Below are 72089 nucleotides of genomic sequence, written 5' to 3' on the forward strand. Positions count from 1 at the left end.
CATAAGATAGTTCTATTTTTAATTTTTTTAATGAGCCACCATACTGTTTTCCACAGTGGCTGCACCGCTGTCACCTGAAATGCACAGGGGTTCCAACTTCTCCACATTCTCACCAATACATGACTTTCTGGGATTTTTTCTCTTTTGTATGATATGCGTGTTAATTGACATAAAGTGGCATCTCGTTGTGATTTTGTTTTGCATTTCTAATGGCTAATGATGTTGAATATCTTTTAATGTAGTTATTGGACATTTGTGTATCTTCTTTGGAGAAAGCCTATTTAATACATTTATCCATTGTTATTTGTTGTTGCTGCTGAGTTGTGGAAGTTCTTTATGTATGCTAGATATTAATCCTCATCAGATATATGGTTTGCAAATATTTTCTCCCAGTCCATGGGTTGCATTTTCACTCTGTTGACAGTGATCTTTGATGCAAAAAAGTTGTTAATTTTGATGAAGTCCAATTTATCTATTTTCTTGTTGCCCAGAACTATGTTTTGTAACACAACAATTATTGTAAAAGCAATTCTAGTATCAGATGGACTTGAGTTCAAATACTGACTTTGCTCCTTTCCAGCTGGGTGGCCCAGGTAGGTCAGTCTTTTATTTTGCTTCAGTTTGCTTATTTATAAAATTGTACTAAATAATATTTGTTTGTATCTTGGAGATTAAAATATGTAAAGGAACTTTGGGATCACAATTCATGTTAAAAGAATATTAAGCAATGATATCAATAATCATAAAATTTAAATTTCAATAAAATTTTCCTTGAGACAATATAGCTACAAGGTCAGTGAACTTTGGCATGAGGTACACTTTTCCTTCAAGAAACAAGTTGATACCATTCTTCTCCTCTCAGTCTTCATGTGTCAACCTGCTTGGTCCCTTTGTGAGAGGTATAGGAAAAATAATTCTCTCAAATGAAGACCTATCTACTGGAAATAATTTCCCATAGTATTTTGACATTTTGTACACATTTTCCAGGGGGATCATAAAAAGGAAAGCTGACAATTTTATTTCTCCTTTTACTAATCCCTAATAGTAAACTCTGTTAAACCAACTAAACAAGGAGACCAGAGTCTAATGCCATGGTACCCTTTATAAGCAAACCAAAATCTAACCCTATGAATGTTTCAAGGTTATGAAATAAAAAAGCCAAAGACAGCCAGTCATAAACAGCCAGCTAAACTTTAAGCTGTAACCAATAAATCATTTCCTTACTTTGTTTCTGCCTTTTCTCTAGAAAAGTCCATTCCCAAGCTCCTGTCTGTGGAGTGCTCTAACCAATTCTAGTTTGGTGTTGCCTGATTAGAATCAATTTTTGCTCAAATAAACTCTTATAATATTTAATATGCCTCAAATTTTTTATCAACTCTTAATCCTCCCTCAGTCACCCATTGATGGTAGAGAACTATTCACAGGGAGCAAGTGGCAAGAAGGGAAGTTGTGTTGAAGGATCATCTTGGTGATTGGTCCTGGCAACCAACTGCTTTCCCTGACAAGAGCTCCGTGTGTTAGTTATACAACATCAGCAAGGAGCGCCTTCTTTCTCCTTTCCTCTCCCTTCCCTTCTCTTTTCTCTCCCTCCCTTCCCAGTCAGCACTTTTCCCCCAGTTGTTACTATTGTTCCAGTCTCCTTTCTTCCATACCGTCGGACACCATTAGGGCACCAGAGGCTTAGGCTGAGCCACAGCTTGTCATCTGATGACTGGGTGATTGTGAGAAAGTCCTTAACTTTTGCAAGCCCCAATTTCCTCACTTACAAAGTAAGGACCAAAAAATTTCTTAGGATTATTTGTGGTAAAGACTAAATGAAATAATGTATGTGAATAAGCAGTATATACTATAAAATGGTACACAAACTCTAGTTTTTTAGTACCTCATATAAGCAAAATTCTGCATTAATTTTTCCCCATCTTTAGCTGCAAGAAATTGTCTTCTTAATTCATGTAATGGGGGTGAGGCAAGAGGAAGAACCACACTTACCAGTAAATGACTATCTAAGCTTTAGCCTAGTTTGACAATGGAAGAGGATGAGGAGACAGCAACCTTCTATCCTGCAGTTCAGCAGCAGTTACTGCATGGGGTGAGTGTGGAGCAGGGTAAGGGGAAAGGAGTCAGGGTGTCAGAGTCACCTCAGCCAGGAAGGTAGCCACTGACACTGCAAACAGTCTCCCTGCTTCAGAATTAATAACTGTTCTCCCCAAAACAAACCTTGTCAATGGAATTGCAATGTGTTAACTCCCTAGAAAGGACTCTCTTGGCCTCTGTCTGATGGAAGGGAAATGAACTGAGGCCTGGATCATCACTGGATGATTGTGTGTGACAAGACCAAGTATTTGGACAGCAAAAGGAGGATTGCACAGGTGGTCAATAAGCTTATGTGTCATAAATGAGTGGCCTGGAAGAATCACACAGCATTAATCAGTTTTCAGTGACAATGTGAGTCACTTCCTACTCATAATAACCCTCCAGAAGCATCATCCCACACCATTGTCCATGTCCATGGGTCCTTCACATATGTTCTTTGACTAGTCCCTTCACCTTCTTTCAATCAGTCCCAACCTCAGCCTTTCCCTCTTACAGTTGTCAGTCTGTTCCATGTTTCCATGCCTTTGGATGTATTTTGCTTATTAGCTTATTTTGTTCATTAGACTCCACTTGTAAGTGAGATCATATTAAAGAAGCTATTCATTTTCCTTATTGCCCATTATCCACAATTCTCTAAGGACACACATACTTTCTGCTTTGCAGAGCTTTCAGAGCTTCACTGTTCAACACAGTAGCCACTAACCACATGTGGCTATTTAAATTTAAATTTGAAATAATTAATATTAAACAAAATTTAAAATGCAGTCCATAAATATTGGACAGTGAAGACAGAGAATACTGACATTGTTGCAGAAAGTTCTATTAGACTATTGGAAAATTCCAGGCTAGAATACTCATCCCCTATTTTCACCAGGCCTCTCTGGTTTTTATCAAACAGTCTCATCTTCATAGCTTTCCTTGATCTTGATCCTCTTCCCAGATAATCTTAGTCATGTCCTCCAATTCCCCACAGCTCTTAGTACTACCTCTGTTTTAACATTTACTACATTGTGTCATGACTGCATCTCTGCTTCTGTGACTCTCTGATGAAGCTCTGAGCACCCCCAAAAGAACAACTTTTTCTTGCTCATCACCATGTTCCTGGCAACATGTGGCTTGTGGCAAGTGCTCAACAAATGTTAAATACAGGGGTGTATGAATGATTGCACTTCATGTAAATAAGCAAACACATGGTAGGAGCTCAGAGTGTCATTCACACCCTTCTCCCTGGGGTTCTGACAGATGTATCTCACACACATGGGGAAAAAAACAGAAACAAAAATTGTTTTATCAATATGGGCAGATATCTGGTATCCACAAAGGAGAACTATGGTAAAAGATACTCTATGAACTCAGTGGGGCCTCCTGTTTATGCATACTCCCTTTCCCCAGTCTAAGCCTCTCTCACCCCCAACATTTTAGGTGGCGCTTACCACTAGAATCTGAAGGAAACCCAAGCCAAAGTACTCTCTTGTATTCCAGGGAAAAGGAAATGAACAGATAGAGAGAAGAAGCATGTGTGCCCCAATGTGCAGTCCTCACTCATCCAAGCTGCTTGCCCCTAAGATGGCACCAGCTGCTGAGTTGACAGCCATCCTTGTGGTTTCTATCATAGCAAAGATCTTCTTCAAAGTGTCTTGGGTCTTCACCAAGAGAGAAAATATTTTTTTCTTCTTGACAAAATACCCCTAATCCATGGGAACTGAAGAGATCTCAAGGTCCTCTTCTGTAATGTAATATAAAATAAGCACTTTTCCTAGATAAAGTGTTGATTGCAATATCGACTCTCTTGTACAAATGTACAACTAATAATCTAGAAATAACCATATTAGTATCTTAATACAACAATCCCTTTAGAGCCACTGAGCCCATAACTCCCAGGATACAATATACCCATCTGTTGTGAGGCCTGGGCTACTTTATCACCTGAACTATCTCACTGCAATTGACAACATATCTGTGAATGTCCAAAATATACCTGGATGTCTTAGGATGTAGAAAGCCTCACTTTTCTCCTGTTATTTCTAGGCTAGACTCTAGTGCCAGCAACAGAAACAGTCAATTCCTGAAAGGAGAGCTTAGCCTGCTGAAGCTCCCTAAATTAAATAGTCTCTAAGTTGCATGTGATACCTTCTTCACTTAGGAATAATTTCCCCTTTAAATTTACATAACAGCCTAACTGCTTTCAAAGATATTCATAATAAAATACCTATAGTATGGGGAGAAGCATCTTCTTTTTACGCCAACCAAAATCCTCTGTTCATAAGACTTAGCTAAAACAGAGAGAAGACTGTCTTGTCTATTTGTGAGGAGGCTGCATTCCTGGGTCTCCAATGATAATAGTAAATTGGCCACTAACCAAGCAGACCCTTCAGACTCAGGTTCCATCCTAGGCCTAGAAACTACTAATTTTAAAAACTCACTTTTCACACACTTATTTATATAGCTACTCCTTAATTAATCATTTATCTTCATATGCTGTGGCAAAAATACACAAGATACAGCTCCGTCCCTCATGAATCTCCCATTGTAGCTGGGCTGGTTGATTTACACAAAAAGCATATACTGAGCCATATTCTTCTAAGAGAAATATTAGCATATACTGAGCCATATTCTTCTAAGAGAAACAGAGTGTTGAGACCACATTTTTGAGGGAGAATGTATTTCCCTTAGGAAAAGGAAGATGGAAGAGACAGAAGTTGGGAAAGGTTTCACCAAGGAAAGATTTGAGTAAGTCCTTGAAAAAAAAATGAGAATGTAGGTTTGAAGGACATTGAGCCCTGAAGAAAGACAAGGAAGCTTGAAAATGTTTTATGTGGTTAGTGGAAACTTTTGCTAAATTTGCTGAATATCTTGTGTGAAGCTTGTAGATGGGTCAAAATTGTTACCTCTGAAGGTCATTCGCTTCTCAACACACCTCTCCTAGCTGCTCTCTCAGCATCTTCTACCTTTAAACTTTTTTATTTCTGTCTCCCCACCCTCCCAGCATGCTCAAGGTAAAACTGAGTAGACAGCAGATACTGAAATACATACAATTTCTAGTTCCCCCCTTCCCCACACACCAAAGTCATCAAATTTAGAAAATACAACGAGCAGAAGCTACAAGGGACCCACCATAATGTTCATTCATTCTGAGCCAACCTTCTCTGAAGCAAGGGACTCCTAGAACTTTGTAACACTCATTGACAGAAGTGCCTGTCTTTATTGTTGCTGAATGAGAGCTGCTATTTTGTTTGGAGAAAACATACGGTTCAACTAATTTTCTCCTGAAATGCATTTAGGCAAATTAAGAAAAAGGAATCTGCAAATCTCTGCAATCCATTTCACCAAATACCTTTAAGAAAAATGTGCCTAAGTTTTCCAAAACCCTTAACAAGCAAGGTTTTCCTTCCTGCTATTAATAGAGAAATATCTTATTACAGTTCTGTAAACAGAGCCAAATTGAGAAAATTGCATTTAAATGATGTTAGGGTTTCCAAAAAAAAACAACCACAAAGCAAACTCAGAGTTCAGGCGATAATGCCTCCCTGTTGCATCTTGGCACCAGAGCGAGCTTTTGCCGTGACCATCTGGGACGTGTAACATCATAATCAGGGTGAGAGCACCAACTCACAGAGAAGCCAAGGAGCAACACTTTTTTTCCTGCCGACTGCGATATGTATGTAGGAAGGGTTTTTCTAGGAAACTAGCATTTCAACTTTTACAAGGCATTTGAAGACACCAAAACTTTTTCTCACTGCTGTACCCCAAATGTCTAAAACAATGCCAAGCAAGTACATGCTTTATTGATATTTAATATTTATTGATTGAATAAATAGTGAAAATGCCAACATTTTTCTATAGTAATAAAAATTTGATGATGCTTCTGGATACTTTTACCTCCTTTTAAGACAATAAAAATGTATAATTACTTAACTAAAATATTTTAGATGGGTTAGTAGGAGGGGTAATTTATCAAGTTCAATTAACCTTATACACCTGAAAAATCACTTGGAAAATGCATGTCTGTTCTACTATTTCCTCTAAGAATGTGAAAAGGCAAATTCAAAACATACATCAAAATGTCTTGGCCCTCACACCAAAAGCACAAGCAACAAAAGAAGAAATAAATAAATAGAATCCCTTTGAAATTATAAACTTTGGTGATTCAAAGGACATCAATAAATTCAAAGACAGCTCACTTAATGAGAGAAGATATTTGCAAATCATATATCTGATGAGACTTGTATCTAGAATATGTAAAGAACTCATACACTTTAATATTAAAGATAACCCAATTAAACATGAGTGAAGGATCTAAATAGGTATTTCTCTAAATATATACAAATGACCAATAAAGAAGATGCTCTGCATCATCAGGAAAGTAACATCATCAGGGAAATGCAAATCAAAGCCACAATGAGATTCTACTTCACATCCACTAAGCTGGCTATAATAAAAAAGATTGAGAATAACAACTGCTAGTAAGCATCTAGAGAAATCAGAACTCTCACATATTGCCAGTAAGGAGGTAGAATAGTGCAACCACTTGGAAAACAGTCTGGAATTTCCACAAAACATTACAATGGGACTCAGCAAAATCACTCCTAGGCATATACCCAAGAGAAATAAAAAACATATGTTCACAGAAAAATGTGTACATCAATGTTTTCAGCAGCATTATTCATAAGAACCAAAAATGGAAATAATGCCAATGTCCATCAATTAGTAAATGGATAAATAAAATGTGTTATATACCTACAATGGAATATTATTAAGCGATAAAAAGAAATTAAATACTGAAATATGGTATGATGTGCTACAATGTGAATGAACATTAAAAACATTATGCTAAGTGAAAGGAGCCCGTCACAAAGGACTGCATATTGTATGATATCACTTACATGAGATGCCCAGAACAGGCAGTTCACAGGCAGGAAGTAGGTTGGTGACTGTCTAGGACTTTAGGGCAAAGCAGGGGTGGAAGGAAAATTGGGTGTGACTATTAATGGGCATGGAGTTTTTTGCAGGGTGATAAAAATGCCCTAGAATTGATGATGGCAATGGTTGCACAACTCTGAATACACTAAAAACTACTAAATTGTTCACTATAAATAAGTGAATTGTATGGTTTGTAAATTATATATTGCAATAAATCTGTTATTTAGAAAAATGTCTTGGACTTAGTCTATTGAACATATTAATATAATGTAAAACACGAACATAGAATGTGTATATTCATCCAGCTTCATATAACTCAGTGAACTGCAGAGTAAACAACTATTTCATTTTATTCTGAGTTTCAGCATGAACAAAAACCCTTCAAAATGGCAAATGCAAGTGTTTTCTCAATGAGGATTTAAACATATTGTGAATGAACTTGGAATGTTCTCAAGATATTTTACCAGATGCCATACTTATTCTGAAGTAAAATAATTTCATGCCATGGAATTAAAAGCATCATGAAAAAAATTGTATTAACATCTTTTTGTTGTTGTTGTTCACTATAAGGTAGGAAATATAGTTCAGCTTCCTTTAAATACTAAAATACTACAATATGTCTTACATAATGTAACTAAATAATGCAGACTTCCATTTAAACCACAGGTGGCACACACAGGCCCAAGGGCTGAATCTGGCCCTCCACCTTGTTTTTGCCTGCCCAGCACCTTGTTTCTACCCAGCAGCAGTGCTGAGCTCTCGTTTAACTGTTAAGGAGTAGTTACATTTATACAGTCCTAAAATTACATTCGGCCCTTTGAAGGCAACCGTGAGGCTGATGTGGCCCCAGGTGAAAATGAGTTTGACACCCCTGTAAATGATAAATTCTAAGTAGTCCAATAAATTTAAAATACTCCTGGGTACATTCTGTTTTTTGTAAATATGTATATTCCATGTCCAAAAAGATACATTTTTATAAAACTATTTTTCTACTATTAAGCTGGATAATATTTTTATACTAAGGTCATATGAACTTGAAACTGAAACAGTAAAGATTCTCACCCCAGCTACCTCTTTCACACACAAGAAAACTCTGACCTAAGGTGGATGTTTTTGCCTAAAATCATGATTGGGAAATCCATGGTTTGAAACCAAGCTTCCTAATCCTTAAGGAAATGATGTTTTTGCCATATCAAAATTCCAGAAAAAGAAAATGTATTATTTGAAAATCTATCAGCATATAGATGGAAACTAAGTTTATATATCTGTTGTGATGTTTCTGTACCCAAATGTATAGTATTTGTTCACTTATACCATGGATAATGTTTTTAAGCTTTGAGCTCCTAGGAAGCTGCAATCATGTATCTCTCTACTTAACAGTTCACATAGTCAACCTTACTCTCGAGTTAATCTGAAAACCTCTTATAAAGAATGATGACCAACAAGATGAAAACACAATGTAATCGTTTGTTAAAAACTCTTTAATTTCCAGTGGAGGGCTTAAGCAAACCTCCATGTAGATGAATGAGTCAATATATTCCCCACGAGGAAGCACAGCACAGTTTTATTTGAAATAAAAGATTCTTTATTTGAAATAAAAGTTTCTTTACAAACTTGTCTAATTAGAGAGTGCATTAAAGTAGTATCCCAACTCTACCATGATCCTGAAAGAAGCTCATGAAATGATCACTTTTAATGGCTTTATACTCAGTTTGGTTAATCTCTCTTCTTGCAATTCCTCCCCACCACCCAAATCTTCCCAGAATTGCCCCCCTCCAAAAGTTACTCTTTAATTCTAATAAAACCTCCAGCTACCTCCAAAGCTTCTCTTTATCTATTTCATACTAAGGTGTGAGTTGCTGAAAGGTTTAAATCTGGGGAATAATTTCTTCAGAATTCACATTTTTAAAGTGAGGTTCTTTTTGTTCAAAAACTTCACTAATTAATGTAAAGAGTGAGTGTAAATTAATGTAAATAGTGATCCTTTGCTATATCAGCAACACTGTGCCCCAACCTCCTCTGGGGGCCGCTGAAGTGTCCTGACCCCCTACATTCCAGAAATAGGGGTCAGCAACTGGGTGCCCTGCTTGTGAAAAGCTGCTGACCTCTGGGAGGGAGCGTGTATGGAAGCAAGTGTTAATTTTCAAAATGTGACTGGTATGATAGCAGCAACCTCACCTCATCACAATGTCCCCTGGAATGTTTTCTCATCCAAGGGTCTAGAAGTGATCTGTCATCACTGGTCAGTGGTACAAGCGGCTCATTCTTGTATCCTTGCCCTTCTCCCCTGGACCTGAAACAAAACATACCACACTGCCCTCCTCACATTTGAATTTTCATGTGTTCAACATTTGTCAGGGCTTTGCCCTCAGTGATATAGTCAGAGCACCAAGAAATTATATTTAATACATGAAAAATGAATAAGAGTTTCATTTCTCCATGCCTTATAATAGAAAGCTACACAATTTGTGTTTGGGGTAAGCATGTGTGAGCTTATTCTTGGAACAACATTTAGAGACACTTTAAATGATTACCTTCCAACATCATAAAAGGATTTAGTAACACACTTTAATATATAATTTCTCAGGCACTTTTTAATAAAATACAGATATATAATTATAATTATCAATGCATATATGTCATTTAATATAATGATAAAAGCCTAGTCATTGAAGTGACATGGTGATTAATATTTACAGTATAACCTAAAGGAGACAGCCTTTGTACAATATTGCTAAATCAAAAAAAGATTAATAATACTTGTGGTTTCATCTCAAATCAATAATATCAAAAGGAAAATGTTTATCTTATTAATATATATGGGTATAGATTATCACTTGCATGTTTCCTGAAGATGAAAAACTCTCATGTTCTCCTTAAATTATGCTAAGCACTAAGGCTGGGATGTACTCATGAGGACTTTTCCCAAATCTTTGTCAAGCTTTTAATACCATACACAAATATCTCATATAGATCTACCTATTGGAAATATTTCATGTCCCTCCATGCTAATCTTAAATTTAAAAAAAAATTAATTTGATGAACTGTTACAGAATGCACAAAGAAACTTATCAATATCTATAAACAGTCACATCCTGTGCAAATCCTGTTGAAATAGTAATCCTCCAAAACATTCAACAGCCATGCTGCTTTAAAGTGAAGAAAATCAGGAGCTACACTCTTTCCCCATCTAAACTAAGGATGAGTTAAAGCAACTGTTTAGCACTGAGAGGCAATCATATTGCTTTAGCTTGGAAATACATGAGCTATAGTGAGGCAATGGACATTGTTTTAGTTTCTCAAGACATATGCCATTGTTCCCATCATGCATTCTTAGCCTTTCCTATTCATCTCATAAGAACTATCAAGGTTACTTGTCTTGACATTTTAAAATCAGGTATACATTATTTTAGGGGTTTTTTAAATCAATGTTTTCATTTTTCTGGTTTTGAGGTTAGAAATGCTGTTGGGGGTTAAAACTTTTATAGCTCCTTTATCATAATTAGTATCTTCCTCCTCAGTCCTCCAAGAGAGGCTTTATAGTAATGGGCTTTGGCCTTTGCACTACAGCCCCCAAAAGACAGATTGTTGGAGATAACCCCCTGAAATTCTTCATGGCGTTATTTAACACCATGCAGAATATATCCATTTTGGGAATGACTCAGACTGAGGGACAGGGTTAAGGAGAGTGGAGATTTCAATTTGTAGGAGTTACAGGACATAAATAAGTAGCATAAATGCCTTTTTCCTTACTTATAGACCATGGGTCAGGAGTCTCAAAGCAAGATGGAAAAAATATTCTGAATAAAAAACCACACTATAAAAATCTAAGGGGTAGCTGACAATATTATTCTTCTTGATTTAAAAAGATAAGCATTTCTCATTGGGATCAAAGAATTTGACATGGATTTATTTTCTCTTTGCCATTCCACTCATATATCCTTTCCCTAGTGAAATTGGAACTTGAAAATATTTATAGAACATTCTTTAATGGTCTACTTGATAAACTAAATAAAATGAGGAAAAAATCCAAAATACTGGAAATTTATTCTGCAGATGAATAAATATCTCTTATATGCTCAATGGAAAATGAAAAATATCACAAGCTTCTCCTCCGCCTTCCTTAAGAAAATAATTATTGTGGATTATGGGTTTTTACAGAACCACAGCCATCTCGTATCTGTGATAAGAGCAAGCAGGAACACAAAAGCTAATCCTTCATGATTATAAATACTTCTGAACTAATACTAAGACTTCAGTTGGCTGTTGCATTTTAGTTTCTCACACTGTACCCAACAATAACAGAAATCACAAGATTCTGTGTGCTGGTTATCAACACTCAAGTATAAAACTATGGAGCATTTTTCTGATACCTTGTTATAAGTCTTAGTCTGGTTAGTATCATTGCCAAGTTTTAAATTTGCTGTTTGGTTTTTGAAAGAGTCTGAGAACTTCGGTTAAACAGGCTACACTTATGCCAATACTCTGTGCAACTGGGTGAAGTAGAGGGGAAAACAGGGAGGGTGTGGTTTTTGTAAGCTTCGAAACTCCACATGCTAAATACAGCATACATATACACCATAGATAATTACAATCTCACCATGAGAAAGTAAAAAAACTCAGTGAGGCTCCATTCTCCATTGTATGTACATTTTACAAGCTACTGATAGTTTCTTTTCATATTGCTTTCAAAACAAGACAATGAAGAAAGAAAATACATAAGATCAATTCAAAAGTAATTTAACTTAAAGGCTTCATCAGACCATATGTGCAGACACTTGAGATGATGACAGAGTTAAGCTTCCTAGGGTCCTAGAGTCAAAGAAACTCTGCTGACCCCCACTGCTAAGCAGGTGCACTCCTTCCACAGGGGGCAACATCTGCCGATCGGTCATGGTCCCACTCGGTGAGGACCCCAAGAAACTTCCTTGGGAAGAAACAATTTTCTCAGGACTGGCAGCCAGCTTGGGGGATGTGGAAAAGTTATATCCGTACAAGGCACAGGGGCTGTGTAACCTGAAAGTGTTATAGGAACCCTGATGGGTCTGGTTAGCAGCAAAGGCGTTGCCGGAGGGTGAAGGCATGATGTACTGCAGCTGCGGGGACATCCCCGATATCTGCATGGACAGGCTGGTCTGTGGGCAGCTAAACGTGTCCCCATCAGCACCGCCCATGGACATGTTCACGGAGGCGCTGCTGCTCACGCCCACGTAGGAGGGAGTCCGGGGCGGGGCGAAGGTCTCGCTCGTCTGGTTGGTGAGCCTGTTGTAGGTCTCGGCCAAGGATGTGCTGTATCGGTTGAGGGTGAGACCAGACCGGGCACAGGCGGAGTAGTCTGCTGGGGCCAGACTACACAGCTGGCTGGTATTGGGCCCCAGATGGAAGGCAGGAGAGGAGCAAGGGGAGCCAGACAAAAGATGAGGGTGGGTGGCAGCGACGCCATTCCCAGAACCTTGGAGTAAGGTGGAAGAACTTGCGTTTCCTGAAAAAGAAGGCAAAATGTAAAGAGCAACGACGCCACAGCCATCTTTTCTTTTCAGTTTTGTAAACAGGAGCTAGACACGGTTACATGGGGTGCCACAAAGATGAAAAGAAGACGGTTTCAGCTCCCAAAGAATTACAATTTAATTGATTTCAGATGAAATGTTTTAAACACAGATCCTCTCAATATTTTTGAGGCAAAATATCTCCTTAGGGAATGACATATTTTTTTATTGCAGAAATATTAGGACAATACCACACAGGATTTTCACATTAGCTTTCTCAAAGTTTTCTCGTTTACTATAATATTATAAACACTGACTTTCACAGCAACTTTATAAAGCATAAATTTCATCTTACTCTGTATCTTGTTCCAAATATATAACCACCTCTTCCTTCAGCAGAATTTGCTCTGGATCAGCATATTTTCTTACAAGAAAAAGAAGGAATTCAAAGGAAAGAGCTGAACTGGTCAAAAGCACATGGTGCCTCAAACTTGTCTTCAGCTGGCACTGAAAGCTTGTGTGCATCAGTGACTATACTACATGGGACTTAGCTGTTGCAACAGGCAACAGTCAAGAACTTCAACCTTTTCACTTCCAACGAGATACAGGTTGGTGAATCACGTGCTAACACAAGGGCAGATGTCCAGCCAGCAAACAGTCCTGTGAAACAGAGAGAGTGGTTAACCGTGCCTCCAGTCAATAATGGTAATTGTGGCTGGCTCCTCTCTCTGGATTTGCTGGCAGGTTGGTGTTTGCAAACTTGACAGAACTTAGTGAGGGAGAGGGGAATTCCATTGGGCTGGACAGGTTTTAAAACCTTCATTGCACTAGTGACAATGTTTTATACAGCTTCTCAAAATAATCTAAAAGCCCAATCCAACCAATGATAATTATCTAAAACACAGCATGCTAAATTCTTCCTGGGGAGCTGGGCAGGATCAGATGGAAACAGCCTGAGCGTGAGGCTGGGTTGGGAGCCCCACCTACACTGGGCAGAGGAGGAAGTGTCACGGAGGCAGCATTCCTTTCTGTGCAGCTCTCTGTAAAGAAACACTAGCCCTGGGCTTGGGAGAAATGCTCAGAGTTGAGCCCAGGGAAGTCTGCCCAAGTGTGCCTGACTTTCTCATCATAAACGCAACAGGAGAACTCTATCTAGGGGCAGTTCTAGGGGCAATTCTGGTGAAAGAAGAGAAGAAAGAAGCTGGCAAGAGAAGGTGAATTAGAACCAGCGATGCACTTTCTGATGAGGTGCAGCTGGCACCAGAGCACTCTGGTCCATCTCTAATTTTAATAGGAGGTTTAAAGTGAAGTAAAGGTCATGAAATACATAAACAGCCTAAAACATCAAAAACTTAATCTAAGACCACAACAGCCCATTTTCCTGGTCCATCACCGTACCGCACAGAAAGAGATGGGTCGTATAAAAGGAGGATGCTGGTGATGAGGTGACCACTGCAGGTGTAAATAATGACACATATTTTTCAGTGCCTGAGCTTCCAGGCAGGAACTGACTGTCTATATGACCGCAAGACTGTGAATTTACCTTGCTTGGGAATTCCAGGAATATCTTCAAAGGTGAGAGTCCGTAGTGAAGGTCTCCAGAATGCATACGACTCCACAAGAGCTTCTAAACCCATTCTAAATAGAAGAATCAGGATGGGGATGGAGAAAAGAAGCTGTGTTAGGACCACCAAAGCTTTCTTCAGTCATAAGCAGCTCAGAAAATACCAGCGGTATTGGCAGCATCCCCCACATTGGCAGGCTAGAAGCTTGGCACAGGCAGAAAGAAATGCTTCAGAGATGGGCTACCATTCCATCACTAGGGGCACAAGAGTATGGAAACCACCCAAGAAGTCCTGTCAATGTTAGAAAACAAAGCAGACCTCAGAGGATATAAAGCTGTCTATCCCCTTGGGCTGAGAAGTTGAGGTGAAGAGCGGCCATCCTAGCTGATGTGACTCCGAGACTCTGCTGTGATCCTCTCTCCCTGTTACATTACTTCTCCCTCTGGTGAGGAAGCCTCTGTCACAAAGGCATGCCCTTTAAAGCCTAAGAGGCACTTCTGCCAATTATCCATTGCCTTAGCAGCCAGCTTAGAAGAGCACTCATCCAAAGAAAACTGCTTTCTCTCTCAGAGGCTCCATCTCCACCACATCCAGGGCAGCTGGGGTGTGCTCTCACTCCAGCAACGGGGGTTCTGATTGGGCAGAACTGGTGCCCTAGCCCAGTGCACAGGAGGATCGCAGGAAGGTGGTCTCACAGGGAGATAAGGTATATGGAGCTAGCCTTAGCATCAAATGTTTTAAAATCCCTACATACACTTAATGGATAGATACTTAAAGAGACAGGGAAAATTGGTTATGGACTATTTACATAATATATGCATACTTTTAAACAAGGGAAACTATTCTAAACATACACATACTTCTATTTATCTCCTACCATAAGTGATTCAGAGTCTTTCCCTTCTTATATCAGATAACTGAGTCCTCTCGGTTCTAGAAATGAGGTCCTTCATTCAACTAGACCATTCTCAAGACCTCACCACTATTCCCTCAACCACCTCAGCCCTAAACAATTTGTTAATCTAAATAACCTTGTGCTTTCTGTAAAACATATGGCTCCACTGTAGAAAATGACTGCTTCCTTAGTGTGAAACAGTACACAGACATCTCTTGTGATTGTTAGATACAGTTTTACTTAATACAGGTAATTTGTATTTAATGCAGATATTAAAGATAGATTTATCTTTAATAGCTTAGACTCAATCTGCTACCTCCTCTGCATACCCTGCATCTCTAAGTCATGAACTGTGAAGTAAGACTAAAGGAAACCCTCCCGACCACCACCAGAGTCACACCACCTAGGCAATACCTGTGGCAAAGATGTGTGCAGATAAAATCATCTCACATGACTTGCCTTTCTCTTCCTAGGTTTTACACATTGAATTTGCTTCCTTAGAGTGTTCAGGGTACAGACCCATTAATTTGTTGATTTCTGTCATGACTCCATAAGAAGCATGACTACCCCATCTTAGTGACCGTAGATAGGTGTGTATGTGTGGATGGGTGATGTGGTACATGCACAGCCTTGCATATATAAACCATGCTCATATGAGACCACACATGGACCTGACTCATCCCTGAAATCACGGGTTGAGGGGGTTGCTGTTCTGGGAGCACTTGTGAGAGCTGTCACCAGTGCCATACAGGTGCTAGTACAGGGCTGCCAAAGGGGAGAGCAGGGCATGGAATTACCTGCACATGCTTTACCTAGGCTGCACTAACAGCAAAGGGAAGGACCTGCTTAATTTGTAATCAGTATGCCACAAAGAGAGAGAACTATTTAGTGGTGAGGACACAGGGTTGACAGTCAGGAAAACTGAGTTGTGACTGCAAGCACTGAAACTCACTACGTGACCTTAAGTAATTGTTCTAACTTCACTGGACTTCAGTTTCTCACGAAGTGAGCATTATAATACAAAAGCTCTGAATCCTGTCCTAGCTCTAAAGTTGTTTCCTGCTAAGTGATTTTTCCCAAACCAAGCATCATATCTGTGGCTGACCACAAGCCAAATCCAAAATCACTCTACCGAGTAATGTTTTATGTATATTAAAGTATTAATTTGGGGAGAGTTTGGCAGCCTGCATATAGCCTGCATGTCATTTAATGTTCAACTAACTAAAGCTCGGTGCTGTTTTGCCAATTATTCTACATGTAGTTTGTACTGATACTAAACTCATGTGACTTTCTAGAAACAATATTTCTTAAATATTAAAGAATGTCCAGATACAGTTTTGCATAAAACTGCTTTTTTATTACCACGTAGATGAATTTTAGTAATCGTAGTTTTAAATATTAAAAACACCAAAGTGGTCATGAAGTGGTCTCCAAGGAAGTTTACTAGGAGGTAATTAATGAGCAGCCACTGGCCTTAGAACTCATTAACTATGGTGATGAGCATTACCGCATTACTTGCGTTAGCAGGTTACATACAAATCCATAGACTAAAGTCTTGGGGAGGAGTTATTGATCAACCCAAACACAGACCCCTAAGCTTCAAAGACAGGTTCTGAAAGTGGCATATCTACAAGTGATCTAATTTGGAGCTATTGATTTTTCTTTTTTTGAGGCTGCTGTTTCACACTGCAAGTTCCAGAAAGGATTTCAGATATTTTGCAGGAAACAGTTATAAAATATTTATTAGCTGAATCTGGACTTTTCTTAAAAAGCCTTCATTTTCCCCAGTAATGGAGACTTTCCCCCCTCTAGTTAAAGAAAAGATAAAAGGCACCTCCTGCAGGAGTGTAGCCAAGGCGATAATTTATACAAGATGCCTTTGAAAAATTTCCACATTTTATCACCACCCTAATTTATGCTATCAAATGGCCAAGTTTATTTAGTAAAATGGTTATGCTTTTCCTGAAGTATTTAAAGAGAAGAAATTTTTGTACCTTCCTGAGTAAAAAATTTTATAGGGTCAAACCTAAGACCTAACTGAAGAATGAAACTATTCTCAGCACATAAATTCTCTTTCACGTAGCAAATGTCTTGCAGGAGAGCTTTTAAGGGCTGAAGCTACTGATTCCTATAAAATAGGCTGTACAACCATAAATAGCCAGGAAGGGATAATTTTTAATTAAAGCAAATTGTTTTATAAAGTTTAAAAAATCACAAGTCTGTGTTTATTTTTTGCCCTTCTTAATTTGTTTATTTCATCTATGGGGAAAAGTAATAGAATTTGCTTTAAAAAGCAATAGCAACAGCACAACAGAACCACAGGTATTAAAGAACTATATTGAACTTTTTCTCATGGGCTTTCTTCTCTACTAATATATAAAAAAATCACTCCTTCCCCAAGCCCTCAGCACCATTGTACCCTCAAAGTTTTAAATGTAATTCAAGTTCTTTTTTCAAGGAACATAATCCATAAATTAGAAAGCTTTTAAGTTGATCAAATTTTCTCTTCTCTATCTTTTGCATTTATCAATAGCAAATGTTAAAATCAGATATTTTTAAATATGGACTACTGGTTTATAGATATTTAACACTCCAAAATGAGAACTGAAGAGCTTATGTATAAGAAGCAGAAGAAATAATTTTACTGAGAAGAAAAGTGAAACTATTTCACTAACAAGAATGCTATGTATAGGCACAGCACGTTTTTCCTGTACTAAGCTATTGTTTATACATTTGAAGCAAAATAAACATTTTGTTTTAGCAAAATTTAAAAAGTGTCAAAATATAATTCATTATTTGCTATATATCCATTAAAAACTCTGAAAGTTTTATAACCAGAAAGAAATAGTAGTAAGCACAGTAGAGGCCATGTCTACATACTCCTGAAACAGCCCAAGGGCAGGGAAACATTCATTGTAAACCCAGCATTTTGACCTCACCAAACAATAGACTTAGTAGTTGACTTTCACCAAAACCACTGATTGTCTTCACTGACCAAATTTTATTTTTCAGGAACAACTATAAAGGACACATGGGCAAAACCAAGGAGGAGTGGAATCAGGGGAGGGAGGTAGGGATGGCTGAGGTGGAGGGGGAGTGGTGGAGGGAAAATTCAGACAACTGTATTTGAGCAACAATAAAATAATTTAAAAGAAAACAAATTATTAATCCCCCCCAAAAAAACCCAGATGCCTTTTTATTATGCTGACTTTTCAAGAAATCCTGAAAACTTGTCATATGCATTCTATCATTTCACTTTTACTTGCAGGCTCATTCACTATTATTATCTACCCAAATCTGACTTTTAAAATATTTTTAAATGTATTGCTTCAGAAATGAAGCAGCATATAAGCAGTGCAATGCCCCGGCATCAACAGCAGTGAGGTCTCACTGGAACTGTCCTCCTGGGGAGCCTGGACGGAGTCGCTGGCTGTGTTCCCTCCCAGCCTCAGTGCTGCCCTCCTGACATGCCAGAGAGTTTTAATAAATGTAGTCTCTGCTTAAAAAAGTAACAAACTGAAATATATGCAAGACTCTTAACTGGATAAATACTATTCTGCTATAACCAAAGCCACATGAAGATTCCACGAAGTGTTCATCAAATGAGAAAAGGAATCTTCCTGAAGACCCTTCAGTTACTTCACCAGTAACCATCTCAATGACTAAACTATTCAGCTTTCAGAAAAAAGCAAAGTTAATCAGGAGCTAATATAACAACAAAAGCCAGGCAAAATTTTCTCCACATTGAAACAGACATTGAAAAACAGAATACATAATTTCAATGCAGCGAACATCTTTGCATAGGAACATATGCAAATCTTCCTACAGAGTGAAGAATTTCAGAGGGAAGACCGTTATTAGTCTTGTTGATCTACCCACACCAAGTTAAAGGCCACCCTAGAAGTAATACTTCCATTGCCTTTTAGTACTCACATTGCAGTGTTTAAATGACACCATTGGATAGAAGATGAAATCAAGTCTTGACTGTATTCTGAGAAAAGGTCTATACCTGCCTTGTCCAATTAATCAGCTGAAAAAAACTAAAAATCTGGGCTACTACCTGATTGTTTTCTTTCTATAATTTTAAATGAAATTGTCTCTAAAATAAGATAATTGGGGATTTTAACTTCACACATAGACATAAACTATCAATACCAAGTTTTCAAGGAGTATTAGAATAATTTCTGGAGCAGAGTAACAAAAATTTCTCAAATGCTTTTTTAAAAACAAAATGCTTTTAAAAACATTTAAGTCAAGCCTTTTTCTGAAAAGTCATCTGGAGAACGTTAGTCTGTTATTACTCTCTACTACTATCAACAGTTATTTTTGAAAATGTTGCACTGAACTGTATTGGAATAAAATTCTATCAATAAATTCAAAAACCCTTGGCACACAAACTAGGGTGATCTGCTTTTTGATAAAAGTAATAGAGTGGATTTCATTATTGCAGCTCTCCCACTTAGTACAAACACTATAAAACACGACACAGAAAAAATAAACAAGTGTGTGACTGTCAGCCGAGCCAAGACAAATTTGGAAACTGAAGAACATCAGCTCTCTTGGCAATGGGCAGTAGTCTCACATTCTAGCTGGAAATCTGAGGGAACAAGAGACCCCGCCATATTCCAAAAACAGAATCAGGAGATAGCTGTGACATCACTAAGCAATTTCTAAACCAAGAGCAGATGCAGAGACGGCACTGACTTACAATAGTGAAGCCCCTGGGCCTGCAAGGGCAGGCTTCATTGAGTCCCCTCAGAGGCAGCATGTGCTGTACACCCTGAGAACTTGCGTTTTCACCCCAGCATTACACATCAAAGTTCACCTTAAGAATGGGCAGGCCACAACACTACATCCAAAAGTAAGTTATAACCAAGTGCCAACAGTGTTAACAAGTTTAAATTCTAATCAGAAATGACTTCAAAACCATGCCAGCAAATTTAACTGTTTACTTTGTACTGGAAAATATACAATAAAAACAAATATATTTATCACAGTCAGATGTTCACGAAGACCAAGACTTACCTGTTACGCCCAGAGTCTCGGAAGCCTTTGGCAAATGGATTCCTATCTATCTTCAAGCGAGTAATCTGCAGAGTTAAAAAAAAATCACATCGGATCTTATTATAAATGCCAAGTAAGGTTATTAAAAATGGAAGTGATGAAAGAACTACAAGTAATTCCAAAAGTCAGTGTTGAAGGAGTCTGTGGTGTTCCTCTCTCATTTCCCAAGTATTTTATTATCTTAGCAGTAAAGATAGAAAAAATTTTCAGAAATCATTCAAACATTTACCTGCTATGAAAAAGACATTTCCCCGCCCCTCATTCAAGCTCTGTAAATAAAGTTTGTTTTCCTTTTAATTTGCCTAGAGAAGGAGATTCAGAATAGTCTGTTGATAACTTGCCCTTTGTCTTCTAGTCACTCTAAACTAAAGCTCCTCCTTTTCACTTCGTGACACACTTTAACCCTGTTTTTCTTAAGGTGGTGGTGGTGGTAGAGGTGGTGGAGGTGGAAGTGGTGGAGGTGGTGGTGGAGGTGATGGAGGTGGTGGTGGAGGTGGAGGTGGTGGTGGAAGTGGTGGTGGTGGAGGTGGTGGAGGTAGTGATGGAGATGGTGGTGGAGGTGGTGGTGGTGGTGGAGGTGGAGGTGGTGGTAGTGGTGGAGGTGGTGGTAGAGGTGGAGGTGGTGGTGGAGGTAGTGGTGGTGGTGGAGGTGGTGGTGGAGGTGGTGGTGGAAGTGGTGGTGGTGGAGGTGGTGGAGGTAGTGATGGAGATGGTGGTGGAGGTGGTGGTGGTGGTGGAGGTGGAGGTGGTGGTAGTGGTGGAGGTAGTGGTGGTGGTGGAGGTGGTGGTGGTGGTGCAGGTGGTGGTGGTGGTGCAGGTGGTGGTGGTGGTGCAGGTGGTGGTGCAGGTGGTAAACAGCTAATATCCAATTTCAATTTAACAGCCATTTATATGTCTGAATATTGTTAATTTCCTACATATCTTTCTGTTCCTGAGTTAGATCATTTACACTCCTTTAACTTTTCTGCCTCTGTATTCACTTCTTTCTCCTTGAACCATCTTTACGACTCTCATCTAAAAGTTTTACTTTTTCTTCTTTCATCTGTGGGGTCCTAAACTCACCTGAGTACTACAGTGATGTCTAGCCACCACTAACCACTATTTGAAGGTTTTAATGGCATTACATTTTATATTTGTAGTAGATATAAATGGTGTTTTAGCTTTATAGTTCTCACTTGTTGACTCATAACCAGCTTTTTGCCCACTAAGACCCAAAATTTGGGGGAAAATTTTTTTACAAATTGTCTAATCATCTCCAATCAAATTGTTTTTTAGTTACATCATCTTGAAATTAACACTAATAAGCAGCATCCCATATTTCCTTCCAGATCTCCACTTTACCCAGAGGAGTTTGCAGCCTATTTTCTAAGAAGCACATCATGCTTTGTGTCCTGTGTTCCTTGGTTTAGTGAAATCTATAGTTACTAAACATACTTCTGACTGTACCACTTTGGTCAAGGACAAACACTGTTGGGTAACACTAAGGCAAAGAAAGGCATCTTTGGAAAGTCATCTTCAGTGCCTGGCTATTGTGTTAGCCACCCCTGAATCAGTCATGTCACACCTGAAATACCTGAGTTCCATACAGTAGTGTTTTCATACACGGATAAAACTACATTATAAATGATGTAAGGGTTTTCTTATTAATTTACCATGTATGCTACTCTTTCATTGAAGGAATTATTTATAACTCATTATAGCTCAATTCTGTTCATTAAATAATGTTTTCAAAACATTAAATAATTTAAATATTCATTTAAAATAGTATTTTCTAAAAAAAGTACAGATTTATATATAGGGGTAAATAGAGATACAGCACAATTACTATTATCACTATGTTTCTTACTGACATCCCATCTATTGCATGTACACCATTTATGCTGTACTAAGAGTTTTATGCATATTATTGTTTCATTCTCATAGCAACTTACATATAGTTATTATCTCAATTTTATGTTTTCTTTTAAACTGAGGCTTAAGTTTCCTATGATGAGAGGTTTCTTGGTGGTAGAACTGGGCTGGGACCCCAGGCTTTAGAGCCTCTGCTGTTAACCACCACACTAGGCTGCTTACCAATTTTCTGTAAGTTCTTCAAAATAGTAGCTGGGAAGTTCAAAAACGAGAATGATTGCATTTTATTGTTATTGTGTTCCCTTTTAATTTTTCTACTCTCTTTAATCAATCAGTCAGCATTTGTCAATTGGTGCTAGTGGCCAACATGTACCAAAACCTCACTGTCTCTTTTACTGTATCACAGAGGCTGGGAGAAAAAAAACATATTTAACACAGTTAATTTTTGTGTGTTCAAGAAAGAGGCAGAGAAAGATGAATCGGGGTTGTTTAAGAGTCATGTACTAAATGACTCTGCTTTTTTCTCCTCATGCATTATTTTTTTTATGAAAAGTTTATTTTCTGCACCTAACATATTTTAAGAATATCTTCCTAATTATGTCCAGCCTATCTAAAAGGTCATTTCCTGTTGGTTCTTAAAAACCTGTATAAAAGTGTGACAATGGGAGTGTGAGAGTACAGAACAGCTTTGCTTATGGGACTGGCATCTCCAAACGGATGAGTGTAGATAAGTCTCAGTCTTAAAAGGGAGGTCAGGATCCACATCCACTAAGAATCTTTAAAATAACAGAAACCACAACAGAGAGATTAGAAAGCCTTACAAATTTCAACTGAGTTGTATGTAAATTTAAAGAGAAATGGAGACCTAAAATAATTATGCTGACAACTAAAATTTTTTAAAAATGTACCAAAGACCACATCAGCCTCAACTACATCTCTGTTTCTTATGAAAACTGGCCAGAATTGCATGGATTAAAAAATCGGCTTAATTCAATTCTCCACCTACTTGACACAGCCCTGAAAAATATAGATATATGCTTACCTACATACACAAGAAATATTTATTTCTCAGAGTACTTCCAATTTTAGGAAAGGATTACCCCATAATTGCTGATCTCTCAGACTATAAGCATATATATCACCCTCTATCACAATTAAAACATATTAAAAGAAATAGCCCTCTTTGTATCTATCCCAAAATGACAATAAAGGATAAATTCTTCTGAAATATTTCTTGTAATACATGGATTGTAGTTTTAAAATAAAGAGCTACTGAATTCCATGCTCTCTGATATTGTACAATTCACTTTTTTTCATATTGTCTATTTCCTAGGCAATACATGCACTTTCTAATTTTCCTATGATATCATGACTTAATATTTCAAAATGGAAAGTAAAACTGACATTGTTGGTCATGAGACACATTCTTGTCTAAAAAATATGCTCACTACAGTAGCCTTACTGGAGAATCCAGGATAAAGAATGATATGATATCATATATGACAAATGCTTTGTGACCATTCATATTGTTTAGATATCATAAAAAGGACAGATAACTTTCTATTTACATCTCAAATGAAAAGTCTGGAAAGATACCAATTCTGAGAACAATACCTGCTGATTCTGATAGGCCGTAACCGTCGTGAAGACAGTTTCTGGAAAAGAGAATGCTTTCACTCCCTCACCAGATGGCACAGGCTTGATAGGAGAAAGATCATCACCGCAGTCTTTACGGATGACATGGACACGTGGTTGGTACTTGTGCATAGAATGAAGAATAATCTATGGCAAGGAAAGAAAAGCGAACTGTATCAGGAACCTTTGCCCAATTTCAACACTATGACGAAATATTTAATGTGTAAAATGTATCCCAGTTGGAAATAAAAATTTCCAAGGATTCAGAAATGAAAATTTAATAAAGTATATCAAAATTGGAGATGAAGGGCTGGGAAGTTATTTGTAAAATGTGCATAAAAATACACACAAAAAAATCATTATTTTGATGCAACCCTGTGTACAACCATGTGAGCTTAACCTCAAATTCCTAAGTGTTTTACCTATAATGAGCTGAATGGAACACGAGTCCAAACCAATAAAACTAAAAGTGAGTTTGAAATGATTATTTAAATTCCACCACACCCATCCCCTAAAACAGTAAGTATTTGCACACCAATGTTTTCTTAAGAGAGCAGTCTTCCTCTATTAATGACTGCAATATGTCTATTTAGGAGCAAAGGGAATGTTAAAGATAGCCCAGGGTCTGCCATATGTGCAGCCTGCAAAGTCTCTGATTTGTCTGGAGAGCCCTGTGTCCATGCCTCCATCACAGCAAAGCTTCCAAAACCCAGACACCTGGGGATCAAAAAGCTGGCATTCTCAGACTGCTGGAGGAATCTTATCATGTGCTTCAACTCCATTCTACCTTCTACCCACTCATGAGAATTCATCCTAAGGAAATATTTAAAATCCAGAAAAGCATTCCATTACAAGGATGTGCAGTGAACCATTTATAACAGTGGAAAAACTATGAAGCACTTACATGAGTAGATCACTTAGGTTAATGAAAGGCAACACAACTGGATATGGTATTATTCAGTCATTTCTAATTACTGTTTAGTACAATTTTAACCACATTATAAATTTTTCTTTTTAAATCTTACATGATAAAAAAGGATCCAAGTTGTTTATAAACTTACCACAACTATATAAAAATAGACAGTAAAAAGAACCCATCCAAAGATCTGAATAGTGATCATCTCTGGATGATGGGATTATAGTGAATTTATTGTTCTTTGTGGGTTTTATGTTTTCAAGGTTGAGGAGGTGGGATAAAAGAACAGCCTCATCCAATGAGGTTTTCTATTTGTTGCTGAGACTCTATTTTCAGATATTCATTAATGAGTTTAGTTAATAAGCCTCTATCTTTCCTTAGCTATGTGATTTGAATTCAGGTTTTGGAGTGTTAGGAGCACTTATTCAGAAGTCTTGGAAAAACACAGTGGTTGACCTGCCTTACACTTTTCAGAATTCAGGCAGTTCAATGAGCCAAACACAGAATCTTTGGTCAGCCCCCACACAAAAGCCCTCTACCCAGAGAGTGTACTGCTGCCATAAGAGAATGTCTTTACATTCTGGCAGTAACCAGCACAGTGTTTAGTTTTGTTTTGTATTTTTACTCTAAAATAGCCTTTCTATCCATAGAGCAGATACCTGGACAGCAGACACGCTTCAGGGAGGGGCAGCATAAGTATGAGGGGAGCAGGAGAGGGCATGAAGCCCCTGATCACCTGGGGACACACACACAAATCTGCAACCTCTGGAGAAGTATCTTTCCAAGGCTAAAAAAGGACAGGATTTCAGCAACCCTTTAGTGCTCACAAAGAGCAACATGTGAAAAGGACCCAAGGACAGAGACAACAGGGGCTGTGGCTGCGAGGGGATGGGGATTGTGTGAGGTGGAGGGGTAGACAGAGTTGGGGAGAGTAATGGGCTAAAAATGGGGACAGCTGTAATTGAGCAACAATAAAAAAATAAAATAAAATAAAGTAGAAAATAGAGTGTGCTACTTGTAGTAAGGATAAGTATTATTTTGCAAAATATTCTTTTCTGTGTATGCACGTGCAATAGGTCATAACATGAAATGTGTCTCTGGTTGTGAGTCAGCTAAAAAGTCTGAAAAACACAGAAGCAAGATTTAATTCTAGTGATCAAAAACTTCCAGCACAGAAGACTGTAGAAAATTACTTCACATTAAACAAATAACACATGCATAGCAAATTTCAGAGGACTAGAATGAACTGACTTGAAATGAAGGAAACAAAAACTCATCTGAGTTTCTGTTTATCAGTCAATGAAAAGAAGGTTTTCGTTTTATGAAGACTTTGTTCTCTCAAGCAGATTTCTCCATATAGCTATACCCCTATCTGCAGATTAAAGGACAGCTGCCAATAACAATCTAAAGATTAATGAAGCAAAATGTAATTTTCAATATTACTTGGAATTTTTTAGGGAATGTTAAACAAGCCTCAGTTCTTCTTATAACACTGCATTTTAACACAAACTTATAATGATGAATCGTCTATAATATTTTGCTGATTTAATAGAAGAAGTAGAGCAAAGAGAACCATTGGCCTTGTAAACAAGGAGACCACAATGATATTGCCCATCACTAAAACTCAAATAATTACATCTGATCTGCATGTTTCATGCTCTCTGTTCTGTTTAGAGGGAGGACCTCTTTTCTTTGTTATTGCCTAGTAGTGCTAATATCACATGGGCCTATGTCCATAATACAGAATGCAGCTTTGCAGATAATACACACTTTTTTTTAACTTTTAAGGCACTAGTCTTGAGTTAAGAGAAGCATGATATCACTTATTTCTCAACTGATGGGTCTAAAGTTCCCATAGTTTGACAGATATGCCAGCTGAACCTTCTAAAACAGCTCAATAGGCAAACACTACCTGCTGATTCTGGAAATTTTTCTAGATGACCTAAGTATCAGTATTGCAACAAGTCAAGCAAACCACCAAGAAAGAGCAGATAACAAAAACCTGACTCCCTGTATTTTTGGTGATACCAAATATTGAATCAATTTAAATAGTAGGGGTCAATGCAGGACACCAAGTTGCAAACTCCATAGCAAGGCGACCTTGGTTTTGTTTCAGGCATGATGTTGTTTATAAAGCACTTCTTACAAATATATACTTTCAAATCCATCAACTCATTTGGTTCACACAAAATTCTCTGGGAACTGGGAGCACAAAAAAAGAAAAGAAAAAGGAAACTAAGCCTCATAGAGCCAAAGTGACTTGCCCATGAACATGAATGTGTTGGACCTCTAAGTTGTTTTAAGTTCTTTCCACTGAGGAGATCCTAGCACTCTCCTCTGTAGTATCTTGCTTCCCCACTGCATTCTCAAGCAGAAATGAGAATAGGGTGAGGACAAACTTAGAGCTAGGCTGCCACTATATCACTGAATCCTCAGTGGCTAGGAAAACAGACCCTTTCACAGGTACCCTGGCTGTGGCCATGCTTCCTTCCAAAGCACTGTGGGTACAAGCCCAGCTGAGGTTTCAGGTGCACCTGTTAAATGTGTTCTAATTCTTTAGGAAAATGATCATCTAAATGTTTCCCTCCAGACAGCAAATTCCAGATGAGTAGGAAAACATGTACATGGTGAGAAGGAAATACCCCACCCAAGCACACATTAACCATCTGCACATGGGCAGCCCAAGGACCAGTCTTGTTTTGCATACAGCCCAACATAAATCTGGCACTAGATTCCTCAAAGACCAAGTAGGGATTATAAAGTCTTCACAACATTCGAAGATTAGCTGTGGAGCAGTAGGATATTTCCACTCTAGATTCTCACCAATATTCCTCTCCAAACAATCCCTGGTATTTGGAAAGATGAAAAGTCACTTTGGGGGAAACCCAATGACACATAATCTCAGATCTCATGCAGTCCTAGGTCCAGGCCCTGTGAGAATTTATTTCTGTAATCACTCGAGGTTTAATAAAATTTTGGGTCTGCATGGAGGTCTCAAGCCACTATGTTGTACACTTGTATATCTTTAGCAGAGTAAAGCTGGGAACTGGGAGCACACACACACAAAAAAAAAAGAAAGAAAGAAAGAAAGCAGTTTAGGAAGCAAATTAGAAAATCACTTCTCCTTTAAATCTGCAGCTTGATTAGTTAGAGATTAGTATCACTTCCCTTACAATGGGGGGAGGGAGCCCTCAACCAGACCAGGGTGGAAGGGTGATTGAGCCCCTGAAAGGTCCCTGCATGAGGAAAGGGACTACTGCATTTAAAAGTCACACCACAATGGTACTACTGTCTTCTTAGACCCAAATCACATCAACAATAGAATAAGAAACAAATTCCTAACCTCTAACCTAAACTCACTAAGGTCATCAAACTGAGTAAATAAACACAACAGACACAGTCTTCAGGAAGCCTCCCCAGTCTCTCCTGGCTGGAACACTGTGGCATCTGAACTTCTCTCAGCTGACAGTATGTCTTCTCTCCCCAGCTAGGCTTAAAGATCACCAAAGGCAGAGACTATGGCTTTTTACCTCATACTACATTTTACAAAGTCTTCAAAAATATCTTTTTTAAAATAAGTAACAAAAAAGAGCATTTTCTCTCCTACATTCTCCTCTAGTACCAACTGATACACACATTTTTATCATTTGCAAAGGCACTTTCTTTGCTTCCAAAATGCACAGATATATATCTTCCTCTCCCTATTCCCCATACACACCAATTACCTCCCTTAAAGTATTACATCCTACCACAACCTCACAAGAAAAATTTCACTGGTAGATGACACACTTATCTGGATTTTGCCTACTTTCTGCAATGTTTTTGTTTTTCTTAATAGTAAAATATAAGTATTTAGTTATAAACAACTGCATTTCAATTTGTAATCTTTTGCATTTTAAACAAATGCTGTGTGGCCATTGTATGTATCAACCTGGCTAGGCCATGGTACCTATGTATTTCGCCAAACACCAGTCAGAATGTTGCCATGATGGTGGTGTTGTTGTTTGTTTGTTTTTTAGATAAACTCAACATTTAAATCCATAGACTTTGAGTAAAGTAGATTACCCTCCATATTGTGGGTGGGCCTCATCCAATCAGTTGAAGGCCTTAAGAGAAAAAGACTGAGGTTCCCTGAGGAAGAAGGAATTCTGTCTCCAGACTGCCTTCAGACTTGAGCTACAACATCAGCTCTTTCTTGGGTCAGTAGCCTGCCAACCTACCCTGCAGATTTTGAATGTAACAGCCCCCCAAATTGCATGAGCCAATTCCTTAAAATGAGACTCTCTCTCTATATTTAAACACATCCTATTGGTTCTGTTTCTCTAGAGAATACTGTTTTAAAGTTAAAATTAGTGAAATTACAAAGTTAAAATCATACAAATAAATTACTAGATCTATATTAATACTATAGACTTTAGATACTAGGTATAAAGCCAGTAATCTGATCTGAATTAGAATTATAAAAATGACCATATTAATTTAAACTATTAAAGGGTGTTTATGCCATATCTATGACAGTATAGCATTTCTAGACCAAATTATCTCTTTAAAAGATATATACTCAAACTGTTGAACTCAGTAAAGTGGAGTATTTAAGCTTTTTAAAACAAGTAACACTTAATAACATTTATTTTTAAACTTTTTATTCCCAAAAACATAAAAGATCTTTCAATATGTTACCAGCATCTTCCAATGCTGGCAGCATATCACAGTCAGTTCTCTCAATGAGACAGAAGTAACCAGTGTTTCACTGAAGTCAGATGAAAAATAATTGATACCACTCGATTGTGTAAATAAAAAAGAAAAATGAAGTAATGCGCTAAAATGTAGGGCATGAAGTTGGATTCAGAAGTAAAATGCCACCTTTCCAATTCTGTTTTAAATCATAAAAGGCAACAAATAAACAAAAACCCTGGCAAAGTGAGATAAATGCATCTGAAAATCTGGATACTGCCTTTGTACCACGATGAAATTTGTACTTGAACATTTTCATTAAGGTTAGTTACTTAAGTTATTGTCTAGCAACTTGCAAATCATATCCTGTCATCATAGTATTACTAGTTTATAACAGTTTGCATTTTTGTTTTAAAAGATTGCTCATAAATATGCTATCTTTGTCACCCCTTTGAGAAATGAATTAGTTGATATTCATTTTATGTATAATATACTAGTCAAAAGGCATTTTAATCTGGAATCAATCAAAACCCTCTCAAATAACAGAAACCCAATAGAAATACTAACTTTGAATGGAAATCAGCATGTATCCAGAGTTACTTACTTATTAAAACAATAATGTAGAAATATTGCCTATGAACAATAATGCATAAAAATTAAATAAGGTGTTAAAATGACTGTATTATTGGAATGATTGACTTTGACTTACATAGCATATTTCAGCAGTTTTAAGACTAAAAGGAATTATTATTTTTACATATTTTGACACATTAGATGTCATTACAAAACAATTGGGAGTTTGCAGTTGGAACATTATTGAGAAGCAATGAGTCTCAACTGGGAAAAAGGCCACATGGAGGCAGGACACAATAAATCATTATTCCAGTTAAACAAATTGTATTCATATTCAGAGTATGACAATTAGCACCTCACAGGAGTTCAAACAAATGTCTTGGTTGAACAGTCTGCCAGGGGTTCTTTCATTCCAGGACAAGTGCAATATATTAGTTTTAATCTATTAAATGCTTCATAGATCGATACTCTGGCCACAAGCATAATCTCTGATGCAATTATCACCTTGATTTTGCACAGCTTATAATACACATGCTGATCAACCAGGAGAGAAATATTATTGATTTAGAAAAGTTCCTTTCCTGCAGTCTGGCACAGTATGGATGTGGGTGCACCATCCAACTGCAGTGAATTATGGATGCCAGCTACTCACATGGCCTTGGTCATCCAGTTCATTGTTGGTGAGCTTGAGCTTGTCAAAGCTGATCACTTGTCTCATCCAAGTCTCTCCTGAGGCAGGAGAGTCTGGATGAATGTACACCCGAGGTGGCACTGGGGAGTCAGCGTTTCCAGCCACCATCCACTTGGAGCTGTGGTAAACATACCTGAAAGACAATGACGAGGCTCAGTATGTGGACCGTTGTTTTCTTGGAATTTCCAACTCAGTAGAATCAGACAAAGTTTTAAATCTAAAATACAATGATGTGCTCTTTACATCCAATGCATATAAAATAAGATTTTGACAACTTTTCAAAAACTCTCTGAGGCAGCAGTTGGCCTACTGACCACAAAGTGGTGTGTTAAGGGCTTAGTGAAAATATGCATACCATCACCACCATAAATACAAGTATCCTGATTCTCAAGAATCACACTTATTCATGTTAGCCATTCTGTCTATGTTCTGATATTTTCCATTTTTCATCTGGAGAGTCAATTGACATGAGCAACTGTTAGGTTGTCAAGCTCACCTTTAAGTGAATCTCAAAAATACATGAAAGTTATATCTAGAAGTGTCCCACTTCCTTTATCACTTCCCATTTTAGGCTTATGTACAGGTTGATGAAGTAGATAGCAGAAAGGCAATGGGAAATTGTTAGAAGTTTCAGTAACTTTTATTTTCAGAGCAAAAAAGTTTTATCTATTATCATTTAGAACTACTTTTTCTAATTCCATTACACTATAAACTAAGGATAAAGTATTCAGTTTAATTTTAGAAGTTTGTATAATCATAAAATGTAGAATTTTATCTCCATATTTCTCTTTCTTAACTGTTATAAGAAAATTCTGTAAATAGCTTTAAATACCACTAATTAAAGTATACACAAAACTTTGAAAATTATGGTATATATAATATTACTCTCCTAATTATGAGACAAAACATCCTATTCTGTTTGTGTCAAAAATATTGACTCTAAAAATAATACATTTAAATCACAATGCTTCAAGTAATAAAATCATAATATTTAATTCTATCCAGATGATTGTTTATTAGTGTTTACTAAAATACACTGATTCAAAAACTAGAAACTTGTATGTCAATGACTGACTTAGAAAAGGATAGAAAATAAAATTACTTTGTATACTTAGGTGTTTTTATTACATTTGTGTTTTAAAATATGACATAAAATGTAAAGCAACAATTTACTAATAGTCTCAGAGAATTCTACCTGTGTAGTATATAGATTTCTTTTTAAAATAGCATGAAATATTTTCATCACATCCCTGATAAGACCCTCAGTTTCAACTATGGTCACATATTTCATTCTATTTTGAGCTCAATATGCCTTTTATTCTTTAATTCCTTTTCTTGGATAAAAAATACATAGTCACAAAATTAAGAACAAGTTTTTTTAATTCCCTTTTTTTGGTATAGTGTAATTTCAATAAATAAGTTCCTAAGTGCATAGGCTTTTTTGAATATTAATTTTACATTCCTATAAGTCACAATCATTTTTACCTTGACAACATAGTGTCCTCTGATAGCAGAGAATGAGCCAATTTTTTTTTTTTCTGTTAGGGCTAAAAGCCCTAACAGAAAAGAGTTGGAAAATCAAATGCAAATCTTAGAAATGCAAAAACAACAACAACAACTGCACTATGGACAGAGTTATTACCAAAATAAATAGAGTAATATGCTCTATCAATTGAAAAAGAATGCATATTGAACAGTTTAAAAACCTACACCCACTAAGAGAATAAATATTACATGCTACATATTCTTTGTGAAACACTGTAATTAGAAATGCTAAAAACAAATTTCTTGGGAAGTGATATAACTGAAAGCAAATTTATGTTTTATAACTTGATCATTTAAAAATCTGGCATCTTAATACTAATACTTGAAATTATTCTTGTTTATGTGAAAATAATAAGAATCAGGAAGGTAGAACAAACCATCCAACCTATATGGAAGAGATCTGGAGGAAGAAATATGAGATAAACCTAGAGGAGGAAGGAATAATTTCTAAGCTCACTAAGAACTACATTATTTTCCTTGGCATGAAACCCACATTAGAATATGAATTTTAAACCAAGTATATTTAAAAAATAAACTTCAATGCTTTCTAACTTCTCTCATGCAATAGATAATTTTAGCAAAACTCCCTGGATTATTTAATTAAGTAATATAATATATACACAAAACACAAATAATAAACCTGTCATTTTTATTAAACATTTTTTAGTATTCCACATGTGCCTGTACTAATTAAATCGATATACTTGTGACACCATAAACCTTTTTCCAAAAATCAACTCCCTAAATTTTAAGAAGTGATAAAAACCAAATCTGATTTCATTTAAAAACTTACCAAATAAAACAACAAAACAAAAACAAAGAAAACTAAAATTTAGAGCATAAATTCTGGCTTTCTACTCAAAATTTCCTTTTTTAAATGTTAGCATTTTTAACTCCTCAGAAAAATAAAAAGCGTCATCATTAAAAATTATTGACTTGCTTACTTACAGAAGAAAAAGAGCAAAGATTATTGAAGAATGTATATCTTTTCCAACTTTACTTGATGTTTATATAAATATATTCTTTCAAAATCCAAATACTACAGATTATTAACTACTAAGCAAAAACAACACTAAGATAATTAATTTATTACCAATTTAAGTATGTCTTAATATCATAAAGAATTATGAAATTTGATTTTTCTAAATTGTAAAATATCTTTAATCATTTTCTCAAGTAAAGAGGAAAACCTGCAGACAGGTACCATTTTGAATGTACCCAGATAAAGGGAATTTATTTAAAGATAAAAATCACAAAGAAAATAAACATTTCACTAAATATTATGTATATGTACAAACTTTACTTAACATTTCCTCTCAAAACTCTAATCAAAATGTAAATCGATATTCACTTGGTTTAGCAACACTAAACTGGCCCCTATTAAAAGTCTTCAGTACTTAAAGAGATTTCTGTATCTATGGAAAGCAAAACAAAAATTAAGTTTCCACATTTACTATAAGAAAAGGCATCCCCTGGGCTACTGGATCTGAAGGGTACTGGATTATGGATCGGGGAATTCTACAGGCTTTTGGAAACAAACATCATAGTTACAGACCAAACAGACATAACCTAGTGTCTTCTTTCCTCTTGTACCCATCCAATCACTGTACCTGTATCTTTTGTTGTCCACTGGCACAATATCCATGGCAATATAATATTGCTGATGAGGATCTAATCCTGAGATCTTCACTCTCATTGCTGGAAACATGCGCCTATGCACAAGGAGGGAAAGAAGAAAGGATCTGGCTTTTGTTTTTGTTTGTGATTACACTTGGAGAATGAATAAGCCAAGAAACTTTGAGAATCTGTATTTTTTCATATAAACTAATTTATAGCATTCACTTTGGTAATTTAATTCAAAAAATCAGAACACAGAACATAGCAAAACTGAGGCTTTCAAATGTAAACGGTTGTAGCCTATACTTGTGTTCTGTATTTACTGAAATGTCAGTATAGCTAAAAGCAAAAGCATTTTATACACTGAAGGAGTAAAGGCACTAAAGGAAGCACTTTTTTAAAAAAAATCAATAAGCATATTTATTTTAATAATACATTAATAAAATGTTCCAAATGGTAGAAATAGAAATTTTGAATTTCTAAAAGTGATAAAATATATTATAATGTGAAACTTTAAAAGGGTTATAAAAACCCACAAGGAGCCAATGTGCCATGCTATAACCAAACAATATGTTCTTTATTGAGACAGGACTTCCTGTCTGCAGCATGGTAAAGGTGAAGTGCAAAAGTTGCTCTAAATTTGAAAGGTATAGTAAAACTTCTTTATTGAAAGCAGAAGCTAAACACAATGTATATTTACCAAATCATTCCTTCCCCCACCACAACCTGATAATACTTTCTTATTTAACCACACTTACTCAGAACACTGCTAATTAAAACAAATGAAAATCGGGATTTCTCTTGGTGTCCCATAGATACGTGTCATAGGAGATGCTAAACTAAATGCACTATCTTTTTAAAAGGGCACAGTAGCAAAGGATACAACAGCAATATTTTTGTGTATAAAAAAACAAATAGAGCATTTCTTTCTTTAAAAAAAATTCTTTCATCTAATGACTTATGTCCAGGACCTCCCCGCTAATCTAATTTTTGCTCATTTACCTTATAACATGAATTTCAGCACTGTTATTTACCAATTTTTTTTTCTGTAACAATAATGCCATTAAAGACCATTTGCACACAAAAAAAAGAAAGTCCATTATTCCTAACTAGGCATGAGAACAGTTTAATACGCTAGCTGTTTTAGTGTTATTTCTGTGCACCTGTAAGATAAAGAGTAAAGGTCTTTAACTACATCCTTTATAAGACAACTGTTGCTTTGTGTTGTTGAAGGCTGAATTTGGATCATTAATAATAGCTCTGTGAAAATGTAGAAGGTAGCATATGGATTCAATAAAATATGTTTTTGTAATTTCTAATAAGTTTGGATACTTTTATGCTACCCAGGTTTTTGCCATGTGTACTCCCTAAAAGAGATGTGTGTGCTTTTTACATTCCTTTTAAGGAAGATATTATTCATAGATTTCAATGCACTAAATGAACTGAAACCTTTAAAATGCAAATATTTCTCCAATTAATGTGATCTGGCCAACAAAATCCATTTATTTTACTAACTGAGGGATATGTAAATTTCACTTTCAAAAATGGATATAACTGCTTGCAATATTTTTTTAAGAATTCTTCAGCAAAGTTAGACTAATGTGTTGGATTCCATTTAGGAAAAAAGAATGTTAACTACGTAACTGTGGATCTACAAACAAAGTACTTTTTAAAAATCAAGGTAACCATTTTTGAAGGAATTAAGCATGTATTACCGGGGATTCCAGTAACTTTTCATCCTAGTCGAATATCAAAATAGCACAACACACCATGTTCTCACATTTCAAGGAAATCTTTTGATAAAGAACCGATGTGTGAGTTTCAATCTGAAAAAGCAAAATTATAGTCTGCCAAAGAGTAAACTGCCTTTTTAAAAGGCGGGCTCCTGGGGCGAGGTAATGTGTTCCATAGTACCAGAAGCGAGAAGTAGAGTCTAAATAAATGCCTGGACAGATGTGAATATGAACACGAATCTTTAACACCCTGCAGGCAGAGTATCAGTTGAAACAGCTACCATACTGGCGGTGACAGGGACTTTCTCCTGAGCATCCCTCCAACCAGAGGGCGGTCGGACTGTGCCCCTCACCGACAGCACTCCAGGGTAGGCAGGCAAAGCCAGTCTCAGAAGCGAACCCCTACCCAGGGCCTTGTCCGGGCTGTACGGAAAGGCTAACCAGAGATACCCCCCACCCTTCCTAACCCACCCAAAGGGCTCGGTGTGGCCAGGGCTGAGGGCCGTTCGCGCCAGCTCGCCCTTTACCTGCCCGCCTTGGTGATGATCATCTCGGTGCCGATCTCGTGAAAGCGCTTCCAGAGCTCAGCTCCCTGAAGATCCACCCGCGGGGCCTGCGGTGAGGGCAGCGGGGTCCCGGGCCTGGCCAGGGCGGGCACCGGGGAGCCCTTCCGGGAGCCTCCCGGGGACGCCAGTGGGGAAGCGCCCTGGACGAAGCCATCCTCACAGCCTCCTGGGCAGCAAAGAGTAGAGAGGGGTAACCAGTGAGGGCCCCAGAGCGCAATCTTGATGGGGAGACAGACGTCGGGAGGGAGGCTAGGGGGCAGGTGAAGGACCAGGAGAAAAGGGGGAACTTTCCTGTCCTGTTGTCCTTCTAACAAACAGGTCTATCGTTAAACACCCGCACTGCCCGCCAAAGAGACGCACGACGCTCCAGGGGGCCCCCTTGGCCCCCAAGTCCCCAGTGCACCCCGCCTCCGCGCGGTCAAGGCCCAAAAGTAAGTTTTGCGCGGCCACCGGGATCTGGGATGCGCGCCCAATGGAGCATGAGTCGGGTTCCCGAGTTCAGATTCCCAGGGCAGACCCCGACTCAGCCCGTGCCCCCAGCGCACGCGGCGGAAACGCCTAGTGCCGGGCGCCGGGTGCCGAGAGTCAGGGCCTCCCTTCTCCACAGGCGTCTGAAGCGCCTGGCTTCGGGCTGGGCCGAAGGCGTCCTCTAGAAACACTTCAGACTCCGCTCGCGCCGAACTCCCCGTTCGCCCTGAGCGTCTCAGCCAAACAGCTAAGGACCGAGAAGAGCGCAAAAAGCAAGCCCACGGTCTTGGTCGGCCTGGGCCGCGGGAATCCAGCAGGGAAGGGCAGGGAAGGGCTCGGCTACCCCTCGGGAAACCACGTTTGCAATACGCCGCCCTCTTCCTGGTTTGCCCAGATGGCTCAGGGCATTCGTTCCGGTTTGGGAGGCAGTTGTGCCGCTGCTCTCTCCACCTCCTTGCTTTTAAAAACTAGGAAAGAAAATAGAGCACCTACAGGCTGAACCCCCCCAGTGAGGCAGATGCGAAAAGTACAGATCTGCCCCGCGGAGCGCGGCGAACGGCAGCCGCAGAGGGCGCGGATCGCCGAGCGGGAGGCTGCAGCAGCCTGAGGTGCGAGGCTGGAAGCGGCGTTCGAACCGTCTGGAGGACGACGCGAGTAGCCCTGCTACAGCCACCAGGGCAGCGGCGAGCCTCGAGCCCTGACACCCACGGTTCACGCGCTAACAGCTGAGTTGCCGCGGGGGCGCAGGAACTCCGCACTCGCGCACTCCCAGGACTCGCAAAAGTTCAGGTCTTGCGCGGCTGCGCGGGCCCGCGGAACTGGGGAGGGTACGCGCCGCGAAGAAGTTGGGTGGCAAGTGGCCGACTCACCCGCGGCTCCACGGGAGCCGCAGCTCAGCTCCAGGTCCGCGCAGCTCCGGGCGGGCCCGGACGCCGTCCCGGTCGGCGGCGGGGGTGCAGCGCCTTCGTCTCCTTCTGAAGAGCCCTTTTCGCCGCTGCGGCTGCAGCCTCCATCATCTACCGCCCCGGCCGCCTCTTCCGCGCCCAGCTTCCGCCGCTTCTTCTGAAGCTGTTGCTGCTTCTCGGCGCCGATCAGCGCCTCCACGGAGAAGGCGTGCGCTTTAAGGCTTAACATGCTGCACGGCGAGCCCCTCCGCTTCTCGGCCATCCCCGCCGCCAGGCGCCCGCCCGCCCCTCGCTCATATACACTCACGCAGGCACACGCGCACACTCGCTCTCCTTCCCCCTCCAAAATTTGAACGACTCTTGGGGCCTCCCGCAGGCCGAGATCTGCCCCCTTCCCCGCCGCGGGCAAAAAAACAAATTTGGCGTTTCCTCTTTCTCGCTTGTGTTGGGATCCGAGGAACTAACAGCGCGCCCGCCAAGTTTCCCTCGCTTGGTCTCTCGCGCGCTCTCTCTCACTGATGCATTCCTTCGCTCCCACCCCTTCCACCTCTTCCTGCTCGTCCAAGATCTGCCTCGACTGATGCGCCAAAGAGCACTAACATGGGTAAAAAACACTCTGCGGACACAAATTAGGGATTGTAATTGAAATTTGTTGCCTTGATCTGTCAGCACTTCCAGTCAGGAGAGCGGTGGGAAGAACTTGCTCATTAGTGTCAATAAAGCGGCGGGGGTGGAGTGCCGGGCCCTGCCAATCACAGCGGAGGCCGGCCAGTCAGGAGGCGCCGACTCCGCGCAGCCCGCGCCCACTTCCTTACAAGGTTGCAAAAAACCTAGAGCGAAAAGCGCCGCCGTCTGGCTTGGACGTGCCAACCCCGCGAGATGAACAGGGTCAGCCAGCCTCTTTGCGTCCAGCCCAGGCCAGCCCCAGTCCCCGGCTTTCCTCACCAGGACCTGGAACCGCTGAGGCGTCTGGCTTTAAGCCTAGATGATCACCAAGTTAAACTATCAAGAATATTTTTAAAAACCGGAAACTCCCTTATCAGTTAATATTGTTACAACTCAGAACATTTTGAGGAATAGGGAGAATTCACAACCGCCAGGCCCATTTTTTTTTCTCATTTAAACGTTCCTGCGCCTACTCTTTGCTTGGCAAGGCACTAGATAGGCTTATTTTTTGTTTGTTTATGTTTTATTTGGTGGATTTTTCTTGGGGAGGGGAGTGGGGAATCAAGATATATTTGAATTCATTATATTTATGAGAACAAAATAAGCTCGGCTCCTCATAGGAGCCCTTTTCTTACAAGCAAAATAGTTAAAAATGTAGGTCGTTCAATTTAAATTGTGCGACTTTAATGATGAGGACTTAGTTTTAAAACCCCTAAAATCTTTGCAAAGTGAAATAAATTTTAAGATGCAATTAAAGTTCTCATTGCAGTGTTTTTAAATGTTTCTGTGATTTAACCTAACTTCAGATTTGTCCTGCTTGGGACAATTTGCCATTTTTCCCCTCAGGTTTTTAAAGAGCCAACTTGTTTCTTCTTAAAAACAATTTTTAGAAAGAACAAGTTTTAAACAAATAATAGTGAACATATATCTGTACAGTTTTGTAACTTCAACTCGACTTTTTGTCAGGATTAACAAAAAATGGGTTTGGTTTAACTACAGCAAATTTCTGTGGAATAAAACTCATGCTGCATATTACTCTTAAATCTTTGATATAAAACAGACGGCAAAGGATTGTTTTTTCCTCTCCCTTGTTCAATTCAACCTCCACAACTCTTGGCTACGCTATTATCTCTGACTTCTCTTTAAGCTTTCAGTAGAGTGATTCAGGGAGTGGTTTTGCCACTTCGATTGTTTTACTGAAGCTCGGAAAACGCGAGGTTCCTCTGAGACAACCTTCAGAGCTGGAACCGGAGCTGGCGCATCCAGACGCCCTCTTGTTCTCACCGCGGGGTAGGGTCCGACAGCCTCAGGGTCAAAAGCGATTCTGTGACACTCTTGGGGGAGAGGCCCTTTTAAAGGTTTGAGAGACGGATTCAACTGGGAGGAGTGTTTTGCATTTGTAAAAAAAAAAAAAAAGGGGGGGGGTGCTTTGCAAAAGACGTCGTAGGGCCTCCAAACTCCACGGCGCCCCAGGCGGGTATTACAGCTTTTAAAGCGCAAACTCGGTTTCTGAAGCCTGGTCGAGTGCTGGCTAGGGCCGGAGAGAGCAGAGGACGTCTGGAGGGCTTGGGCCGGGAGTGGGAGTGGGTTAGGAAGGGCGGGGGCGGCGGGGGAGTAGTGCAGACTGAGCAGGAAGCTGTGCTGCCGGTTGTGCGTGGCCCAGACGTCCGTGGCCAGTATCAGCGGTCAGGCAGAACGAAGGGTCTCGCTCTACACCCAGGCTCTTGGTAATCCGAAGCTGGAGCGACCCTTGGCTCTGGCGAGCCGACGTTCAGGCTCGGAGTCTCGGAGGCGCTGAGGCCGAGGGCTGGAGTCGCCAGGATCTGAGGCCTACTCGAGCCCGGCGGCAGGGCTAGGAGGAGCTGCTGGTACGCGGAAACCGGAGTCCGCCTGGGACTAGCGCAGTTTCCAGAGGCGAAGCCAGCTTGGTAGACAAGTTCTGGTCCATTTGTACTCCTCGCAGCTCAATCGACATAGAAGGGACTACATGGGCCTGCAGGACTCTCCCGGGATCACTCAGACCCAAGGCCTACTCAATGCTTCCGACACTTCTTTCGCCTTTACCCGGGGCAGCAAGGGGCGCAGACCCCAGAAGGCGCGAACGTGCGGGAAATTGTGTCCACACAGACGACAAGCTGGAAAGCCGAGGCTCAAAGATACCCACAATGCAGGTAGACTACGTCCCTTAGAAATAATCCAGATGTGCACTAGGCTCTGGGAACAAGACGAAGGCGTGGTTCCCCTTAGTCAAGGTCTGGCTGGACTTTTCGAAACAGTGACGGAGCCGCGCCACCGCAGGCCGCCTCAGCAGCCCTAGAATCAGGCTCAAGCTCCGGAACCCAACGGGAACAGCAGCCACTCCCAACAACGACGCTCCCCCCCGCCCCATTTCCCAACCCCGGGTCAAGGGCGGGTCTCAGATCTCACCGTGACCTGACCTTCACTCCTGAAGGGGGGGCGCCTAACTTCTCTTGGGAGCGGGAGGGAAGGAAGCTCGGGGACTGCAGAAGGGCTGAGTCTTGGCCTTTGGAGTGATGGCAAAGCTAAGGACCTAAAAAGGCGTTTTCTCAAAAGCGTGGCACATGTGTTCAGGAGTCGAGCCAGGGCCTTGCATACTGCCAGTCAAGAGAGCAAAAGAAACAGGAATAGGCACACATTGGCCGGAGAAAAGCACAGGCGCCTGTGCACGTATCTACCTGTGTATGTGTGTGGCCGCGCGTGTGTGCACCTGTGTGCGAGTAAACAGGAGTGGGAATGTCTATACCGGGGAGCGTGTGCCTCCCATCAGTTTTTAAGAGAGAAAATACCTTTTCTCGGCATGAGCTACGTTAAAGAAACGATTAAAACTGAGTAACACTGTCAGGCCTCTGCCAAAACCAGCCTGGCTCTATTTCAAATGAAAGTCTCCCAGGGAAGACACTATAGGAGCGTGTCTGTCTCCACTACGTGGGTGAAAAGGAAGGGCAGAAAAGCCTTGCGTGTCCAGGTCTGGGAGAATGGTACCTAGTGGAATCCATTTTCAGCCAGAAAGCACAACTACCTGGGGCAGGGGCGGGTGAGTTTTAAAGAGCATATCCGGTTCCTCCTCCTTATTTTTCTTGGTGCAGTTTAAAATTGGGCAGTTTCATAGACATGGACAACTGTGTGGTGATTGTGGGGGGCGGGGGAGGCAGGGGGCAAAAGGGGACTAAAGGGTAATGGGAAAAATACAATAAATAATAAATTAATCAAATTGTGCAGTGTGCACGATTCTTTTTTAACGTGCATTCTTTGCCACCCCCACTGTGCTTTCTCAGTGGGGGGGGGGCAGGGGAGGGGAGAAAGAATGAGAGAGAACTTGCTATTTCCTACTACCTGACATCTACTTGTATTTTCTTTATAAGCAATTATTTATTTCTAAATTAAAAAATCGTATGTGTCAGGATTTCCTTCTCCAGATAGAGCTTTTTTTTTAAAATAGTTGACAATCGTCATTAGAGTTTCTAAACTTTAAATTCTGTTTCCCAGACTCCAGGCCCGACACAAGGAGGTAATTCCTGGCATACACAAAAGCCTGTTCTTGGCCCCTGGAGTTGAGGCTCATCAGGTTGCCCCAGAATTTCCGAAGGGGCAAGATCGGGACTTCCTTCCCACCCATGAGAAGATGTTTATTATTAGCTGAAAGGTGAACCCAGATGAGAAATACAGAAATAGATGAGAGAGTGAATATGAGCCAGGACCCAATGCAAACACCAAAAGGGGTAGCGGCATTACTTTGGAATTTAATCTGGGAAGGAGTTATATCCTAACCAGGAGCATTGGACTAGCGAAGGCGCGCTGAGTCACCGGGCAGCGCTACACGAGCGGGCTGGGGGCTCCCTCTCTCCTACTTTCCTTCCCCCACCTTTTCTCACTCTCTTCGTTCTGTTGGCACATACGCTTCTTCTCGCCTCTCCCGCGGATCTGGGTTAATAAACATAATAAATTACAACCTGTATAAATTTACAAAGGCTACGGGAATGAACCCGGTGGCCAGGGTCTGGAGGGCTGTGCTCTCGCGGGCCTCCTCCCTGCGGAGTTGCCGGCTGCAGCTGCAAACCCAGGCCCGGCAGAGAAAGAGATCCAGAAACGCAGTTCCTTGCTGCTCGCTTCTGTTGCGGATTGGTACACACAGACTACACCTCCCCACGTGTTGGCGACTCTTGACTATCCTTGATTCCACATATCCTTGATATTCCAGATTACTCTCAGCTGCGACCAAGTCCCGCTACAAAATACCTCGCGTGATCCACCGAAGAGCCCTCCCGGGCTCCCCAGCGCCCAAACTCGGGTTCGGCCAGGAAAGATTCTCTTCCAGTGCCGGTTTTTCCATCGATGCTCACTTCTCACTGCGGCTTAGCAGAAGCGCGAAGTCTGGGCAGAGCCAAAGGAGAGTGTACTTTGAAGGTGAACTTGCCCTCATACCGCTCTCCCTCCCACCTTCAGGTTCACCAGCTTGAGGAAGAGAAAGAAAGGGTGGGAGGGAAGAGACCTGCGACTGATCTCGTGGCGGGACGGTGAGGAAGTACAGAATCTGTGATGTGTCCAGAAGAAAGCTCATTCGGCTGAGCTAGGGAGCTTGTCCACTTATGTCCAATTTCCAGTAGTGTCTGCTCTGCCTCCAGACAATATTGCAGTTATTTTTCACCTTGTGCGTGAAAACCCGCAGCCTTCAATTCCTCTCTCATTGACCCACATTCCTCCCACAACCCTACAGTTAGGGGTTAGCAACAGAAACGTCCAGGAAGGAGGCCGCACTTGTGGCTATCACTAATTGCCTGATCCAACTATAAGATGTCTCAAAGGAGGCAATGAAATTAACACCAGGTGTAAATGAATACCCAAAGATGGGTAGGTGGACATTGCTCATACCAATACCGCATAAATCGATTTGGACATAAATCACACTGAGATAATTAATGGGGAAATTAAGTAATATTCTCTAAGTAGTTAATGGACACTTTAATAGTTTGTGCTATATGATGTTTACATTGATATTAAAATATGCAGCTTCATATTCTTTGATTTAAATATCTAATGTTATTTCCCCCTATACACAAATATTATCTGCTGGTTTAATATGAACTTAAAATGCAACGAAGTGTTCCTATTTAGCCCCTGTTTAAGAATCACTAGGTATGGTGTTTAGTTTTTTATAAAAATCATTACACTCTCTAATTGGCTGTAAATTGGGCCCTGTTCTCATATTTCACATCTGTAGATACTAACAGTTTTTAAACAGTGGAAATTCTGTGCACATTTATATAATCTGCTGAAAGTATAAACAATGAAGAATGTGGCTGGAATTTATTCATATTTTTGTACTGACAGATGAGGCATTACAGTTTCAGCTGAATGAAAGAACTTTTAGCAGATTAATTTAAAGCTAGCACTGGAACTGCATAAAAAGAAGTGAGCTATTGAAAAATAGTATTAGCATTAGGAATGAACCCTGAATTTGAAAACGTGGGCAAAAATATTGACAACAAGCTATCACTTTTCCACATGACTTTTGGTTTGTTTTCATTTTCGCTTTTAATTGTGAAAACTCTCCCATCCTTTAACACGTGTATCATAAAAAATTAAGATAAGTGAAAAGTGAAAAAGCTTAGGTTTTTTTTCCTCTTTGCTATATAAAATACTAAACTCTGTCTCAAAATAATCTTACTGGAATATTCTTCCAACCTGAGTTTTCAGGTAGAGCCAAATGAGAATCTTTAAGCAAAAGACTGAAGAACAGTAATATATACATTTAGACATTTTAGAAATATTGTTTGTAAACAATCTTCAGCATATACAATACTGCATTTCTCAATTACTGCATTTCCAAATTCAGTCTCATGAAGAAAGGGGGAGGGGAAAAACTATCTCAATTTATGCATAATTGGTGATGTAAATTTAGAATAACTAGCATTTCTAGTAAGACCAGTGCTTTTTTTATGTTAACCTTTAGACTTTGGTGCAGGTTCCTTCTCAAATTACATAAAATGTACTTTAAGAAGCACTCACTACCTGCTACAGATGTCCAAAAAACCCCCTGAATTATGGAAGTCGGAAACATATGGCAGTTGCCTATTGCACAAGGAAGGTACATATGAAAGTTATAAATTTCTTTCTTTAAGTCAGCATTGTAAACGCATTTTATAGGGTTCACAGTATGTATTACATCTGTAGATTTAATTTTTGAATATACATTTTTGGAGATATTTGTGGTTTGGAATCCTAAGAGAAAGAACTCATCTCTATGTGTTAGAAATAAAGAAAAAAACAACAAATAAAAATAAATATGTGGATAGGCAAACATTTTTCTTTTAATTTCCCAGCTGGTTATACTGAAAAGGACATCAGACCATCTATTGGCAAAGGGTTACTCATAACACAGGAGTCGCCCTTCAGCAGAGATTGCTGCATTTATTGAGTTCCCGCTTGCCCAGGAAGGAGCAGAGATGTCACTTGAGCAAAGCCACCTTGGGACAGATATAAAAATCACCAAATTAAGATTTGGAACAGGCAAATGTCAAAACCTCACCAATTCAATTAGCTCATGAGAAAATGTTCCCACTACTTTCTGCCCTTTTTGCTGTCAAAATATTAATTTCACTTAATTCCTGGAACCACATTTTGATTGCAATCATAATTTAATAGTAAATATTCAGTATTATCAATGGACGTCAAGTACTCTCAAATACCAGGGTATCTTCCTTTAAACCTTCAAAGTTATTTCAAAATAATCCCTCCAATTTTCTACCTGAAGCCCCCTGTAGGATCTTTAAATTTAATTTTAATTTGTGGATTTTAAGAGTCACAGCTCTCTAGTTCCATTTTATTTGGAGAAATGTTAGAAGCTGGTTATGTGAATGGTCTTTGGTCAAAAATGAGTTTAAACAAATACATGCTTGTTCCGATACCCTAGGAGTGAGGCAGGTGTCTAAAGGTAAGGTCGCCGTGGGGTCACGTCCACAAAACCATCCTCAGACTTCCTTTGTGGTAGAGCAGGAAAAAAAGCCCCAGGGGTATTTCAGCTTTGTTGTACTAGAATAACATTTACTGCGGGGGAGTGGATGCAAAATAGCGGTAGATGCACTCTTCCCACGTGTTAAGTTTTACTTGGTTGTGTCTTGAGTTACCCTTGTGCTTATTTGTTGAGTGGTCGCCTGTGTGCATTTTCTCTTCTCCAGCTCCTGCCTCACTGAAGGCTGTTCCTGGCCAAGCTTTTGACCACTGGGTCTATGTGGGGCTGTAAGAAACTGAGCTTTCATTATGGGAGGCCTGCACCTAGGGGTGGAGAGGAATCCCTGAGGCGAAAAACAGACTCAGATTCTTTCTATCTATTTACAGCAATTTGGAAACAAGGAAAGTCCCAGGGAAATTTCTGATTTCCTTTTTTTCCATGTTTTAGGTCTCTTCCAGAGTTCCCACGATGACCTACCCAGGCCATTCTGCTCTCCCCACCGTTAATATTTATAATTGGAGCTTTTCAAGGGAGACCCCTAAAATAACATTTATTATTCATTATTGTTTAATCACAAAAACAGCGATAACAGTAAAAAGAAATAAATAAATCAGTGCCGTTTCCAAGGGCACCCTAGAATCCCTGGGGGAGGATCCGGCTGGTAAAACATTTAGGATTTCTCGTTCTCCACGTTGTTCTGCACCTAAAATTAAAATCCAGTCTGAGTTTCTGAAGCTCGTTTTGCTTTGGTCAATATCTGCGTTTTCTTTCATTTTGTTTCCTTTCCCTTTTGGGTTTGGTGCCTTTTCTTTTTTTTCATTGCCGAAGACAATCTGATTTACAGTTTGACTGAGAGTTGCATTTCTGTTTAGAAGGTGAAACGTCCAAGTCAGTTAGCCAAATTATTCCCCGACGGCTCCAACATTGCGCCAGAGTCCCAGAGTCAGTTATTTTTATGTCTGACTGTATTTCACATGTGCAGGGTGATAAATAAAACGCGCCTCAAGCTGCAAACTATCTTAGTGTGTTGAGGAACAATTGACAAAAATTAAGCTATCCAAAGCGTCGGGGTCCCTGAGAGCGCCTGGTGCATAAATCAGCGTTGCGGCGGCTTCGGGAGGCTGCGCGCTGGAAGCCCCGCGCCCGCGGCCGCTGAGACTTTCAGCGAAGCCTGGGCTCGCCTGGGGTTGGGATCCGCCACGGGTAGGCGAGAGCAGATGGGACTAGGTCTTGCGTTCAGAATTATCCAAGGAAGGGTCGTGTTTGGGGAGAAAGGCATGATCCCGCCTAAGTAACCTACTAACTCGCCATTTAGGATTCTCCTGTGGGGTGTGTGAGTGAAATAAAGACAGACTTAAAGAAACTTGGGGAGGGGGGCTGAACAGGGAGTAACAACCTCCGACTCTCTCTGGATAACAGAGGAGTTTCTCTGATTGCTCTAGTCCCTTGAAAGGGAAAGTCTTCTCAGCTATTGACAATTAAACCCTTTTTACGGGAAATCAAGAAAGGCTCCCTGGGAAGCTCTCTGTGGCAGCGGCGCTGTTGCTGCCAGGAGTCCGGAGTCCTGGTGGTAGCCACTTCCCGGTGTCCTCGCCGCACGTCCGGACCTGCTCTAGCAGATCCCGCATTCCCTTCCCCGGCGTGATAAGCCCGCTCCGCGCCCTCGAGAGTGGTGGGCGAGGTAGGGCGGAGTGGGAGTGGGTGGGAGTCTCGACCCGACGCCGACAGCAGCGACAGAGGCGAGCCACCACGGGTAGTCTGACTCGCGCTCAGGGGCCACAGGGAATAGAGGCCTCTGGGCCATTGTCGGGGGGCGGAGGAGCGGGTTGTTGATAAGTGCAAAAAACAGCCCTCATGGTGCTAAGTGAACAGTAAGTGCGAAGAATAAATACATCACCTCCCCGGGCGTCGGTCTTGAAAAGGCCTCTCAGCCCCCTGCCGTTCAGACCCGGCTGAGGGTTATTGATTAGTGGGGGCGCCCGCGCCGCGCCTGCACCTCCTCCAGCCGGCAAAACTCGCGCGCCGCCCCGGCCCGCGCGCGCTCCTCGGACAGCGCGGCGCAGGGCTCCTGTGGTCACAGAAAACCCTCAGAAACGCCCCAGACTCACTAGACCTCGTCACCGCGCAAACCGTGTCCTGCGCCCCGCCCCGCCCCGCCAGGGCACCTAGGGAGGCGACCAAGACCTTACACGCGGCGTTCGCGGCGAGTGTGAACCTGTGCGTGCGCGTGCGTGTGCGCGGATGTGTGGATGCCCCTCGGGCTGTCAGTCTCGGTGGCCGCCTGGCGAGAATGGAGATGGGTGGAAGAGAAAGCTACGATGGGCTTATGTACATCTGAATTAAAAGTTTCCTTTTAAAATAGGTTAAAGTGAGTGAAAACCTAAAGCCCCAGGCGGGGAGCTATAGTTCCCAGGGGGCGGGGCGGGGGGCGCAGGCTCCGCTTTCCTGCAGGCGGCGCGGGGAGCTGGACGTCAGCTGCTGAGGTCTGGCGGCGGTGTCCCTGGAGCTTCGGCCTCTTGGTGGCTCTGCGGCGTACGCCTCTTCTCGCCCTGGCTCGGCGGTCCAGGGCCACTGCTGACCTCGGCTGCCTTGCCGCCCACTGTTTCCTCCCCCGAGGGCGTAAACCCGAATTCACCCTGGCCTCTGGCCTCCACCTGAGCACTGGCCCTCGGCTCGCCCGGATCTAGGTGATTCCGGGACGGGCGGAGGCAGATGGTGCTCGCTCGAGACAGGATTGTGCACGGATTTTTTTCGTGACCCTGAGCACCTTATGGCCTTAACCTCCTCAACGTTACATAGGGGATAATAATCCTTGCCAGACTCTCCCTCCGGGTGGTGGCGGCGTATTATATTATATTCAGGTGGGAGGAAGTGGGGGTCGGTAGAGGCAACTATCCCGCTGTGTTCACGGACGGTCCGGCTTTGGAGGTGGAAGTTGGGAAGATTCAGGCCTCGGTCTGGACGTCCCCGATGAAGGGAACTCTTGGCGTTTAGGTTCTTCGGAGCCCGCCAAGCTTTGGACGGATGGGAACGACCGGGATGGGTACACGAGACACCCTTGGGGACCGTGGGTGACACTGTCCCAGCTCTGCCTGGGGCGGAGCAGCTTCGCCCGGTACTTCCCGCAGGCTCCCGCGGCTCCCGCGCCCTTTGCTCGGCTGGGTACCAATCCCTCCATCTCAGCCCGGGCAGCCACGGTGGAGACTCCAGAACCCGGGGCCAGCGCAGGAACTGGGTGCCCACGGAACCGGCGCTGAAAGGAAAGCCTTTGTAGGTTGTCCAGATCCGCAGACGCGATAGCGGCAACCCTGGGTCGTGCAAAATCAGCTCCAGAAAAGACATTGGCCTCTGAGTCTCTAAAGGAAGAAATCTCCCAACACTTTATAAAGCTGATTATAAAACCATCTGGAAAAGGTGGCATCCACATGGATGGAGGGAAACAATTAGAAATAACAGGTAATTAGAAGGAGAAACCTGAAAGGAATAATAATATGGTTGTTGTTTTTTTTTTGCAATTAAGTGCAGGTTAACCCCAAAGTAAACTAACCCTTAAAAAAAGACAAAATTTCTCAATTACCATTATCATCGCCCCAGACAGCAGTCTGTGAATGAGTTTCTCCCCCATTGCTCCATTTAAAATCCCAGGTTGCTTCACCTAATAACTTTCTTGACTTTTCTCTTTAGTGAGGTTCTCTTTGTTTTTGTTTGTTTGTTTGTTGTGTTGTTGACTAGAAAGGCACACTCACAAGTTAATAAGTAGGTCAACTGTTTCAATCTGTTCCCAGTTTGAATCCTAGTAGACCAAAAAAATGAATGCAAAATGACCTGTGTATCAGGCAGTGATCTAAGATGGTTATGGGCTCTCAGTTGCATAGTTATTTCTCAGAAGACTTTATTTTAAAAAATGAAAAACATTTTGGGGCAGTTACAGTTACATTAGTACATGTTGTGGAAATAAGCTTGAGTTAGGAAAAAATTATTAGAAACAGCTGTGATGTTAATATTTCAAAACCCAAAGTATTCAGTATGCTCAGTATCTACTTTTCATCATATTTTTTTCTTGTGCATCCACATAATGCACTACTCCCTGTGCGTAATACAAGACACTTGTTTAATAAAGCAAATGATTGTCTGTGTCAGGGAGATTTGGTCCTCTCTCCCTCTCCCAGTCCATGTGCAGCAGATCAAAGACCTGAATTACCTCTGTCTTTCTAAAGACAGCCATATGGTGTCTTGAATTTTCTTCAGATTTTTTAGCAACAGAATTCAAAGGGCTAAAGAATTTGTGTGATGCTACAGATGAAAGCTTTACCCAGGTAAGTTATTTTTAAATTAATATCATGCATACCTTACCTTATTCCACTAAAGTTTTAAGGAGTCTCATGAGAATACATGTAATAAATTAATATGAAAATGGTGAATAAAAAATAACAATGAGATAAAAAAATCACAATCCAGAGTAAATATAGAAAGGAAAAATGAACTATTATATGCACATGGAATATTAGACAGTTTTTGGAAGAGAAACTTTAAATTTGTCTCTGAGCTTCCTAGCAGCAAGAGTAAAAGGTGAAATATGATCCTCACTGAGAATAAGGATAAATCATATTAGTTCCTTACAGGAAGTAATACATTCCCTAAGGTGATGATAATGATGATGATGATGATGTTGGTAGTAATGATGATGATATTAGTAGCAGCAGCAATAGCTTGTTTTATTTACATGCTGCTCTATTTGGGAAGCTAACTGTTCCTTTCTCCACCAAGCCCCAATACACTCAAATATTCTTCTTGGGACATTTTTACTTTGTTACAGTTAGACTATAGCTGCTTCTTTCATAGAGGCAATTTGATGTCCAGAAGGAGCTTTGGAATCAGAGAGACCTGAATTTATTGCTGGCTTCTGCACTTAGCATTACGCTGTAACCCTTGGCAAGGCACTTAATCTCTCTCTCCCTCCCTCTCTCTCTCTCTCTCTCTCTCTCTCTCTCTCTCTCTCTCTCTCTCATACCTAGTTTTCTCTATGAAATGGAGACAATCTATCCCATAGGTTTATAGGGAGGATATTCCAGAGCCTGAAGTTAAGAAACTTTGTGTGTGTGTGTGTGTTAGGCTATTGTGGTTTTTACGGTTATTAACATAACACAAAGGTTAATTTTCTTTCTTCTTCTCCACAGCTAAACAGTATTCAAGGGCACTTGTACTTTAGGCCTCAGAGCAAATGAGAATGCCAAAGTTTGAACCTGAAGACCTGTCAGTACAGTTATACGAGCAAGGTCTCTGAGCTGACTTACCCTCTCTACTTTCCCAAAGTGGTTAGATTTCCGGAGACAGAAGAGGATATTGGTAAGATGGCCCTTGCCTTGAACTGTGAATCAGTACCTGAGACTGCAGGTCTCCATCTGGGTTCTATACAGCAGCCTCGACCCTAGTTACCAGTGAGGCTGACACCTTGATATTGAGGTGATCGAGGCATGAATGAGTTACAAAAGAGAGTAGATATGTCTCTGAGTATTGTTTTGGAGTGGGTCAGGAGCAACATGGTTTTGCAGTTCACTACAGAAAGTCAGTACTTGTATTCTCATATGTATTCAGGGTTTGGGGCAGGAGCTAAATACAAGGCGACACTTCCTTTACTCTGCCTCTCTTTGGGTAGAACTTTTAGACTAGTACTTTCAAGGGACCCAGTAGTGGTTTTAGGTTTTGTGGAGACAAGTTCTCTGTCCTGGTTCCACTGCTTGAGGCAATTGGCCTCCTAGAAGTCTTTTCCTTTTGGCCCTCTTCCTTCTTCCATGTTTCACTTGTTCATCTCCCACTTAACTCTCACTTTCTATTTCTGCTAAATTTTGTGGGTTGATAATAGGTTAAATATCAATCTAGTATATCTAAGTCTCTGTATTTCCCAAGGTTAATTGTATATTATGAAGATAAACACGTGCTTGTTTGACTTGTTCTACTAGATTATAAGCTTCTCAAGGTCATAGACTTCATCATGTTTACACATTGATTGACAGAATTTAGAACAGTGGATAATGTGTCTTGGGTTGAGATGGCCCCATGACTAAGCTGCCAAGAAGAAGCAGCAGCATGGCATAGCAGGATAGGCAAAGACTCAGAAGAAGCCCAGGGCTTTATCTATTCTATCACTGGCCCTATGATCTTGTGTAATCACCTAACATTTTTAGATTCTACCTCAAGTATTTAGCTGAGGTGATCCCAGTGGTGCCACACGGCACTGACATTTTAAGATCCTCCATCTACTTTCCAACAGAGTGTAATCTCATCCTGCTCTGATTCAGCCCTCATGGCATTTTATTTCTCCCTCCTTTAGGCATATGGCACATCCTACCTTGCATTAAAACTGTTATAAACTATTTCTTCTCCATTAGACCATAAGAGCGATGAATGCAAGAATGGTATCTACATCATTATTACCAGAAGACCAGTCTGCATTTTGTAGTACTGTGCTCAGTACACATTTTTGAAGGAATCAAATTTGGTCCTTCATTTATAGCCATTAATTTGGTATAAAAAGAGGGCAGGCCAACACTCTGCTATTGTGTGAGACTGGGGCATATAGGCCTCCATCTCTGTCAAGTCCTGCTGTCTTAGCTCTGTGTCAGCCAGGTCACACACAGCCTCCCTGTGTTTGTTGCTTGTGGGGTATAGGCCAAATGATCCAGAACAAATATCCAGCTACTTTCCTTAACAAATGCACTGAATATGGCAGAAGGAAAACAGACTTTATGATGGCTTATGCAGTTTTTCCCATCTTATAAGGGTAAATGGTGGGTATTTGTCAGTGCCATGTACAACCAGCAATGGCATCCATCCGGTCCTGGAGGAGGTTCAGGACCTGCCTGCCAGTTTCTGCAGCATGGTTTTCTTGGCCATTATTGACAGCCCCCTGAATCTCTCCCAGGGAAAGGGAGATGGAAAGGAATGAGAAGACAGCTACACTCTGCTAAAGCATATGCATATCTGAATTCTTCTCTTAGCCTTAATGGATTTCAGCATAATTCTGCAGGCAGAGCCAGTAGGCTATCTTCTAGAACAGTTCTGGTGGGAGGATACAGTAAATTCCCACAAAAAGGCATTTCCTGTCTTCCTCTGCCAGAGAGATCACTGGGCCTGCAGTTCTGCCCCTTGTTCTGTCTTCTGTGTTAACCTTAAATTGGAGCTCCTCCAAGCAGTCTTTTATGCTGTGGCCCACCCATAGCCTCAGCCTGCTCTGGCTGGCAAAGCATTTCTGAACTTCCTCCCTCGCAGACTGGTGCTTCTGGAGCTTCTGGAGCTTCTGGAGCTTCTGGTGCTATTGGTGAATGCCACCAAGTTGCTTGGCTTCCCTTTGCCTTAGTTACTGATTCTATCTCCATGTCACTTTAACTTCCCATTTAACTGCACTCATGCTTGGGTCTTGTGTTGGAGACTCTGCTTCCAAGTTTACTGTGGGAAGGAAAGAGAGAACTTGTGGGGACAGCACATTCACTGTTCACATTCCATTACTGACCAGAACACACCTGTGCACCTGCAGAGGAATCTGAAAAATGTAGTATTTCTTTCCCCACCCCACCCCCCTAGGAAATGAAAATAAAACTATTTGGTGGTTACCTATCTTTTCCTCTTTCAGGATTTTTGGAGGGAACTTCCAAAGCTAGTATGCCCCACACTCAAACTACAGAGAAAGTAGAATCCACTGTTTAATCAGGTATACAAACTAAGGTGAATATCGTAGGCTAATATTTGTTTTTTTGCTCCTATGAGCAACAAAGTTATCTTTGAGGTCAGAGAGAATTACTTTCTGTGGAATTGAAACAAGGGGTCTGGAGGACGATGAGCTTGTGAAGAGCCAAAGGATGTCCACTTATAGTGGAAACAGCCATCTCAGTGTTAAAAGCCCTAAATCCATTTATTACAGATTTCCAGAGTGTTTTTATGGCCAGAGTCATCTCCAGTGACTTGGAACTTGGCAAAGTTTAGCCAACAAACTCTATTGATATTCAAAAACTCCAGGAATTAATCAGATTTTATCTGGCTTTTTACTTTTGGTCTTAATACATGCTATCAGCACTCTCCCTTCCTTCTCCATCTTTGTTAACATTTTATTTGCATCTTTAATAATGATTTAACAGATGTCAAACTTGGTTATGGGTTTGACAGAGACTGATGTTGCTTGAATATATTTGCACAGGTCTGGTTTATGAGGGGATAACAGACCACTGATGTCATATTCATGTGCTTTGATGGAAGTTTTAGTGTCCCAACATCCCTGTGGAAGGAGTTTTACACTTCTAAAGTGGTTGCAGCCTTCTTGTTAAGATTTTTTTTCCAAACATGCTTTTGCATTTTGCCTTCTCACTGAACAGTGTATTGTAATACCATTTAGGATAGTTGTTTTAACACCAGTACACTCAAGTTTTCCAGCTGAGAAGTATAGTTGAGAGAAAAAACCCTCAAAATCTTAAGTTTCTGGGAGAAATGATGGACATTGCTCATTGAGCTGTATTTCTAGTCAGAAACTAGAAAAAGCTTTGTGTTGTCTGTTCTTAGAACAGTCATATTTATTGTTTAAAATAGCCTGACATATTATTCTCATTCCTGAACTTGTGTGCGAGCAGGTCTTAGAAGTCCTGCCAGAGTCTTAGAAACCTCATGATTGGTTAATGTTTACTGGCCATATTCAAAACACCCAAGGAAGTCTCTAGCCAAAGAGAGGAACTAAATGGTGGTAAAGTGAATGCCAGAAGACATAGGCTGTAAACTACAGTGACCACAGAGAAGGTCTGGCCTTCACCTTCAAGAATTTATAGCTGAAGGAAGTGTGAAAAATAAAAAATAAGTGAATTATATTAATAGGGCAGGGAAAGCATGGTCAGAAGTAAATCAATGATAATATCTAAAGAAAACTTAGGCAGTCCAGATTAGTGTGGTTTAGTGGATTGAACGCAGGCCAGCAAATCAAAAGGTTGCTGGTTTGATTCCTGGGCAAGGCACATGTCTTGGTTGCAGGCAAGGTTGTGGGGAGTGCAAGGGGTGACAGGTTGAAGTTTCTCTCACACATCCATGTTTCTCTTCCTCTCATTCTCCCTCCCTTTCCCTCTCTCTGAAAACAAATAAAAATAAAAAAATACTTTAAAAAATGAAAACTTAGGTTAAAATATTTGGCTGATTTTTTTTAGTCAGAAATAAAAAAAAATCCAAGTAGAAGCCAGGGTCAAGTGAAGGAGTCAGAGTTGAGGGTTTGTTTCTGGCACACTTACTGTCTGTGACTTTGGGGGTAGTTCTTTAGCTTTATGAGCCTCTATTTCCTCAACAGAAAAATAGAGTAATGTGGACCCTGGAAAACACATTAATTGATTATGTGGATTAGATGAGACAGTATATTTGAAAGTGCATTTAATGGGCATGTGATACATGAAGGTAAAGGCAAAGAGAGCCCTTAACTTTGTACCCTGTCCTCCCCACTTTCTGCACTGTCTGCCTCCTGCCTGGACGTCGGTGCAGGCACTGCTGTGACGCGTCTCTGCAGCGCAAGGGAAGAACCCCACAGGAAACACCACTGTGGTGGCGGTAGTGTGGAGGTGATTGTTTTTTGTATGTTATGTGGTACCTTAAGTATATATTAAAATGGTAACTTTGGTGGAGACTGTTTTTCTTGTCTCCCAAAAGTTTGCTTCCAGCTGCTAAGATCATTTATTGTGTGAATGGAAACATAATTTAACTACAGTAGGATATGGCACTTGGTGCTTTGAGATTAGTTCTCTGAAAATCAATTTACCAAATTAACAATTGCAGCAAATCATGAAGCTTATGTCTTTTACCAGGTGAAAGTGAATTTGTAAAGAGCCTTTTCACTAGCAGAAGAGGGACACAGGCTGCAGAAATAGAAAAGGCAGTAAAATGTGTTTAAAGGAAAACTCAGCCATTCACATCTTACATATTGAGTACTGGATAATTGCTTCAGCATCTGAAATGTGAATGACACGGGAAATTGGTAACTGAGCTTCCCTATCAAGTCATCTGAAAACTACTGGTGTGAACAATCACTGAAATTCAACAATGATTTTAAATTGATCATTCAACTACTCGGTCAGACCAATGAAGGGTGATTTGATTCAAATGGGAGTGGGCTGGGTCTAAATTGCTTTTGACATCTGTGTGTGTATGTTGAGGAAGGGGAGCCTAGCAGTGGTGTTACTTAGGCAATGGAGATTCTCAAAGCTGGGTGAAGGTTAGGATCACAGTTCCCTACAGTTTATGTGGTATGGAGCAGGATGCAGAATGATGTTGAGGATAAGATAGGAGTAGAGGCAAATGCCGGAGGTAAAATGGCCCATGGAACCCAGGTGTACAGGACTCATACCCTAAGCACTGGAGTGCAGGCATGGAGGAGTCAATCAGACTTCAGAAGGACCCACGGTGGGTTTAGAGCTCTGGTTAGGAATGGTCTGGAACCCTCTCAGGTGTCAGAGATGCAGGTTGATGGCATCAGCACCAGCATCTGAGAACAGTGAAGGACCAAGTCACTTGATGCAGGACCACAGGTTGGGAACCCTAAGTTCTGGTCCCAGAACTTCCCTTAAACTTATGTAGACCTGTGCTTCTTTAACTCTCTGTACAGGACTATTTTAATTTTCCAATCCAGCCCTGGCTGCTGTGGCTTAGTGGAATGAGTGCTGGCCTGTGAACCAAAGGGTCACCAGTTTGATTTTCCAGTTCCAGTGCATGCCTGGGTTGCAGGCCAGGTCCCTAGTAAGAGACATGAGAGAGGCAACCATGCATTGATGTTTCTCTCCCTCTATTTCTCCTCCCTTCCCCTCTGTCTAAAAATAAATAAATAAAATCTTTAAAAAATAAAAAAAATTCAATCCATTTTGCACTGACACTTGGTCCTGGTATATATGACACACACATACTCAGCTTGTGCTACATGAGACCTGCCAAGTGAACTAGATGACAAATGAGCTGGTCTCCTCTCAGTTCAATGAGTTGAATAAACTGATATCACAAGCTTAAGGTTACAGAAATGTCAGTTTAATTACTGTAAGGTTTTAAGTGTTTATTCTCCATTTTTTATCTTACATCTGTATGGACTAATAATAAGCAGTTTATGGACTGTCATTGGAATAAATGTTTTCAAAGTTGTTTTCTACTTTGACACTTTGTAAATGCTGATGTGGGAGGGGAATGGGTCTTTCACATATGGCAATGTTTCCTTTATGGGTCATTATTAGGGAATGAGATTTGGAAACTGCATATTGTTTCAGAACAGAAGCTTAAAATACTGGTTGAAAAGTTGCTGGTTATGCTGCAACTTTCGTTTCTTTTTTTCTCAGTATTAGAATCCACAATCTTTAGCCAGACTCATGACCCCTAGAATACAAACTACATTTCCCAGCCTCCTTGCAATTAGCTGTGATCATTTCTTAAGTTCTGGACAATAACATGTAGCAGAGGTGAGATGAGAACTTCTGGGAAGCCTGACAGGGAAAGAACTAGAATGTGCACATAGCTGATAGAGCTCTGACATTGATTTGCTTCGCAGTCTTGGGACTGAAGCCCTGAAATCACAGCAAGAGGACAGTCCCTTTTGCTGTGGACTCAATGAAATACCAGGATGGGTGTGTGGGGAAAAAATAAGATTCCATATTTTTAAAGCCAGTGTTACTTTGGTATTTCATTTATTTCTGAACCCAATCCTAAGCAATATAAGTACAATTTTAAAATCCTGATATTTTATTAAAATATATATTTAACAACACCTAGCTTATTTTTCTAATCCTTAGACAGGGAATTTAAAATGTGATTTAATCTTTTTATGAATAACAAGCATCACTACGAAGAGCTATGATTATATGTGCTGTCATCCAGGAGACCACAACTGCCTGCTTCCAAGGACTGTGCCTGTAAGATTGTTTTCCTTGTCAGCTCCACGTCTTCCTACTTCAGTGTGCCTGTGTCTAGAAGGTAGAACCATCTTGCTTTAAAATTTTTCTGCTTCCAGATGGCTGCTACAGAAAAGCCAAACATACTAAAATGGGTTAGATCAATTTCACCTGTATTTATTAAACACCTACTAATGTGCCAGATACGGAGCTAGATGCCAGGTGTACACAGATGAATAAATATAATCCTTGCTCTCAAGTTGTTTAAAATGCGTTGTTAGTGACACCAACAAAATAGTCCAGGAGTGTGAAAGAGGGAGCTATTATTTTGTCTGGTTTTGGAGCAGGGTTGTGAGGAGAGGTGGGGAAGACTTCACAGAAAGAATGCTTTTGGAGCTAGGTCCTGATATGGGACACTGCCAGAGTAAGAAATGTTGATTAAGTCACGCCACATAAGGACAGAGCTCAGGAGGGCCATAGTGGAGGGAGAGTTCATGGCCTATTGGGGAAGTAGCTCAGGGAGGCTGGGACACATAGCTGGAAAAGAAAGTTGAATCCACATTTGGAAAGACCTTAAATGTTTTAAGAATTTAGTCTTTGTGGGCAGTTGAGAGCCATTGAAGTATGTTGGTTGTTTATTTGTGTATTTCTGAGCAGAACAAAATTATGACAAGATCTCTAATATTAGGGAAATAAATCAGGCAACACTGTAAAAATATATTGAATGGGGAAAAATAGAACAAAAGGTAGGCATCTACTGCAGAATAGTCTACACTGCAATTAACTCCAGCACAAATTAGAACAGGACCCACACCATTGGCCAGGTGGGAGGGAGATACTTGTGAGTTATGTTTTTAAAGAAACAGGAAGACTTGGAGAAACAGGATTGGTTGTATATGTGGGAAAATGACGGGAAGGAGTCCATTTCAATGTGAGAAATGATACTTTTAACTGATATCAGACTCAAAAGTAAAGTCAATGTTAGGGAGAAAGATGATTTTTGCAAATCAGGGCATCATGAGATAATACCTACAGGCATTTACAATGGTCAGTTATCTGCTCCTGAGGGAAAGGACCATGTTTGTCTTTTTTTCCTGTGGTATCCCCAACAAATGGTGCTTAATGGTGCCTCCTGCACAGCACCAAACATATAGTAAGTTAAGGACTGAATGACTCAACTGATAGAAAGATTTAGAGAAGAGATAAGGGATTGGAAGTCAGCTGTTCTTGTGTGATCCTTGAGGCTGTGGGAGTTGATGAAATGAACAATCAAAATCAAGAACAGAGATTTAAACATAATTTGGGAACCTCAGAAACTCTTATTTAGGAATAAAGAGGAGAGCTAGTACAGATGTTTCAGAAGGGGTGATCAGATATAAATGTATTCTAGGTAACAATATAAGACAGTTTTAAGATTGAGATAATGGTGAATTCTATTAAATATAACTAACGTGGGAAGTTTCACAAGGACTGAGGCCCATGGATTTGCAACTGAGAATGACAGTGATCATTTAGAGAGTAATTTCTAAAGAGGGGTGATTTTTCAAATTTTGTCGTGTATCAGAATTATCTTGAGGCTTTGTTTCACACAGAATTCTTGCCTCATACCACCCCACCCCCAAATCTGATTCAGTAAGTCTGGGATACTTGTATTTTAAGCAAGTTACCAGGTAATTCTGTTGTTGGCCCAAGACCATACTTGGAGAACAAGTGCTATAGAATATTAGAGAAAGAAAACAATTGGATTATTTGGAGATGAGAGTTTCCTGAAGGAAGAGTTGCTGGAAAGACACACACACACAAAGACTCTCTCTCTCCCCTTACTAATTAAGATTTCATCGCTTCTCGGTGGAGAAGCAACAGAATATATTTTACTTAAATATTTGAAGTTGAAGGACTTTTGTGAAGACATGAAACTTTGAACTTCTGTTTCCTGTTTTGTATAAATAGGAATAATAAAAAAACCAACCTTTGTATATTGTTCTTAGGAGAAAAGGAAATAATATATCAATGATGTGATAGCATTTACCTCAGTGTTTTGTGCTCAAATACTTGTTGCACCAGGGTGCATACATTACTTATTCAAAGGCAGAATAGTGTGTACATAGATTAATGTACCAGTAATAATAAAAGCTGCTTATATAAACTTCCAGCAGCCCTCCAAAATATGTTTTTATGATTGGCACTCCAGTGCCACCTCTAAATTATAAATTGAGCAAATATAAAACTTTGATGATTGTTTTCAGGGACAATGGAAATCAATACTACATACCACAAAGCTTTTCCTTCTTTTTCTTTGAATATGAGCTGTTCCAAATTTTCATTTCCTGAAATATTTTCCTCTGGACACTTTTTTAAATAAACATTTTAGTTAATCATTTAACATTTATTTCATTAATGTGATGACTGAATATAAATCATGAAAATGTGTTTGAGGAAAGACTATGAAAATCTATTCAAATAAAAAATGGGAATGTTTGCTAAAGAATTTAATAGGAAGCCAAAGTAAACACTGCCAATACTCTTTATTAAACAAATGAAGTATTTCTTTAAGTCATACTATGTTTAAATAATGAACCCATAAGACTAAGTAAACAAACCAGGATTTTGAGAAATAAAATTTAAATATGTCTTACAAATGTTCTAATTCGATAATTATATTAAGATAGGGAATATTTATTGAATGTGTTTTTTTATGGTTATAAAACAGTAATTTAAAAATTTTGTCTGCATATCAAGAGAAAGAAAATATTATCTGTAATAATTTGACTTTATGTAATTGTTCTGGAAGATTAAACTAAATAATATACATAAAATGTTTCAGTTACTTGGAACAGAGTAAACATAATAATAATAATAAAACCAATAGTAAATATAATCACCATTACTATTTTTTGTCTGGAATTATGGTCATGTCATTACTACATTAGGCTGGTGCAATCACTGTTACATCACCATGTAGGAGATATTATCATTAGCCTAATTTTAGAGATAAGGGAAATTAGGCTTTGGTGATGTGAGATAATATCCTAAGTAACACAACTAGTAAGTAGTGTTAGAACCCAGACTCTAGCTCCAGAGCAACCTCAGTCCCCCTCACCAAACCACTAACACTTTCATGTGTTGGTGTGTTCACAGTGACTGAACCTCATCAAAATGTTAATGAGGGAAAGCATAATACTGAATACTGAATACTGAATTCAATACATTTAATTTGAAGGGTTTAATTACAAGGCATGCTTGAAGTTAACTTGAATACAGAAAATGTGTCTGATAGGAGACTGTGATCATGTAGATGGTTACCAAAACATGCCAGATAAAAAGCTACACACATTTTGCAAATTGTGAATCTGATAGGGAGTTTGTATCTAGAACAGATGAAGAACCCTCCCAACTCAGGAGTAAAAAGACAATACAATTAAAAACTGGGCAGAGATTCTGAAGAGACATTTCTCCAGAGAAGATATATAAATGGCCAATAAGCACAAAAAGAGTTGTTTGATATCATCAGCCATCAGGGAAATGCAAATCGAAAACATAGTGAGATACCATTTCACATCCGTTAGAATGGCTAAAATCAAAATGTCAGATAATAACAAGGGGTGGTGAGGATTTGGAAAAATTGGAACTCTCATATATTGATGGTGGGAATGTAAAATAATGTGCATCCACTTTGGAAAGCAGTCTGGCAGTTCCTTAAATGAATACACATAAAATTACCATATGACCCAACAATTCCACTCCTAGATATATACTCAAGAGAATAAGAACATATTCCACACAGAAACTTATATATGAATATTTATAGCAGCATTATTCATAATAGCTAAAATGTGGGAACAACCCAAATATCTATCAACTGAGGAATGAATAAAAGATTATATTAATCCAATGGAATGTTATTTGGCCTCAAAAGGAATGAAGTACTGATAAATGCTACAACATAGATGAACCTTGAAAACATTATGCTAAGTGAAAGAAGCCACACAAAAATCAATTGTGTTTCTGTACACTAACAATGAACTATCAGAAGAAATAAAGGGAACAATCCCATTTACAATAGCATCAAAAACAATAAAGTACTTAGGAATAAATTTAACCAAAAAGGCGACAGATCTTTATGCTGAAAACTATAAGACATTGATAAAAGAAATTGAAAGAGACACAAATAAATGCAAAGATATCCATATTCATGAATCAAGAAAATTAATATTGCTAGAAGTCTATAATTACCCAAAGTGATCTACAAATTCAATACAACCCCTATCAAAGTTCCAATGCCATTTTTCACAGAAATAGGAAAAACAATTCTAACACTTGTATGGAACAATAAAAGACCCCAAAGAGCTAAAGTAACCTTGAGAAATAAGAACAAACTGGGAGGAATCAAACTTCCTGATTTCAAACTATATTACAAAGCTGTAATAATAAAAGCAGTATGATAGTGTCATAAAAACAGACATATACACCAGTGGAACAGAATCAAGTACTCAGAAATAAATCCATACATATATGGTCAACTAACATTTGACAAAGGAGCCAAGAATATTCAGTAGGGAAAGGATAGTCTTTCCAACAAATAGCATTAGGAAAACTATACTTAGATTCAGAAGAATGAAGTTGGACCTCTATCTTACATTACTCACAAAAATTAACTAAAAATGGAATTGAAATTGGTCTTGGCAATCATTTCTTGGCTATAACCCCACAAAACACAAACAATGAAAGTAAAAATTAATAAATGGTACCATGTCAAACTAAAAAGCTTCTGTGCAGAAAAAGAAGCAATCTTCAAATTGAAAAAGCAACCTATGGAATGTTAGAAAATATTTGCAAATTTTATATCTGATAAGGGATTAATATAAAAATTATATAAGGAACTCATACAACTCAATAGCAAAAAACAAATGATCTGATTAAAGCATGAACAAAGGACCTAAATAGATATTTTCCCAAATAAGATGTACAAATGGCCAACAGGTACATGAGGAGGATGCTGAACATCACTAACCATCAGGAAAATGCAAATCAAAACTACAATGAGGTTATCACCTCACACCTGTTAGAATGGCTATTATTAAAAAGACAAGAGATAAGTGCTGGTGAAGATGTGGAGAAAAAGTGCACCCTGGGCACTGTGAGTTGATATACAAATTGATACAGCCATTGTGGAAAACAGTATGGAATTTTTTTAAAAATTAAAAATATGTACCATATGATACAGCAATCCTACTTCTGAGTGTATACCCAAAGAAAATTAATTAAACATCTTAAAGAGACATTTGCACCCCCCATGTCCACTGCAGCATTATTCACAATAGCCAAGGTAGGAAACAACCTGCATGTTTTTCAATAGATGAATAAATAAAGGTGCATGTGTGTTGCCTTGGGTTGGAGGAGGTTGTTGGATGAGCAGGTAGATGGGTAAGGAGATGATATCTAAAGAATGTGGAGTTTCTTTTGGGGTGGTTAAAATGTTCTAAAATTGTGATGATGTTGGCACATATCTGAATATGCTAAAAATCATTGAATTGTACACCTTGTATGGTTGAAATGTTTGGTATGTAAACTATACCTCAGGAAAGCTATTAAAAAATAAATGAGACCTTTATTGTGTGGGTGTATGTGTGAATGCATATACTTAAAAAGATAATTAGTGAAAGTGGACAGGTTCAGACAGTGTGAAAGGTTTAATCACAGCATAATCAAAACACTAAATACTGACAACAATATATTTTTTAGAATAATAAGCTAGAGTAATAATCCAGAAACTGATACTTTCACATATAAAACTTAATATATAGTGGCAAATAGCTGATGATGTAAAGTATCTTTTTTTCCTTTTTAGTGATCTTCCCTATTATTCATACAGATTTTTTGTTCATTCTACATGGATTCCATGGTGCAGGGTTTTAAACATATAACGCTTGCTGTTTCTTCTGTGCCACTTGCTTTGCCCCCGGAGTGACCATCTAGCTTGCTCTCTCTCTTCATATTTTTGGTTTTAGAGAGAAAACTTCATTATAAAGATCTTCTACCTGGAATTAGAAATAAAATATTTTGCTTTTCTCAGAAACATTTTTAAAAAATAATGGGGAAAGAAAAGGTGTTTCATGTAGCTAATATTACATTAAGATTTAAAAGAAGAATTCAGAGCTACACTCAAACAAAATAACTTTCGTATGTAGTGAATACTTTGTACAAAAAATAAGCAGCAAATAGCATTGCATATCAAATTTCTTTTTTAATATATTTTATTGATTGTGCTATTACAGCTGTCCCATTTTCCCCCCTTCACTCCCCTCCACCCTGTACACCCTTTCCCACCCATATCCCCCTCTTTAGTCATGTCCATGTGTCATAAGTTCTTTAGCTTCTACATTTCTCATACTATTCTTACCCTCCCCGTATCTATTTTCAACCTACATTCTATGCTACTTATTCTCTGTACCTTTTCCCCCCTCTCCTCCTCCCACTCCCCTGTTGCTAACCCTCCATGTGATCTCCATTGCTGTGGTTCTGTTCCTGTTCTAGTTGTTTGCTTAGTTTCTTTTGGTTTTGCTTTAGGTGTGGTTGTTAATAATCATGAGTTTGCTGTCCTTTTACTATGCATGTTTTTTCTTTATCTTCTTTTCTTAGATAAGTCCCTTTAACATTTTATAAAATAAGGGCTTGGTGATGATGAACTCCTTTAACTTCACCTTATCTGAGAAGCACTTTATCTGCCCTTCCATTCTAAATGAGAGCTTTGCTGCATAGAGCAATCTGGGATGTAGGTCCTTGTCTTTCATGATGTGGAATATTTCTTTCCAGCCCCTTCTTGCCTGTAAGGTCTCTTTTGAGAAATCAGCTGACAGACTGATGAGAACTCCTTTGTAGGTTACTGTTCCCTTATCTCTTGCTGCTTCTAGGATTCTCTCCTTCATTTTTACCTTGGCTAATGTAATGATGATGTGCCTTGGTGTGTTTCTTCTTGGGTCCAACTTCTTTGGGGCTCTCAGCTTCCTGGATTTCTTGGAAGTCTATTTCCTTTGCCAGAATGGGGAAGTTCTCCTTTATTATTTGTTCAAATAGGTGCTCAATCTGTTGCTTTTCCTCTTCCTCTTCTGGTATCCCTATAATTCGGATGTTGGAACGTTTAAAGATGTCCTGGAGGCTCCTAAGCTTCTCGTCATTTTTTTTTTGAATTCTTATTTCTTCATGCTTTCCTGCCTGGTTGTTTCTTGCTTCCTTCTGGTCCACTCTATTGTTTTGAGTCCCAGTTTCCTTATCTTCACTATTGGTTCTCTGAGCATCTTCCTTCATCTCTTTTATGGTAATCTGCATTTTTCATGTAATTTACACCCAAAATCAACTAGTTCCATGAGCTTCCTGATCACCAGTGTTTTGAACTGTGCATCTGATAGATTGGCTATTTCTTGGTCGCTCAAAAGGATGAGTCCTGGGGGACTGATCTGTTCTTCTGTTGGAGACATGTCTCTCTCTCTCTCTCCTTTTTTTTCCGGTCTGGTCGCTCTCGTTACATGAGGGGTGGAGCCTTAGGTGTTCACCTGGGCTGGGCACCCCAGTTGCTAGATTGTGATGTTGTATGTGGGGGCGAGGGCGGGAGGGAACAATGGCGGTAGTTCCGTTCTCCTAGGATCTCAGTCCCTTCTCTGGGTTCCTGGGTTGAGCTCTCTGCCCTGGTCCACAATGCCGCCTCACTGGGTCCGCCAGCTGATGCTTGCGTACTCAGGGTCCACTGCTGCGCTGCGATCTTGCACGTCCTGGAAGGCTTACGTGCTCCCGGTGTCTTGTGCGCCCAGTTCTCCCTGACCTCTGCGCGCCTGGACCCGAGCCCGCTCCTCCTCTCAGCCCCTCCTACCGGTCTGGATGAACGGGTCTACTTCAACTTCTTGGCTGTCTGACTTCCATTCAGATAAATTCCCTATCAGTTCTGGGTGTTATTCTAGCTCTAAATTGTTGTTGTTCTAATTTTGGCTGTGGGTGGAGGTATGGTGCGTCCACCTATGCCTCCATCTTGCCGGAAGTCCCTCATATCAAATTTCTAGAAAAATAACTTACTAAACTGAAAGCAATAGAATATATTAAAAAGATAAATGTTAATAAATTGGATCCTATGAAATGAAAGACTTCCTTAAAGTGAATGAAATTTCCTAAAATAGAAAAGTAAAGAACAATAATTTTTAACAAATATGACAATTACTAAAATTATATAGAGTACACAAAAAATTTTATAAGATTTTATTTATTTATTTTTACACAGAGAGAGAGGGAGAGAAACATCAATGTGTATTTGCCTCTCACATGCCCCCTACTGGGGACCTGGCCCACAATCCAGGCATGCACCCTGACTAGGAATTGAACCTGCGACCATTTAGTTCACAGGCCAGCACTCAATCTACTGAGCCACACTACATTTTTAAGACAACATTAGTACATACCTCAATTAATGGATGTGCAAAAGACAATTTATACAAGAAGGAGAAACAAATGAAACAAAAAGAATTTGTCTCAATAATAATAAAACACAAATTTAATAATGATTTAACTGTTTATGTCTGTTAAATGCATGCATTAAAATGAATTATCATCAATATTGATGAAGTTTCAGTAAAACCAGCTCATTAATATTTTGTTTGTGGCATTGTTCATCAGTATATTTTGGTAAGAAATTTGGCAATCCATATGAAAACCATGTTTATACTTTTTGATTTGATATTACTTCTGTAATTTAACAATCCAAACTGAAAAAGGAGGAGAAAGAAGAGGAGAGGGGGAAATTGAACAAAACTTACAAGACTTATGGGACAATATCAAAAGTCTAACATACGTGTAATTGGAATCCCAGAAGAGAAGAGAGTATACAGGGCAGAAGAAATATTTAAGAAATAAAGGCCAAAATTTTTCTGAAATTAATCAATATTTCAATTGACAAATCTAAGAAGAGAAGCTCAGAGAATATAAAGCGGAGAAAAACAAATACACAAGATATTCAAATATAAATTTATTACACTCAAACTACTGGACAAAGAGGCAATCTTTCAGGCAGCCAGAGAAATAAAAGACAAATTATCTACAAGGGAACAAATTTAAGAATAACAGCTGATTTTTTATTGAACACAATGCAAACTAGAAGGCAAAAAAGAGACACATATTTAATATGCTGGGGGAAAAACCCTATCAGAATTCTATACACACAAAAATATTTTTCAAATAAGAAAGGAAAAGAATGACTTTTGCAGAAAAGAAAAAATTAAGAAAATCTATTGTCAGAATATCTGTGTTGTGATATATCCTAGAGAATGCTGCTCAGGCAGAAGGAAGATGACACTAGACAAAAATTTGGATGTAAATAAAGAAGAGTGTTAGAAATTAAATAAATGAAGAAAAACTAATTCATTTTCTGTAAGAGATAAGTGAGGATCTAAAACAAGAGCAGTGGCAATATACTGTGTCAAATGTATTATATAAAAAACTATGTAAAAGTGAAAGGTATGACAAGGAGAACACAAAGTATGGGAGTGCATATAAAGCTTAATAGTAGTTCATGGTGGATTCTCTTTAGCTAAATATCTGAATTTTAAGCCCTGTGGAAACCATTAAAGCATTTAAAACAGAGATATAAGTAATAAGTCAATAGTTGACAGAAAAAGGAATAATAAAAACCCTCAATATAAAGGAGTAGAGGAAAAAGAAAATAAAAACAAATGGAGCAAATAAAAACTACCTAATAAAATGGCAGATTTTAATCCAACCACATCAAAGATTATACTAACTATAAGTCATGTAATAATTACAATTAAAAGACAGATTAAATAAAAAACAAAAGTAATTCAATGCAGTTTATAAAAAACCTACCTTGAATGGAAAACATAAGTAGGTGCAAAGTGAAAGAATAAAAAATGATACATCACATATTTTCTAATCAAAAGAAAGCTAGAATAGCTATATTAACATCAAAGTAGATTTAATAACAATTGATCTTAGTGGTAAAAAGAAATAATTCTTAAAGAGGTCGATTCATTAAGAAGACATAGTAATAATAAATGTTTATGTACATAATAACAGGTTTAAAATTCATAAAGCAAAAACTGCTTAAACAGAAAGAAAAAATCAACGAATTTACAATTATAGTGTAAGACTTAACAATTCTCTTTGAGTAATTAATATAGCAAGTAGAAAATTAGTAAGAATATAGATTTGAACAACACCAAAGACTAGCTTGACCTATTTAGCACTTTTGTTTTGATAAAATGCTCCATCAGCATCAGAAAATTCATTTAGTCAAGGACACTGAGAATATTCACCCAGATTTACTGTATTCTGGTCCATAAATCAAACCTTCAACAAATTTAACAAAATTGAAATTAGACAAAGTATGCTCTCAGACCATATAGAATTAAACTAGAAATCAATAACAGAAAATTGTTTTAATGATAGTAAATGTTACCCTTTGCTTTGCTTGTTAGAATTTTGTCATCTGTCTTCATTACTTCTTTTATACTTTAAAAGCTACTATTTGGTGAAAGTATAATCAACCCCTTTGTACTGAGAGAGTCAGTGATGGCTGGAGGGATCCCTGACAAGGGTGGAACAATCAGAATCAGTCATTCTTTAAGGACCCGCAGTTGTATTTGGTCAGGTAGGGCAGCAGGTCAGTTATCCAGGCAGAGGAGGGAAGGATTAACAAGCATTCTGCATAAGAATTCAGATCAAGGGGGTTAAGACTCAGAATGCTAAAACCCAAACCTTGGGCTTTTCAAGGTTGAAAATCCAGGTAAATCAGCAGATCAAACTAGGTCCTAGAAATTAGATTTGAAACAAAGATTTAATATGCCTTCTAACTTTGTTTTGGGGCAGAAACTGGTCTCAGAATTGGTTACCATGTAACAGCTAATGCCACTGGAAGGGTTACAATTGTGCCTTTTTTTTATATAATTGTAAAGAAAGAGATTAGTGTCTATGGGGTTTCTGAAGTTGTGGTGAATTGAAGCGCACCTTCTTGTGTTTGCTCTCGTGAGTGGTCAGCCTGTTTTCTTCACCACTTTGTGTTGTTTCATTGTGATTGTATGCTCCAAAAAGTAGTAGCATATTAGCTTTGCTTCAGGATCTGTTTTCTTCTAGAGCAGCAAAGCTCCTCACATGTTAATAGTCACAGGAATTACCTGAGGAATTCAATTAAATGCAGATTCTGATTCAATATTCTTGTGTTGGGGGGGCCTCAGATGCAGCATTTCTAACAAGGTCCTGAGTGATGCCAATGCTGCTGGTCTGTGGACCAGATTTTGAGTCACACAACTGAAGAAAACACAGGATAAAACAAGTGGTATGAGAAGTGTTGTGGTAACAACCTCTGGGATGCTGTGGTGTTACAGTTATTAAAGCTTTCACCTCCTGTTAATTGGGCTGAGGTGCAGGTGGATGGATGACATAGCATTAGAACATCGTGTCTCCTGTGCTTTAACATTATGGGAACTTGGTAATTATAAGGATTGTGGTGTTGGGTGGCTGCTTTTGACATCATGAGAAGCCTTGCAAAAAAAATTATAGGCTAAAGACAACTTTTAACCTCTGTCATGCTGTGAGAGCCAGAGGACCTTATGGCAACTTTAGAGAAACTTTCATCTCCTGCAGCTGCAGGACTGACTAGGCTAAAATTCAGGCCTTTGATCTAAGTACAAGGGTGGCAAGTCTGCAAAGTAAACTAAATGTGCAGCCTCAGTAATTCTTATGTGTCTAAATCAGATATCTGATAGGGAAAGAGTTGGGATCCTCAGAAGTGGAATAAGAACATTTGTGTGAATGAGCTTAAAAACCATTAACCCCCCTATTTCCCTGACTATTGGAAACAAGCTTTTACTCCTTTCCAGAGACCTGGAGCCCCCTCTGCTTCGAGAGTATGCAATGATTTCACCTTAAGGAGGTACCTCAAAAGACAATGCTTATCATCAAGGTCTGCTTCCCACCGTATTTTATTGCCTTCAGACAATAACTTGAGTCAGGTCTCAGTACAGCTGGAGCAGGGAAGTACGAGACTGCTCCAGGAAATGGCAGGTAACAACCAAAAGAATTATAGAGCCAACATACACACATACTAACAAGAACCCTGGAAGAGTTCATCAGGATACTGAGGGGGCTAACTAGGGAAAGGTACAGTATGTATGTGGGTAAGAGAGGATTCATCATCATGGTGTGGTGCTCACACATGGCTCTGGATGCAGTGTGCTGGCAAATATGTCTATAGCTGGTCTTAATAGCTCACAGAAATGGCTCCATAAAGCTTGGGCATGGCAATGGCCTATAGTAAATGAGGTAAAAATGCTGGAACTTTCTTGGCAGAGGATTGGAGAAATGTTCAGATAACTCGGTGTGATGAAAATCTTAGAGTGGATTTGTTATTTGGGACTCCTAACTATGTCCCCTGAGAAGCAACAGAGAAAATCCCTTTGCTAAATCAGTAAGGAAAGCCCTGGTGTAAGGGACCCAAATTATCTTTGAGAGGCTTGGCTGTGGCTGTCCTCGGAAGGCCATAGTGGATAATGAAAGATTATACCATGGAACTTGGATCCCCAGTATCAGTGGGGATAGTGGAATTGCATGGAAGAGGGTGGTGATGGTATCATTCAAGTAAGGGGGACATACTTTTTGTAATGGCAAGAGTGTCAACCAGTGAGTCTTGACATACAGACCTATGGTGATGGCTAATAGATTAGATATTTCTTAGGGCCAAGAAAGTGGGAAAGTAGCCTTGGGTGTTGCTTCATTTGTATAATGAAAACAATGGGTACTCAGCAAGCGGAAGGCAGCTATCAATGTCAACAACAGACAAATCCTGGTAATTAACCCTGTTTCCAGAGAGAGAAGAGTTCACAAAACTAGAGGCTATTGAAAAAGAGGCCAGTCCTCTTCAAAAGAACCTGAAATGCCACTTGAAGTACATGTGCTAAATATATATAGTTCCCTCCCTTAATGGCCCTGTGTTTAAGGTAATTATGCTCCATAGAATACCTGGACTTTTTGAGTGTTGTAATATATCAGTGCTGAGCTGATACTGATACCAAGAGATATGAAATACCACATTGGTCCTCTGGTTAGAGTAGGGGATTTATGAAAATCAGATAATATAAGACTTTTAGAGCAAGTATTTTTTATCATGAGTTCTGTGGTTCACAGATGCAACCTGTAGTTATACTCCAAATATATACTTAGAAACTGATGTAATTCTCATAAGAAGGGCCATTTGAAAGTCCCATAACTAATCCCAACCCTGTTCTCCTGGTCCAGGATAAGCATATCAGAAAAAAATACAACATCCTAAGAGGTACTGAAGATATTAGCATCACTATAAAACATTTAAAAGATCCAATGTGGTCTCCATCATATCTCTATTCAGTTTACCTAGCAGACTTCTGCAAACAACAGAAGGATCATGGTTGATAAATATGGCTTACTATAAATTTAAGGTGCATGTGTAGTGGTTATGGTAGTGCGGTCATAAGTAGCTTCACTCTCAGCTGCCATGGCATCAATATGACTCTGACACTTGGTATATAGCTATTAATTTGGGCAATTCTTTCCTTTGATCCTGCAGTAGAATGAATCAGAGCAATTTTCATTATGTAGCAAGGATAGCGTTATGTTTTCCCTATTTCTTTTCATAGATATCAGACCTGCATTATACCATCTCACTGCCTGTTCCTGTTTCTTTTCCCTCTACTCATCACAGATATTTTCCAAATACATAATGTACAAATAATCCCATTTTGGAGGGAGATATTTCTTGGATAATCCAAACTAACATAAGTTGGAAATAAGATTGATCCTATTGCCATCACTTCCAGTCATCAATTTATGGAACTTCTAGTTCCCCTTTTTGCAAACTTAGGCTTTGTTTAGTTAAAGTTCCTTGGTCATAGGTGGTGGGGCAATTCCTCCAGAAGACAGAGAAGTTGTGATTACCACTTGACCATTTTGTGTTAAGCATAACAGTGAACCAACAAAGCCTGGGTTAACTAGCCCTAATTACCATGAGGAGCCTGGGTTGAAACTACAAAATTGAGCAATAATGATGTCTGATACCTAAGGAAGTCACTTCATTGTATATTGGTGCTTCTTTGGCCAGTGATAAGCATAACTGGGCAATTCCTTGAACCTAGACAATACAATTTAGGGTGCAGAGCCCTTAGCAATGATATCTGCCTAATTCTCAGTCAGTATAATACTGGTCAAGGGTGAGGGAAGTCTAGAATGAGGTAGAGGAGGGAGATGATAACTATTGACGATAACTATGGCTCCAAGAGCTACTGCTGCAGCATCAGTGATTATATCTTAGATTGATAATCCTATTGAAACCCTTTTAAGAGATTTCAACTGGCCATTATTTTCAAGGATGAAACTTGCACTTATTCTCTCAGGAAGGAAGTGAAGATATCTTTTTCTTATATGAGATCTGGTTATTGTAAAAAGGTAAGAACAGATCTAAGGGGCCCAAGGGGTAGTCTATACTAAATCAGTTTGTGCACCAGTCCCTGCTTACTTTACATTTTCTATCCCCTGGATCTCAGGTGTTGCCTTGCTTCCCAGTCTGAGCAGCCATGGTGATGGTTCACACAATTTCTGCAGTTGTAAAGCCCTGGCTGCTGCTGCTTCACTTCATCATGTCATAATTCTGATTGTCTCAGCTTCCCTTGAGGGACGAGGACTGTTCTGAGAGGCAGTTGTTCCAAACAGCCTATCTGCAGACATCCCACACGACTGATAACTAGCTGTGTTTTATTGAGAAATTGTGGCCAACCTTGGTAATGCACTAGTACTTGGCATTTGCTTCCTCTTTTTCCCTGCCTTATTTTGCTTTTCCTCCCACTCTTGCTTGCCTAGGATTGGACTTCCTAATAAAACATTAACACATAAACTTCCCCAGGTTTTGTTTTCCTGGGAGCCAAGCTGAGATAGCCATGTATAAAAGGAAGGCTTTTAAGTTGTATTTTTAATTATTTGTTTTTCTGTCTCTTTTCCATTTTAGATGGTTATTTCCAAGAGCAGAGATCATGTCTTAAATCAGTGTTCAGTGAACTGATTCTATGAAAGGGCCAGATGAGAAATATCTTCTGGTTTTGTAGACCTATTCTTATGGTCTCTGTTGCCACTGCTCAGCTCTGCTGCTATAGTAAGAAAACAGTCATGGACAATACATAAATGAGTAAACATGGTTGTGTTCCAATAAAACTTTATTTAAAAAAAGGATATAGTATGGATTTTGAACATCTTAGTTTTGCTGACCCTTGCACTGAATTAAAATTAGAGTGCTATGATGGAAAGAACTAGAGTTTTAGGGAAAAATAGATCAGTATTTGATGCCTAGTTCTAC

The 72089-nt window shown here is 39.6% G+C and overlaps 1 protein-coding gene across 1 annotated transcript; it reads right to left on the minus strand.

Annotated features, from left to right (window-relative positions):
- Positions 1–9560: 9560 nt before the first annotated feature.
- TBX18 (T-box transcription factor 18) lies at positions 9561–37862 on the minus strand. The gene is made up of 8 exons (XM_045843391.1): positions 37163–37862; positions 35787–35991; positions 33520–33621; positions 30326–30497; positions 23490–23657; positions 19986–20050; positions 14044–14138; positions 9561–12496 (listed from the first exon to the last, which is right to left on the minus strand). Exons 1-8 carry the CDS (start codon positions 37458–37460, stop codon positions 11772–11774), a joined length of 1830 nt encoding a protein of 609 aa, XP_045699347.1. The 5' UTR covers positions 37461–37862; the 3' UTR covers positions 9561–11771.
- Between the last annotated feature and the right edge of the window lie 34227 nt (positions 37863–72089).

This window comes from Phyllostomus hastatus, unplaced genomic scaffold (genome assembly GCF_019186645.2).
Source record: "Phyllostomus hastatus isolate PE091 unplaced genomic scaffold, TTU_PhHast_1.1 phas_contig_40, whole genome shotgun sequence".
NCBI classification, from domain to species: Eukaryota; Metazoa; Chordata; class Mammalia; order Chiroptera; family Phyllostomidae; genus Phyllostomus; species Phyllostomus hastatus.

Excerpts from the sequence above, each read along its gene's own strand:
- TBX18 (XM_045843391.1), bottom strand. The coding sequence starts at position 37,460 with ATGGCCGAGAAGCGGAGGGGCTCGCCGTGCAGCATGTTAAGCCTTAAA. Across the intron at positions 33,622-35,786 it reads ATCATCACCAAGGCGGGCAG|GCGCATGTTTCCAGCAATGA; the intron begins GTAAAGGGCGAG and ends CCTTGTGCATAG. Across the intron at positions 23,658-30,325 it reads AACTGGATGACCAAGGCCAT|ATTATTCTTCATTCTATGCA; the intron begins GTGAGTAGCTGG and ends TCCTTGCCATAG.